The sequence below is a fragment of the Cajanus cajan genome, chromosome 5, assembly GCF_000230855.2.
Source record: "Cajanus cajan strain Asha chromosome 5, NIPB_CcT2T_4, whole genome shotgun sequence".
In the NCBI taxonomy this organism is placed as follows: domain Eukaryota; kingdom Viridiplantae; phylum Streptophyta; class Magnoliopsida; order Fabales; family Fabaceae; genus Cajanus; species Cajanus cajan.
This window is the reverse complement of record NC_138521.1, coordinates 61,550,438-61,622,526: the sequence shown is the minus strand read 5'-3', so window position 1 is coordinate 61,622,526 and position 72,089 is coordinate 61,550,438. Positions and strand designations below refer to the sequence as shown.

The following is a 72,089-nucleotide window of genomic DNA, read 5'->3' as shown; positions in this document are numbered from 1 at the left end:
TCATGGTTCAAAATATGCATTGATAATGTAGTAAACCAAATAAGCAAGTAAAGAGACGAAGAAAGAAAGCTTTGAACACAAGATTTATTTTAGTTCACCCCAACTAAGTTACATTTAGTCCCTACACTTTTTGATTTTTTCATTAAAAACTAGAGTCAACTATTGCATAGATTCAACCACTTGTTGACACAAACTACTACCTTCACTTGTTGTTAGTAGCAACACTTAGTCACCTATTGAGAAACTTGTCAACCACTTATTGAAAAGGACAACCTAACAACTGCTTATTATGAGACTACAAACATCTGTTTTGATTTTTTCTTCATCTTATAACATTGTACTCTCAATTTTGGTAGAAAATGTTTACAAGACAAGTTCTTGTGTTCTTATAAAGTGCAAATATCACAAGCCAATCTCCTATAATGGAGCTTCCACTTGAATAACAAATATGAGGTGGATTTATTTGAAAGATCAAAGAATGAAACAACAAAGAGTATATCTTGTTGAGCTTGAGTGATTTCTCGTTTTCTCTGTAATTACTTACTTCAAAATGAAATCGTTGTCTTCCTTTTATAGGCACTCAACTCATAGATTTATTGAAGCTTGCTTTGTTTTTTATGTTTGATGCTGACATCATTGTAATTTCTTATATATGTCAATCTTTACAAATAAGGTGTCATTTGAACAAGTCTTTACTTTAAGTCTTTTGAATGAGGTCTTCAAGAAAAGTCTTTTGAGAAAAAAAAAATTAGTTAAAGTTTTCTATTTAGCAACTTGAGATAATCATTTAGTTTCTCAGCATAAACATTGTTATTGAAGTTACTCATCATTTTTTGACATATTATTAATTTTCCTCAAAAGATGTCATGAAATTGATCTTGTAAATATTTTCTTATTCAAAAAATATATCATCATTTAGGACTTTATGATGAGTCTTATCAACTTTTGTTGAAAACACTTAAATAAAACTATTAGCACATTTTTAAATTTGAGATGAAGAATGTCATTATTAAAATCAATATTAATTCATGATTCAATAATATTAAATCATTCCTCACAAAAAAAAAATATTAAACCATAATATATTATTATTTTTTTAAAATAAGAATAAATACATGTATTAGTACTGTGAATATTCAAATCATAAAAACCACATCAATTATAAAGTCTCTAATTATTATAATAAGTATTAGAATATATGTTAGTATTACTAAATATTTTGAATCAAACTTTGTACTTGTATTATTTGTATTATTCCTTAAATAATAAAAATTATATTAGCACCATTCTTTAAAAAAATCATATTTACACAATTGCCATAATTATTATATATAATTATTTTTTCATATAATTATATATAAAATTATTTATTTAAATACCATAAAAGGCAAGCATCTGTTTTTGGATAGTCTATCTGAAGAATGACGAACCAAACAACAGCTTTCGTAGCATGGGCACTCTTGCGTACTGAACAAGAATGTGCTGCTAAGAACCGTGAAACAACTTATAAAATCAAAAAATAACTTTTTAAGGTTCATGTTTAAAAAGATGAGAAACGAATATTATATTAAGAAAATCACACATTTAAACTAAACTTGACTTTGAAAATGTTTCAAAAAAATATCGTGTTACCAAAAACTTGATTTTGAAATACTGATAAACAACTTAATTTTGAAATACCAATAAAAAAATAACTCAACTTTAAAATAAATAACAATAAACAAAGATATATTTATAAAATTTAAGAAATTAATATTAATATTATAATACTCTCTCATATAAATCAATTACTATATATTAAACACAAATAATTATTCTGCAAGATCATTTTTAGATGTTTTTCTTCAATAATAAATTTTTTAGGAATTCTTTTAATTTCATATTCAATTTCATTTTTATTTATCATACTTGTTTATGAATTAAATTTTAACTAGTATTTTAGCTTGTCCAAGTACATCCATTTTTATTATATACAATTAAAATTTATAATAAATTATATGTTTAAATAAATATAATATTTGAATATATAAATTATATTTAAAATTAATATACATAATATTTTAAAATATACAAATTATATTTTATCTTTATGATAAATAATTTATATTGTAACAAAAACTTATTTTATTTAAAATATTAATATTATTAAATCTTATATATTAAACACGAATTTCTAATATCTTGAGAAAATTTGTAAGAATTTTTTTTAACTTATTATCTAATTTGATTTTTATTTATCATGATCATTTATTAATTAAATATTAGTATTTAAAATAAATTATTAATAAATAACATAATCTTTTATAATATAAATTATTTATCATAAATTTAAAATATAATTTATACATTTGTAAAATATTTATATATATTAATTTTAAATAGTATTTATATATATATATATATATATATATAACTTATTATAAATTTTAATCATACATAATAAACACATATGTGCATATATAAATTATATTTAAAATTAATATACATAAATATTTTAAAATATATAAATAATATTTTAGATTTATAATAAATAATTTATATTATAATAAAAAATTATTTTTATTTATTAATAATTTATTTTAAATATTAATATTTAATTTATAAATAATTATAATAAATAAAAATCAAATTAAATAAAAAATTAAAAAAAAACCTACAAACCTTCTCATTAAAAAAATTATCCCTAAAAATACTAGATAAATCCTCGTGTTTAATGTATAGATATATATAAATATAATAAACATTTATCTTATGATATATATATTAAAATACTAGTTAAATTTATTTTATAAATAAAAAATATGATAAAAATGATATTAAATAGAAAATTAAAAAATTTCAAAAAATCATTTCAAAAAATCTAAAAAATACTCCCATAAAAGATAACTGTTCATATTTAAAATATAAAAATAAATATAAATTAAATTTTATATTTATCTTATATAATTTATCTTTATATAATTTATCTTGTGACAATTTTTTAATTGTTAATTATATTTTTAAAATTTTAAAAAATTAGAAGTTGGAAAAATCTTTCTATATAATAAATATCATTTTATATACATATATTTTTCTTTTAAATATTATAAGTGTCATATTATATATATATATAATATTATCAAAATCATTAAAAACACATTGTATTTAATATATAAATGTTTATTTATTTTAAATTATTAAAATTTAATTTATAAATAAAATATAATAAATAAAATTTAAAATAAATATAGATTAAAAAGAATCTTAAAATAGATAATAATTTTTTTAAATTACTCGCATTAATATATAAGATTTTTTTTTCTAACAAAACGTATTTTATATTTTTAATAAACAGTTTTGAAAATTTTAAAATAATGGTTATGGTTATTACTTATTTTAACATTGTTTGGTTCTGAAAAATCTAAGCATTTTTTGTCTCTCTCTCACTGTGTAGCGGGAAACATATTTACTGACGCAGTCACCATAGCCATACACTGACATAGCTCCTACGAGGGGACATCCCCAAGATCAGATTTTTCCACGCTTCAGATTTCAAACCATGACTCCCCCAACCTGGGAAGCTGATAAAATGTATTGAAACCTTTTATGCTTGGAATTTGCCACCTTTTCTATTTTCTTTTGACCCGTTTTCTTATTCCTCTTCTTCATACTTGATTTCTGTCTTTTGTTTTTTGTTCAGTTTCTCGTGATGGTGGTTTCTGTGTCCCCTTCCTTTTTCATGTTTTTGTTTTAGGGTTTAGGTTTTCATGTGATCACGTTGGTGTCGAGTTCTTGGGTTTTCTTGCACCCCTTCTGTTACCTGTTCATGGCTTCTTGTATTGCAAGGTTTTTGCATTATCTTTGTTTTATTGTTTTTTTGCATCTCTTATTGGATTTGTTTCTGCATCTCACTCCAAGCTTTGGTTTTTCTTCTGGTTGTTTTCAGTTTGGAGTAGTTCATATGTAAATTTATGCACCCTTTTGCTTGGTCTTTAGCTTTTTTTTTTAGTTTTAAATATTGAATATTTATGACACTTTATCCTGTAGTTATCAACTGTTCTATGCATGATATATTATACCTTTATGTTCTACCAGCAATCACAGAATTTGGTTGTTGTGTTTGTCTCTGTCATGTTACTTTAGGTGAATATTATGTGGAATGGATGTATTGTTTTGTTAGTCTAGAGATTGTTTAGCTTGGATTTGTATATGCACCATCCCCAGTCAATCTTGATAGTTGCTAGTTGCTATCACTTTGATTATTTTGTTATAATTTTTATTATTTTTTTAATTAACCGTGTTTGTCATTTTTTTGGGTTGGGGAACAGGTTAGATGTGTATATTTATGATTATCTTGTGAAGAGACAATTACATGCTTCTGCTAGAATATTTCAAGCTGAAGGAAATGTTTCAACGGATCCTGTTGGTAAGATAATAATATTAGCATTCTTAAGGGGAAAAATGGTATATGCAAATACAAATGCCCTTCTAATTTATTGAATTTGACCTTTATTTTTGGTCACATGCTCTAGTTATAGACGCACCAGGTGGTTTTCTCTTTGAGTGGTGGTCTGTCTTCTGGGACATGTATATTGCCAGGGTAACCCAGAAGCACTCAGAAGCAACAGCATCTCTCATCAAGGTGTGTTATTAATATAGATTAATTTATAATTATCTTTTCCTCTTTTCTGCTATTAATTCCTTGCCATCCTTCTTAGTATATGTTCACTTTTATCTTCCAGCTTCTAGTATTGGAAAATGGAAACTAAGATAACGTACATGTTCCTCATTGATGCTCTTTTTATTTTTATTTTTATTTTTATTTTTTTACATATGCTTATATGTTTTTTTTTGAAAATCTGATCAAACATGTGTATGTGTGTGTATTAGTGTAACATTCCATGATTTGATATTCATTATTTATTAGCCATTATTTTCATTGCAATATGCTACTATTATTTTATGTGGTTTTAAGATGATTAAGATTGTAAACATTGACATCTGTTATTTTAAGTTACTGAGTCACTGTCAAATTCAGAACTAGATGTTTGTTTCAATTTCTAAGGTTTGCCTTTGTTTCTGTGTTTAATAAACATATAGATGACAAATCATAAATATTAGCTTAGTTAAATTTGAAACTGACAGAATCAGCAAATTAAGGCTCGAGCAATTCAGAGGCAACAAGAGCAAGAGCTTCAGAATGCAAGCCAGAATCAACATATGCAAATGCAACTCTTATTTCAAAGACATGCTCAGCAGCAGCAACATCGTCTGGGTGGACCTATTAGCAATGATCCTTTGATGAGGCAGGATCGGGGTAATTCTAATGCTGTGGCAACAAAAACATATGAGGACAGGTTGAAGCTCCCACTTCAGAGAGACACTTTAGATGATGCAAGCATTAAGGTATCTAGTCTTTCTGTGATTATAACAAGTTCCTGCTATTTTTATATGATTTGAATTACATTGTTTCTATTGTTTATTATGCAGCAAAAAGCAGCTGATGATGTTGGTCAGCTTTTAAATCCGAACCATGCCTTATTGTTTAAAGCAGCAGGAACAACTGGTGAACAGGCTACAGGGTACTTACCAATTGTTTGTCTTTGATGAGAACATTTATTATTCATGTTGTCTTATTCCTGACTGCTTATTTCATTTTGGGCTGAATTTGCTAGTTGTCAAATTTCTGTTTGCAGACAGACATCACTCAGTGCACCAATCATTGTACCGGGAAATATTCAACATGTTCAAAATCTAAACCAGAAACATCCAGGGTCTACACAAGTAAATATGCACATCGTTATTATCTTGATTTTTGTATGACTCCATTTCAAATTTATAATGTTTTGTATTTACTGGTCTTGGGCCCTGAAACAGGACATAAAGAGTGATATGATCAATGCAATGATGAGGTCTCAAGCTGTTGATTCAGAAGGATCCTTTATGGGTTGTCATGGTACTGGTTTTGTTGTTTCAAATTAAACTAATTGTTTTTAAAATTACTTTAACTTGTTAGTGTTTCAAAATACAGACTTGGCAACAATGGCAAGTTCAAAAGAAATCTTAAAAGATACTCAGCATTTGTTAATTTTTGGCCAGTTCTCACTCCCTTTTTTAGGAAGTGCAATTTATTTGATTTATTCCTGTTGACTTTAAATCACTGTACATAATATCTATGCTCATGAAGAGTTACATGGAACTGTTCTTTCATGCGGATATAAATTTTGTGTTTGGACACTCAAGACCTGCAAAATATTTGAATCTTGTTGGGTATGGATACAACACTTTTGTAGAATAAAAAAAAATTATTTGACTTTGAATAGTGTAATTTGTTTCTGGAGTTTGTTTAAAAACATTTGTCATTGGTCATGGATTCAAGCTTTTGAATGGCAAAGGCAATTGAATCATTAGCTTAGGTGTCTCCAGATCTGTTATTTACTTCAACTGTCTCCAGTTTTCTTTTCCTTTCTTTTATCAATCAACATTGTTCGCAAATGCTCCTCCTTGTTATCGCTTGTGTAATTCGATTTATAGTTGATTCCTCCCTCCCAAAAACATCAGTTCACTTTACGTTATTAAAATATAGTTTAGGGTCTTCTCTTGCCGATTGTTGCATTGTTAAAAAAAAAAAACATATAATTCATTTCTAAAATCTAAAAATCTGTTACATCATGCCAGAGATAAGAAATCATTCATTGGTAGACCTTCCCCTGACATCCTAAGCTTGTGGATGATATGGTTTTGCAAACATTCAAAGCCATGCAACATGCAAAATAAAAGTGGTAGATGTCCAAAGTCTAAATTCAATTTTTCTCCCATGTTATTTTTGTACCTTAAAAATTGTACTTGTAACAGTAAATGGACTTTAAGAAACATTACTTATCCAATGACATGCTATTGTTTTTTAAGTTAAAGACATTATAAACATAAATATGTATCAAGATTTAAGAATGTGATGCACAAGTTTTATACTCATTACTATGAACATGCCTTTTCTTTTAAGGAACACCCAAATCAACACAATATTTTCCACAAGGTTTTCTGTGCTTTTTAAGTGATTGGAGTGAATATCTCAACACAAATATGTCAGCTTTGATATCTTGAAATATTTAACATTTCCTGCTATGGTTCATTGTTATTTTATATGCCACCTGAATAATGATAGATCTTGGATCTGCATTATATTGTAATGGTTTGATTTTACAATTTGCATTTGATTTTTGGCTGACAATATTCTCATTTTAGGTTCAAATCAAGGTGGTAGCAATTTGACTTTGAAAGGATGGCCCCTAGCAGTAAGAATCACTTTGATCTAATTTTCCCTAACAAAATTGTAATGCTGTTTATATGCTGGTTTCCTGAGTCTTTCTTTCTTGGATCATTGATTTGTCAAATTCGAATTTCAAACTATAAATCTGAATATGTTAGGGAATAGCATATGGTGCAGATGTGCTGTGTTGTAAAGTTTATTGGATTATATAATTGATGTTGCATGCTTAATAAATATATCACATTATCTTTTTCAGCATAAGAATCATTATTAACTTTCTCCATGCATGCATTTTAAGGTTGAAGATTGGACACTTAACTTAAAAAATAGTTTTGTGATACTGAAGCAAACTCTCTTATAAAACCTAATAATTAAGGGGCATCACCTGTCTGATAGAGCATCTGTCCAGTTCAATGTTAGAGAAAGCTACTCTACTTGGCTTGGACATAACTTTTACTGTTGGCCTCTGTTAAAGTTTTAACTTATATGAGATGCCATTGTAAAATTGAAATTGCCAAAATCCACTGTGAGATGGATATTTTAGTTTACTAAATTATTGTGCTTTAAATTTCATATCTGAGGAGATACAAAATAATAATATAAGGCTATCTTTCTCCCATATACGTAATTTAGGTATATTAATGTTATTTCTACTGTCATATCAATCCTATTTATGATTTGGTCTCAAATTATTTTAGGGAATGGATCAGCTTCGCTCAGGATTTCTCCAGCCAAATAGTTTGATTGAGTCTCCACAATCTTTCAATCAACTTTCTCTACGGCAGCAACTTATGCTTCAAGCACAACAAAATTTGATTTCTCCTTCTGTCAATGATTTTGAGAGCAGAAGACTCAGGATGCTTTTTAATAATCAAAACATGGGTATTGGGAAAGATGGCCAATCAAATTCTTTAGGTGATTTAATGCCAAATGATGGATCATCTGCACAAGTTTATTCCTCAGTGTTGCCCCATCAAGACTCGGATATGCTCCTTAAGGTATCACATAGACACCTACACCTGTGCCTGATTTGGATTAACTTTTCCACCATTTTGAATGTATTCCATCAGAAGTTGTTGCCTGAGCTTCCCCAAAGTATTCATTGTATATTTAATTGTCTTTTACAGCAACAAATTCAAAAGAGTAGCCAGCAGCTTCAACAATATTCACAGCACCCTCTTTCAGGCCAGCAGTCTGAGAGTCTCCTGCAAGAAAAAATTGGTCATGGAAGCATGACAATAGAGGGCAATGTGTCCAATACCTTACAAGGAAACGATCAGGTTTTCATCTGCTGCCTTTCAACAGTATTTACTGGCTGCAATGCGTAGCTAGGCCTTTTAATCAGTTTTTTTTTTCTTTTTTTTTTTTTTTGTGTGTTAACTTTAAGGCTTCCAAAAGTAAAACAGTGCGAAAGCGAAAATCAGCATCATCTTCAGGTCCTGCCAATAGCTCTGGAACTGCAAACACAACAGGACCACCTGCCAGCTCACCTTCTACACCATCTACACAAACACCTGGGGAAATGATGACAGTGTCAACTCTGCAAAATAATGTTCCTTCCTCTAAGTCATCATTTATGTTTGGCACTGATAGTTTGGGCACACAGAATCAATTGGTCAGAGACTCCTTCATAAATATTTTCTTAGGATTTTTACTTGTATTCATTGCCTGATTTGAGATAAACTGATACGTGGTGGTGTAGAAGTGTGAGGAAAAAGGGTTATGGTAGAAAAAAATTATAGGGTAACAATCTAAATTTCAAAGGGAATAATATATTTCATAATTACATCCAAATAACAAGAATTCTTAAATAGACAGAAACCTAAATAGGCATGACAATCTAACCCGTCCCCGTGGGTACCCGCCCGACCCCGCCCCGATTTGGACGGGGAAAACCCATGCTTATCAGGTTCGGATTTTCCCCGATTGATAAAATCGGGAGCGGGGACGGGGATGTTAATACCCGTCCTGCTTAATAATATAATTAAAAAATTATTTATATATATATAAACCAAAATTAAAAATATTTATATGTAAAAATTTATATTATTTTACTTTTCTTTTATTTATTTTTTTTAAATTTGTTCATATTTATTTTAAAAAAAGAAAAAAAAAGAAAAAAAAATAGGAGCGGGGGCGGGGGTGGGGGTGGGGCGGGGAAACCTGAATCCCACCGGGGGCAGGGATGGGTACCCAGATTTTACCTCTAGCGGGTATTAGGGGTGGGGGCGGTTTAAATTTGCGTTACCCGCCCCCGCCCCCGCCCCGCCCCGTTGCCATGCCTAAACCTAATGCACCGTAAATCTGGTTCAACCACTTGGCTACATGCCTACATCAGACAATTTAGGAAAGGGAAATAAATGATTATAACATCTAAATGAAGTCCTGTACCCATGCAGACCTGTTGGTCCTTGTGGGTTTTGTAGTGGTTGCTGTTGCCTGTTGGAGGCCCTCTAACATAAACATCTTCTAAAAAGTAAAAACATGTTTGTGGTATCCTAATATTGCACCATGTTATGTTGAGAACTTCTGTTTCTCTGTCTGTAAATATTTTATTTGTAAATGCTTGCATCTTCATGTGTCATGGCTCCCCAAATAAAAGAACAAAGTTAAGAGTAAATGAATCAGTACTATTGGGTACTGCTCATCTTTGCGATTGAATTTCCTTTACTATAATGGATATGTAAGGTTTCTAAGCATGGAAATATCTAGGTATTCTAAAAAAACTACATTACAGCAAGGCAATTGAATTATTATTTTGCAGGCTGATATGGATCACCTTGTGGGTGATGGATGTTTGGGTGACAGTGTTGATTCATTCTTATCTGCTGATGATACAGGTGTTGGCAAAGGTATGATAAATATAATATATGAATTATCTGCCTTTCCTTTCCCCCTTCAAAAAATATTCCAATTCAATAAGCACTTTCTGGTTTGGATTTTTTATACGACTACATGGAAAAGCCTAAGATTTCAAAATTCAATTGGTTTACTGTACATTAGAATTCTCATTCAAGGAAATCAAGCATATAATGGCAAGTTCACACAAAGTTGAGTGTTGTCACTTCTCATCGGATGGAAAACTTCTTGCTACCGGTGGCCATGATAAAAAGGTAAGTGCTAGATTGACCCAACTTTAACTATGAACTGATCTCCATTTCAGTAGAAATGTTGCATTTAGTAGTTATTGGAATAAGCTTTTGTTTATAGATTTTTGGATTTGTTAAACTTTGAAACCTGCTGTTATAAAACTTGGACTGAATTGGTTGGTTTGTTGAGTGAACCGGCTAGGTAATAAAATCAAAGAAATCATTTTTTTTGTGCTTTGTATGGTGCAGGCTTCTTTGTGGTGCACAGAACAGTTTAACCTGAAATCTACACTTGAAGAGCACAGTGAATGCATAACTGATGTTCGATTTTGTCCAAGCATGTTGCGTGTTGCTACATCCTCAGCAGATAAAACTGTTAGGGTTTGGGATGTTGAAAATGTAAGTCAAGATTTTATTGGTCAAATTCAATTCAATTTTTTCAAAGTAAAGTTCAATTAATTTGGTTTGGTAAAGAAGTTTAGAATTTTTTTTATCATGTAAATTTATGCAGTGAATTAACTAAATCCTTTACCCTATGATTGAATGGAGAGAAAATGAGGGAAGATAGAGATTTTTTTTAATATTTTATTCCAGAGGTCAATTTTTCTTTCCTTTTTCTCTTCAACCAAATTAAAGAAAATATGCTGTTTTTTCATTTTTTTTCTTCTTTTTTTCCGTATCCTCTCATTTTCCATAACATAACATAATGTTAAGTTATGACACATGTCTAATGTCACATCTTACATGTCTTAATATATTATTAATCACATTTGTTTTACACCCTATTTTTCATTAGCCTTCTATTTCTTTTATCATTCCCTCTTTCCTTGGCCATTAAAATTTCAGCAACGTTATGGATTACTTTAGCCTATAATTATTAATGAATTTGATATGAAAATCTGGTTGGATCAGTCTGAGAACTAGAGTATGGTCATGAATGATTGAAATTAGAGGAAATAGATAGGTCAAAGAAAGAGGGGACAGGGTGTGCCTATATGTGTATGAGAACTTAAAAGGTTATTAATTCTTGATCTAATGATCTTAGTTAGCAATAATTATGCAACTATGTGGTGAAAGTTGACTAGCTTCAAACATGTAATTCTAATCAATTATAATTTCTTTAGTTTATGGGGTGCATCAGAGTTTTTTCTTATCAGTTTAGGTGCTATTTAATTAGGTGATCTTATTTTTCTCATATAATTGATGGAATTTTGATTATTATTTGCAGCCTAGTTTTTCTCTTCGAACATTCACAGGTCATGCAACAACTGTGATGTCACTAGATTTTCATCCAAGCAAAGAGGACCTTATTTGCTCTTGTGACAATAGTGAGATAAGATACTGGAGTATTAATAATGGTAGTTGTACTGGGGTTTTCAAGGTGTGAAATCTCAAACATTAACTGTGAAGCACATCCCAATTCCCAATGTATTGTTATAATTTGATTGCAAATAACTTAATTTTCCAATATTTTATCAGGGTGGTGCAACTCAGACGAGATTTCAACCTTCTTTGGGAAGGCTTCTTGCAGCTGCAGCAGATAATCTCGTTTCCATTTTTGATGTTGAAACCCTGGGTTGCAGGCTTAAGTTACAGGTCAGCTGTGAGTTTTCTGTTTATAATACCCTTATTCACTTGTATTTTTAACATTACATTTTAATTTCTAGTCTACTGCTAAAATTTCAATTAACCATCAACAATGCTAGAACGTTCTTGAATTGATAACCTATTCTTTATTCACATATACATTTTCTCGAGTATTAGATTATTTTGCTATTTACCTCAAAAGATAGCCAGATCAATAGTTGATTTTTTTTTTTTTTACTTTGATTTAATGTGGCTAAACAGTAAATACACCTCCATCATCAAAGTTATCGGTAATTTTGGGGTAACGTACATGTGATATTATGAATGAGGTAAGATAGCAGGTGTTTAGAGCTGGGAGAGACCGAGATAGCAAACCATTGAAAGGGTGGAGAGGCTGTTTCTGTGAAGAATCAGTAATTCTCAAGTAATATGGAAGAAATAACATATAGTGTAGTAATAAAGTTCACTCGAATTATTAGATGGTTAACAATTTTGATAAGTCAAAATTGATAGCTGCACAGAGTAGAATTTTTAAAATCATTCCTAGTAGCCTTTTACCTTTGGCTTTTAACCACCAAGGAAGACTCCAAATGAGGTGAAACCGTTAAAAAGGCTTGTAAATTAAATGCTCTTGCTTTGCTGAAGAATTGATTCGACAAAACATAATAGCATCATTTAATTTATATAGCCAACCCCACCTAGTAGGAAAATGACTTAGGTTGTTATTGTTGTATGAATATTGGAGGGAATTCAATACGCCAGTTGTTGCTTAAATAGAATTTTGCCTCTTGTAGTACATTGATATGGTCAATAATTGGAATTTTTATGTAATGTACATAGCGGTTGGTAGGTGTTTTTTGAATGAAACGTAACTTAACATGCATTCTATTCTCTGTTTGGTATATTTTATGAATAAAACAGAACTTTAAAAAGAATGGTACAACTTGGTTCCAATAAAAAAGGTGGAAGCAAATGAAATAGAACAAAATCACTATTAAGTATTATTTAATTTATTGACAAGATACCATTTACTTATTTCTTTCCTACCTTTTTGCCTTTTTTTGTGATTGCTACTGCAAGTTTCCACACTCTTATCAATTTTGTGCATTGCGTTTAATATCAAGGCATGTGATCTATTAGATTATTGATATTGTGATTAATGGATAAAAGCAGGTTAATCTTTTCATTGAATTCTTTTTCTTTCACCACATTTGCCATGACTATTTGATCATTCATTCATATATATATATATATAATTTTAAAATTATTTAGTGATCCAAGATGTCACAAAAAGATATATACTATTCAATTATGTTTCTGAATATCTAACTAAATTTAATTAGGATAGGGATGTGTAACTGAAAACAATGTTATTTATGCTTAGCGAGCACCAAATGCAAAACAGGATTCTAGGTTCGGTTTTGTTTCAATTACCAAATACAGTACAAAGCAATAATGTCTCATTCTATTCTGCTTCATTGTTTTGTTCGTGTGTCAAACATTACTGTATTTATTTTTCTCAAAATGAGCTAGAATTTATCCATTCCATTGATGCCACCTTTCTGTGGCTGTTTTTTAATGACTATTTTATATTAATCAATCTTGGTCTGATGCTTCATTTTAGGGCCATAATAATGTTATCCGTTCTATGTGCTGGGATTTGTCGGGCAAACATTTGGCTTCTCTTAGTGATGATCTGGTTAGAGTATGGAACGTTGGATCTGGAGGCAAAGGAGAATGCATGCACGAGTTGAATGCATCAGGGAACAAATTCAGCACCTGTGTTTTCCATCCCTTCTATCCTTTGCTGGTCATTGGCTGCAATGAGGTAAGATATCTCTTATCGTTTAGTTATTATTTTAAAGAATAAAACATGTTATTTTGTCTTTGCACCAATAAACACTGTCTTCCTTTTCTTCATTGACTTGGAAGTTTTGTTTTTGATGTTGAATGATGGGGTTTTCAGACTCTTGAGCTGTGGGACTTCGGTGAGAACAAAACATTGACTCTACATGCACACGACAAGGTTGTATCTTCCTTGGCAGTATCAAATGTTACTGGATTTCTGGCTTCAACTAGTCATGACAAGTATTTCAAGATCTGGAAGTGACTAGCATTTTGCCCCATGGTGTTGACAGTGTAAATAGATATCGGGTTTCACCAAACATACTAGGTTTTCTTTTGTCCCTTTTGTTCTTTCTTCGTTATATAGATCCCTCCAACAGTGAAAGGGATGTTTTGGATTTTAGTCTGGTCCCTGATTGCTAATACAAGTCATACGAGCCCTGTGAAAATTTTCCCTACACTTGGTTTAGACATAGAAAAGGGTATACGATGAAAGTGTTACCTCAAGTACGCTTAGTGATACATGTTTTGAATTTTTACTTGGGAAATATCATTGCTATTTAGTAAATTTATACCAAGTTGTTTATAGGATGAAATAATGCATGTATATTGAGTAACATGTTGCTTAGATTATTTTTTATACGGTTCTAGACGAACTCAAAATGCGTTTCAGGACGCATACGTGCTTATAAACGTGTTAGGAATCTTCTCTCTAAAAAATTAAAAAAAAAAAAAAGGTGTCAGGAAGCCCATCTTACACTCGTGAGTCGTGTCTGTGTAAAACCCCCATATAATAGCAAAATAAACGAAAAAGCTACACATCGGATTGAAATTGACGTGCCGACAATGCGACAAGAAAAGGTTTACCAAACACCATTTGGAAAATAAGCGTTGTTGCTCATTGTTTTCTAATTGGATGCCAAATTTGCCTTTAATGGTGTTTAAAGAAAAAATTAAGTTGAGCAATCACAGGCTTCATCATCAAGGGGCAAAGTGCTTAGACCGGAAAAAAACTTGGGATGATTGAAACAAACTCGATGAGCATGATTTATTGATTAATACTTCTCCGATGAAGATTCACGAGGAGTAAGAGTTAGCTATCACTATATATCAATACTCAAGTCAGCATGATAGTTTCATTGTTTTTCTCTTTACGTAGATTTTATCTACACAGAAAATAGTATTAATTGGATACAAGTTTAGAAATATTTTTGAAATTTTTTCAATAAAGAAATTCTTAGAAACACTTTTAGGTTAAATTCACATAAAATGTATAAAGATGACGGCTGAGGAGATCAATCTTGGCTTTATGAATTACTCAACATAGAAGTAAGGCAACAAAAGGAAGATATATTTATCTTTTAAAAGAAATGTATTGAAACTCTGTTAAAGAAGGTTAAGATGTACAAAGGCAAGTTTGTCACTACTCCACTTGTGACAAATGAAAAGCTACAAAACAATGACAGAGGATCAAATGCAATTCTTTTATCAAGATTTATGTAAAGGCTATATAGAAATAGTTTGATCGAGAATCTACTATATCCGCATGGACAAAGATCATGTAGGCTACAATTCTTTTATCAAATTTACTATGGAGAAGCCACTATAATTATGAGATATTTTCATGATACAAAGGACACTAATGTGGTAGAGATATTCCATGTAGGATGTTGACCTTGAACAGACATATATTTCAATGACACAATTTTATGATAAGTTAATATGTGATATAAAAATTTTACTTTTTATGTTGAGTGGTTATTGTCCATAGTATGGATATTAAATGTGATGTTTTAATCACATTGTCACCACATTGTATGTTGCATGAGATCATACCCACCATAAATTTTTTTTTTAAAGATTTTGTTTGTTTCTAAAATTTTTCCAAATCGGTATAGAAAAAATACATCTCAGACAATTCAATAAAGCACATGACTATCTAGTTCAATACATACTTATATAATATATAATATATCTCATTTAAATATAAATAATGTACAAAGTAAATTAGCTAACAATTAAAGAGAGTTAATAATAAAATTGAAATGAACAAATACTATTATTAATTATTAACAATGGACAATTATTGTAAGAATGTATCAATATTATCTAATAACAATGAAATTAAAGTAAATTAGCCATTAAAGTTAAATATGAATATCATGTACACAAATAAAACTAAACTAATTTAAAAAAAAACGTCATCCTCAAATTGACTCGGTCAATGTTTATCTTTTGCGAATATCCTCAAATTCTTTATCAACAAATGAAGTTAAATTTTTGAATATCTACAATTAATTCAACGTAAAATTAATTTAAACACTATTCAATCATTAAACAATTATTTAATATTAAAAGTAATTAAATTAATTTAAAAGTATATTACTCCCTTTTTCGAGTCTTTAATATTGATGATAATAATAATGAATGTATATTTTATCATTCATATTTATGATTACTCAATTAATGTGAATACTACAATTTAATGAATATAAAATATAAATAAATTAAATACAATCAAAATATATTTTAATTCAATTATAATTATTATCAGATTCACAATTCACTTACTTTTAAGACTATATTGAAGCTTCATTTATTCAACTGTAATTCATATATACCCTTTTACAGTCCCTCTCACTGCAATCCAACAAAACAAAACAACTAAAAAATATACATGTAGAAGAGTTTACTAGCATCTTAATTATTAAAGAAAATTCTCAATTGAGTACGCAATTTACGATGAATGTCATACTTCCACGGTGACTTTAAACAACCAATAAATAAATAATCACCCATATAATTGTTTTTCAAAAGATAAATATAATAAAATAAGGAATTGGGTGACCTAACCTTGTCTGCCACTAGTAAGCTTAAATTGAACGCCTTTGTCTACAAACTTTGCAAGGTCCAAAATCGTTTCTTTTCTGTCCGACTGATAAATTTTTAAAGGGAGAAAAAATAGAGATGAAATAGATTTGAAATTGAAGATGTGATTGGGGTTTGCTGAAGCACCACCTAAAACCATTAAAGTCATTAAAAAAAAAACCCATTAGGTATTTCATTTAACATCTAGGAGACACCACTAAAATCATCAAATGTGTCCATCAATACTCCATTCCTTCATCCCCAAAATTTCAAACAACACGATACAATCATGTAGTTGCAGCCATAAAACAAACAGATAAGAAAACAAACATACCAAACAAACATAATTTATTTCATATCCTATTAATTTATATTAAATACAAAATAAATAATATAATAATATTATCTAATTTATTATCATAATATATACCAAATATTGAGTAAAATTAAAACTTCTTATTTTTATTCCCCCATACTCTCATATTATATCTTCTCTACCAAACTGCCCTCAAGGTTTGCATATGCATATCTCTAAACACATGTATTTTAAAGACGTCTATACTTTAGAGTATTACATCACTTTTCAGAATGTAGATATTTTGTGGAGAACCTTATTTTTATTATTAGAAAACATTACAACGACAAACATGGAAACTAAATTGTCATGCATCTACCCACCGAGAATGGAACTAATGGTAGGTTTTACTGAGTCTTGAAGAGTTTTAAAGGGGTCCCCGAAAATGCTGCAATAATGTGACTGAACTAATAGTGTGTGGGCCTAGGCCCATAGCTCTGTCTGGTTCAGGACACACCGGGTATGAGTTCCGTGCAAAGAGAGGCTGGGCTTTGTTGCTTCTGATTATTTAATCTAATATTGACTTATATATTTAAGGAATGATTTTTAATGAAAATATCACTTATGTGTATAGAGAGTCTGGGCTTTGTCTAATATTATTTCGTCTTCTGGGGTTAACCCCAGTGATTCAAATATCAGATCCATCATCTTTTCAGTTGATTTCTTCATCTCTTTCTGACACTCCTCCATCACAGTACTGCATCAAAACACGCATGCATCACTCTCTCAAAGCCAATTCAATAATAAGGAAACATATTTTCGTTACTCTCAACAAATTCCAAAACTAATAATTAACTAGAAAACAAGGTCAAGTCGGGGGTAATGATAAATGCAATGCAGATTGTATGCTTTATATTTAATCACTAAGGCATGCTAAGGTACGTGAAAGTCAAATATGCATGCATATGGTGGTGCATGTTTTTAACACGAACACAATTATGCTCTTTATTTTCAGCGCTTCTAACTTATATCAACATATAAACCAGAAACTAGTCTGTTGGTCCGGTTGATGTGGCCAAAGTTGGATGGCATGCTCTGCCGGAGAGTCTATCATTGTGAAACCTTCAACCCGCGAGAACTTAGAGAAGTATCTTTGAATGCGAGGTTTCTGCTGAGCTGATAAGTTAAATAACCGAAGTGTTTCCTTCAAGAGGCTCATGGGGAGTGCCATGATTGATGACTTGGAACGCACTCCATTTCTGACATGCTTCTCCAATCAGCCATTGCCCATTTGGCATTTGGGTCAGAGAGGTCTATGAGGGGCATGGATTCGACTAATGTGTGTGGTTCCACCATCTCCCATTTGTGAGAATCGGGCACGTTAGGGCGCACTGCATGTTGAAGTCCAATGGAACTTTGTGGTTGAGGTGGTTGGGGTTGTTCTTGTACGAGTTTGAGAGTGAATCCATTCTTCAAAACCTAAATTAGACACACTTGCCACTAAACAGGACATGCTCTACTCTCTTGCGGTGTGTCTATATATATACAAGATGCTGGCTAGTTTACCATTACCAAGGTCCTAAGATAAGAGATTATTAAATAATTTAAAAGATTCATTTCTCAGTGAATTAACAATTGAAATTTTGATTCAATTGATTAAATTAATCAATTATTTAATTTAAAAATTAATTTTAAATTTTTTTTTTTATCTTTCTTTTCTATGTATTTTTTTTTATTAAACCAAACATTCTTATTTTTAATGTACTTTTCTCTTCTCTATTTTCATCTATTTCTATCAATCCTACCAAACATGTTCTATCTGACAGTATTCAAAATTTTAGTTTATAACCAAAAAATAACACAATTGTATGTGAGATTATATACTTAAACGCAACCATGCAATTCTGTACTTAAAAAAAGAGAAATTAATTATAAGCATTCTGACATGTGTTTGAGATGTAAAATTCTATGATAATTTCTATTTTCCAGAAAAAAGAAAATAATATATCCACAATTATCGGTCGAGATATAATCGGTTAAGAAAAAAAAGTCTGGTTCAACTGTGTCTCAGAGCTTCTCTTGGATCTTTTGTCGACCTCATTACATTAATTTTGTTTTTTTCTGATATATATGTCATGTAATTTATCTGTAGTGGTAATGCAGAATATAATAAACCTCCACATACTATATTCATGCAGCGAGCGCAATAGTATACAAACTAAAAATAGGACCGTGTCAGTCATTAACTCGATTAAAGACGATCAGATCTTACATATATAAGAGACAGGACGCAGTTAAAAAAAAGAAAAAGAAAAAAGAAGACAATATCAGATAAATCCTCGTACCTTGTCTGATATAATATAAAATATCTATATATGCGATAAAATTGTCTGTATTAGATGATTTACACAGAATATGCTAGTTAATAAATACCTGATGAGAAATAAAAAAAAGAGAGTATAATATAAGTGGTACTTAAATCTCTATGATATATTTTTTTTAAAGTTAATTATTAAATATTAAAAAATTATTATATATGTTGTGGAGATGAAGTCACTACAAAAATGTTTCAGATTAGAGTCGACAAAAACTGACTCTAAATAATAAAAATTGACATAATATTATTGGTTATTCGTCAATTTTTAATTGATGTTAAATAAGTTGACACAATTTTTTTATATCGGTTAAGTCATCGGTAACAAATTTATTTATTTTAATTTTTTATTATCGGTTAAGCCGACACTATGTTGAAACAAAATTTATTTTATTTTTTTCTTTATCTTCTTTTTCCAACTTATCATTTATTCATTCGTGTTTTTAATATTCTTGAGACTTGATCTTGGAACCTTGACGTCTTAAGTAAGCTTGATAACTAAGTGCACCATAACACATTATGCATATATAAGATTAAAAAAATTATCTTTATCTTTCTCAAAACACATATATGGTTAAAAAAGTCGATGTTATTTTAAGATATAACGTCGATTTAATTCGACATTAAATTTAAATTAAATTTTGTGTCGAAAAAGTCAACGATTATTTTCGGTAGCTATTTTAGTATTTTGTGATAGTGAGTTAACTTTTTCTCACTTTTCTCCCTAAGCACTAAGGTTATGTTTGAATTTTTTTTTTGGGCTTAAAAGTTATTTGAAAGTTTAAAATTAAAATAAGAGTTTTAAAAATAAAACAGAAATTGTTTGCCAACTTTTATTTTTATATTTTTAGTTTTAAAACTCTTTTTAAGATAAATTTATTTGGTAAAAAAATCAATATTATTTTATACTAATTAATTGCCTCACCTAATATAGAAGAATGTGTTGATAAACATATATTATGTAAAATTAATTTAATTAATATAAATTAGTTTTAATGATGAAAAATAGTAAGGTATTAAAATATATACATTTAAAATTTTAATTTAAAGTATCAAAAAATATTTTATTTAATAAAAGTTACTTTAAATATGATTTACAAATATCTTTTATATATAATATTAATTAAATAAATTTAAGAGTTAAATAACTCATGTATATAGGAGTGATTTGCTTTGCAAAGGAAAAAAATATGTGTAAATGTAGGCAATAAGATATATTTAGGGTGTAAAAAATATTTAATCTTTAAATATATTAGAGAAAAACATGGAACCTAATACCTCATCCATACTATTTAACTCTCACAGTTAAGCAGGCCTTAATAAATATTCCATTGTCAGAAAGATGATGACCGAGTAAAATAATAACACAAAAATTAAGGAATGTGCCTCTTAAATATATAATATTTGGTTCGGATAAATAAAGGAAATAAATTTATTTACTTGATTAAAAATTTAGAAAAAAAATGAAGAGGACAAAATTAAATTTTTCTCTTTTCTAATGAAAAAATTTAAAGCAGGCAAAATTGTTTATAATATTCTTGACTTTAATATTTAAATTGCCATGAGATTACTTTTAAATTCAAAAGTTTCCTAAAATCTTTTGAGACCATTGCACAAAGATCTGCGTCTCATAGTTTCTTCAATTTCACGTCTTAGCAGCCTCGCTTCTTTTTATGGCGATGATTCAGTCCAAGTGCAAGTTTGGCCATTTTTGTTAAATCATACTAAAGCTTTTAAGTATAATGACTACTTGTGCAATATTTAGAGTTGAATGTCACCTGCAATATATTTGAACCAGATTGATGAGATGCATTAATATTGACATTGAGTATATTTTAGTTTTCATAGAAGCTTTTTTTGTTTCGTGGTTATCCTCATCCATTCCATTGTGTGTTTTTTATTAAGGTCTATCTCCATTGTGAATTGAATCATTTGCCTTTGTGTCACGACTCACGAGTCTATTTAGGGGACATGCATTGGTGATCAGATTGATAGCCTACTGTGTCATGACTCTGGTCTTCAGAGTTGGTTGTGACCTCTTGTGGCCCATGGTTACATGCATTGGTTAAATTTGATGGCAAATTTTGTTGTTAATGTTATTCTATAGACCATATTGCTCGTTACTAAGTCAAGTCACAATTTAATGCATTGGAAGAAGAGGAAAGTTAAAAGAAAGCATTTTAATCTATTGGATCATGAACTGCATATACAGAAGCATGGTGAAACTGCGCCCAAGTCTGCAACAGCTTGCATATGTTGCACCTTATCATTTGTTTTCTTAGCTAGGCAACAAATTTAGGATTTTTGCGTAGCATTTAAGTTTTAGTATTTTATTACCAGTAGAATAAAGACAATATATCTGCAACTATACTTATCTGTACAAGATGGGGTCAATTTATCCTTAATGCAAGATCAACTTCTATTACTCTAAGAATTATTAAGATAATATCATTTTAGAATTTAAAATTTGAGCCATTTAATACACGAATAAATTTGACATTAGCCGTAATATTTGAGAATAACATATAAAATGTACACATATAATTCTCAAAAATATAATAATTAAAAATTAAATTTAAATATATTCAAGATATCGATAATATATTAATATTTTATCTTTAGAAAATTTTTTAATTATTCAATGATACCTTATTAATACGGTAATAAAACTAAAAATAAAAACATGTCAAATAATTAACCTAGACTAATTTAATACTCACACAAAACTGAATAATTACTATGCATTTATATCATCACAAGTGTACATGCAATTATGTAAAATACCATCATTCCTTAGGATTAACTAGTACACACATAAGTTACAAGGTCAAAATTTTTTATATTTTAAAATAAACTAATTTTCACAAGAAAAATCACTTTGGTTATATTATTTCAATTAATTAATCTTAAAAATTTATAAACCTTTTTTAGTATTTGAATTAAAAATTTAAAAACCGAATACAAATTATCATATAAAATAATTACAAATATTATAAAACTAAAAGAAAAAATACTTCAGCTATTCCTTTTCATTTACTTACGTACAAGAATCAACAATTTTCATTGCTAAACAAGTAATGAATACGATACATTAATTCCAACTTTCCTTTAATTATATCTACAAATATTACCGTGTGTTTATATATAATATTAAATTGATTATAAAATCAATTATTATTGCAATAATGCAAATATATCAAACCAAATGGCTTTTTAATTTAATATGCAATTAATATATCATTTTAAAACCAAATGAATTTTCAATTTAAAATCAAATGAATTCTCAATTTAAACACAATATAACAAATTGAAACCAACAAATAATAATAATAGTAATAATAATTAATAATTTAACAAAAAAGAATCCAAAAGAATAATATAATCAATAGCGAATCAATGCATTCATAGTATTCATTAGTTGCGAATCAAATATATTGTAGAAATAAGTCTTATTCCACTAATAAAATAAATAGGATTTCAATATTGTTACAAGTGAATAGAATACTGAAATAGTCATATATATACATGAATTTTCTTTTAACCGAAAACACATCATAAATATATATAATACTATTATGAAGAAGCATGTCTAAAAAGTTCCTAATGATCAAACATGATAAAACTCTGATACTAGTTATTGAAACCAAACTTAAGCCTTTGATAAAGACTATCATTTGTATAAAACACATAATTTATCATGTTAATCACTAGAAATAACACTACAAGAAATGTTACATATAGTGACATATAAAAAGTGTCACTATAGGTACAATATATGTATGTATATGTCTATTTGACATATAGTTACATACAATTTTAGTGTTAATTTTGAATGAGATTTAACAACATGTTTTGTGTGTCACTATAGTCTATACCCACACTTTTTAATAATCTACCAACATATATTGTAGTTATTGTGTAGGTAAAAGTAATTTTTAGTGACATGTATAGTGTCACTATATGGTGTGTGTCACTATATGACAATTTTATTGTAGTGTAATAAGTAAAAACATATTTGAACTCATGATAATAAGAGAGCGATGTAATTTGGTCTTTCAAATCAATATGTACTCTCTTGAGAAAACCTTTTAGTTATCCTTATGTCTCTCTCTCTCTAATAACGGGATGCTAGAAAAGAAAAGAACATTGTGTGATCTAAAAACCCAACCTATTTACACTACAAGAAAAATGACTTATGCCTACACACAAAAAATGTCACTAAAAATCTAAATTCTATAGGTAAAGGTATCATGGACTTTGACCTATAAACATTGAAGTTGTCAACTTTGAGGTGACATATAGCTACAACTAATAGCCTATCACTATAAGTTTTACCTACAAACATAATTTTACCTACAACTACATTTGATTGTCACTATAAGAGCTACCTACAATTTGCAATATGCGTGAGTAAAAATCATTGACTTATATTTACACTCCCTACTATAGGTAAATACCATTAAGTTGTACTTATATGTTATGAATGTAGGTAAAAGTCATTAACTTATTCTTACATGCTCTGACTATAGGTAAAAATATTTTTTATTTTATTTATTTATTATTATTATTGTACCTATATATATATATATATATATATATATATATATATATCTTATAGAGATCGAATATGTGTACTCTATATGAAGTGTAGTTCAAATTTTATTATTATCTTGTATACAAAAAATGACATTAAAGTATAAAAAAAAAGTCAAATTTCATTAACTGATATATTGATATATTTAATTTAATATTTTGTTCTTGCTAAATTTCATTAAATAATAAAAACTATATATACAAAACATAAAAAAAAGGAAAAGATAAGTAGATGACTTGACAAAAGTTGTTTTTTGATCTATATTAAAATAACATGAAAATTTTTACTTATTCACATACTAGTCTAATATGGAGATTCTATATCAGTGTCAACAACCAGTAATTGTTATCATGTTATTCTAAACATCATGTTTGTATTATATTTCAAGTATCATTGTTCATAGAGCTAGACATATAAGTATCCAAACTATGTTATAAAAATGACAAATTCATGATGTTAAAGTTGCTAATTAGAAATAAAAAAAGGAAAACATATTGCATTGATAAATAATTACAAGAATATATTGTTATTCTAACTAACATAGAAATATAATTATACCCTATTTATAATATTACTATAATTACATTATTTCAACAGGCATAATCATACAAAATAATTACCCGTATTAAAAAAGTAATCAATGATTACGTTACATTATATCCCAATACTTATATATATATATATATATATATATATATATATATATATATATATATATATATATATATATATATAAGCCTTCTATTCATCCAATCATTATAATAACAGAAAAGAAAAAAAAGATTGTTGTCAATATGAAGTATCAAAAATTTAATTATTTGAATTTCAATTAACTCACCTATATCAACTTTTCTCATTTGGGGTCTCTTGTAGTTTGATGATTTTCACTAATAGAATCATTTGAAACATTTGTAGGTACCTAAATGAGAAAAAAAGATTTTTTTAATTTATAAAAAGCTATATCATTTGAGTTATTAAATAAATTGCATTATAAAAATTCATACCTCTTCAGCTACAGCTTGTAAAACTTGATTAATCTGTGGATCATCTACAAACCGTGATTGAAGGACAACAACAAGATTTCCAAGCAAATTCTCTAATTTTTGAATTCTATTGTCTATGGTAGAGCTTTGGTATGAACTTCCATGTCGTGGAAGCTTTCCAAGACAACGCACTCGTCCTCTTTTTTCAGGTCCTTTAACTTTTGAGTATATATCATTTTTCCAATTGGTAGTATCTTGAGTGGTTTGTGAACTTTCTACCTCAATCATATGCTTCTTCAACTCATCCTACATAAGAAAACAATAAAAAAATTATAAAAATTTTTGTCCTAATTTATTGTACAACTCTTTTTGATGTTTTCACAACTTTTCCAAAATAATAGACTCTGGTATTTTATTGCTAAGAATTTTTGTATGTACTACTTTTATGCATACTCATGAGCCAAATCAAAGTAAACTTGAACCTGGAACAAAAAAGTATGTGTATTGGCTATGCTCCCAACCAAAAATGATATAGATGCTTTGATCCTATTTCCAAGAAAACCTGTGTGTCTATGGATGTTACTTTTTTTTAAAAAAGACTCCTTTTTCCAAAATCATCTTCACGGGAGAGAAAAAAGGAAGATGCTATCCAATATTTTTAAACCTCAGATTTTCCTATCTTACAAACTTTACAAAATTCAGATTCATTAACTTTTGATTCCATACAAAATTCAGATTCAGATACTCAAGACTGCCATGAATCTAATGAATCATCCTATCTCAAATTTTGTCCAACCTGTTCAAACTATAGTTGACTCTGTCCATGATGATTTTGACCTTCCTATTGCTATTAGAAAGGGTATTAGATCATGTACAAAACATCCAATATCAAATTTTGTCTCTTATGAAAAGTTATCCCCCTCATTTCAGGTTTTACTTCACAACTGACGAAAACAGAAATTCTGAAAGATATGCAGGCTGCTCTGAGGGTTTCTAAATGGAACATACAATATTTGTGAAATAGTCAACTCATCCAATATTTGAAATTTGATACAACCAATTTTCATATTTTATAGTACTTGCCAAAATTTATATAATTCAAGTACAAGAATTTTAGACAAAACTAGTGATCAACTATAATAAATTGTCATGAAAATGGTGGTCAAATAAACATGTCACTGAACTAAAAACAATAGTTTCGATATTAAACACAAAAGCAATATACCAAATAAAATTCTTACAATTACAGTAACAACTTTTTCTATAACAATGCTTCCATTTTGTCGGGTTCGAGTGTTTATATAAATTTGTGCTCGAGCAGGTTGCACTCCTTTAGCCTTTATTGTCTAACATTAGTCACAAAAATATCAACCATTATATTTCCAATTACTAATTTTTAAAAGATGAAAAGAAATATTATCAAAAGAGACAAACCATCTCATGAACTAGTCTCAAAAGACTCTTAGTTCCCATGCAGTGTAAGTCTTCATACTTGCTACCTAGAGTTAGTTAAAAACTATCATATATAAAAGTTGAAAACACAAGATATGACATCACTAATAGTTCAGCAACTTAATCAACTTTTTGTATTGCAAACTTAACTTTTTTACTTGGCCATCTTATAAATGACTTCGTTATTTCGTTCAGTTTTAAGGAAGGCCAACACTTACACGTTCTATTTATTCTTAAGTACATTTTTGCTTCAAAAGGTTAAATTCCATTTTCAATAATATCAAATTCATAATTTTAGTTTTCGGATGTTTCCACAATAATATCCTATATAGAAACATGTTGTGCATCACAAATGCTCATGCTCATGTGCTTACTCAAGTAGAAATTAACCTTCCCTTATATATGATTATATAATTAATTGCAAATAAGCTAGAACATGATCATTTTTGGCTAATTTCCTAACTAGTATATATGTGCATGCAGGGTGGTGATTCAAATATTGTAAGAGCAGCAAAAGAAGGGGCAGTGAAAGCAAGAGAGGTGGTGGAGAATGTGGGAGAGAAGGCTAAGGAAAAAGTAGAGACAACTTTGAATGCAGCAAAGAATAGTGAAGAATTGGTGAGAGATTCTTCAACAACCATAATGGCTGAGGCTGATACCAATGTTCATCTATATATCCGATGGTTTTTCCTCTTTTTGTCACTTTAATCTGTTATGGGTCATAGAAGATTGAACAAAATTAAGTTAGCTAATGTTATATATGCTTCATTTTGTTATTGGTTGTATAATAATTTATAAATTTTGCTCACTTTGTTTGGAGATACATAGGAATCCATATTATATAATGTCATTTGAATCCAAAAAATAATAGCTTCTGGTGCCATGTCAAAATGGACCAAAACTTGTTCACCTGTTTATTATAAGTGAAAAGTACTGAAAAATCTGATGTTTTACGGTTTTGGATTACATTTTAAGTCTACATTTTGAAAACAGCCAGGGCCACCCAAACATGGACTCAACTACCATACTCCTACAATATCCACTAGGAACAAATAAAATATCTCAAATCTTCTAAATTTTATATTACTTCATTACATACTTGGAAAAGGCCTAGGAGATTGGAATTGCATACCAATCTTTCAACAAATGATAGGTGTTCAAAATATATATTTCATTCTGGAAACTACAACTGATTAATGGTGATAATTACTTGTGTAAAAAAAGTCTCCGTGGTACTTAGGACAAATTCTGTAGATTGACTGTGAGTATTTCTGCTCGTAACTATATTTTATGTTTCCTATACAAACTATATGCTGAGATTACTTAAATTCGTACAATTTTTTCGTGATTGCAGGCAGCTTCCCTATACTCAAAAGTATCCAGTGAACCCATAGGAACAATATTTAATAGTCTGAAAATGGAATCAAGGCTTTCCTCAGCCAGCTGTTTAAAATAAAGGGAGTTTCTTTTTCATGTTAAACAAATAAAAAAATTACCTTACATCAACTAGGAATTTCTGCATGAAGAATAAAGACTTCAGGGCTTAATGTTAAAAAGCTGAAGAAAATTGTATATAGCAAAATTTTCATCAATGGGAAAGCTAAAATAATGACATGGAAGCATATAGCAAAATTGTATATTCCATCAAAGTTTTCTTTAAAATTGTAGTCATTTAGTATTTTTATAATCACTATTATTATCAACAGATCAATCTGCTGAGTGGGAGATTCACTCCAGCATATTTAAAAAATGAAATCTTAGTTTTACTTTTTTGTATTTTACCTATAAATAAATTCGACGTTATCTTGACTTGCATTTATGATGAGTGTTAATGTGCTATGCAAATAAGATGAGTGTTAACTAATTTTGCTTGAATTTATGATGGTAGAGGAATTCAACTGTGAGGTTGGCACTGATGGTAAAGTTACATGACGATCGACATTCCAATTATAATCTACAGAGGAAGAATCCAAGAGTGAGAAGATATAAAATACCTATTGATAAACTGATGAACGTTCGAATACGAGATTTGTGAGTGCTTCTTCGACATCTGTTAGCAAACTCAGTACCAATAAACAAATCCTACATTAGACTCAAGAAGAAAAAGAGTATGAGATAAAATTTGAAAGTAAAGCGCAATGAAGTAGAGGACTTGGGATTATATGAACCAAAAACCTAGATTAGAAGAAACAAATAAGCTGTAGGAGATATGCAAATTCACGATGAAGAAACCTATGAATAAACAATATTGAAGAAGCATTTGAAGGTTGTCGAGACTTAGAACGGAGACATGATTCGAGACTTAGAACGGAGACATGATTTGAGACTCAGAACAGACACGAGCGAGGAATGGGTGCGGAGGAATGGGTGCGTTTTGGGCTCACTGCCGTATATATAAACTTTTCAATGAAATTATTTATTTTGGGTGCGGAGGAATGATTTGATACATTTTTATTTAATTTATTAATTATTTATTTTTTAAAGATTGGTTATTTAATTCTAATTTTTAATTATATATTTTGTATTGATATTGATTTTCTATGAAATTAATTAGTCTTATATATAATTATTTATTTGTTTTACATGGATTTTTATTTATATTAAATAACTGTAGGTATAAATTTTGTAAATTTTTTACCTACCTAAAATAGTAGTAGGCATAAGTCTTTGAAGGCTTTTACCTACATTGACAATTTGTTGGTAGAAGAACTTTAAGTTGTATTGAGTTTTGCCTACACCAAACAAAAGTGAGTATAGATTTTTGAGTTATATCTACATTAAACATTTGTAGGTAATTTTTTTTTTAGTTTTACCTACACTAATTCAGGTCTATAGGTAAAAGTGTTTGTAGGAATAGGTTTTTTTTTTTTTTTTTTTGTAATGTTATAGACAGTCATAAGGTTGTCTTTTAGTATTTTTATTTTTATCTATCACAAAATAAAATTACTCTTTAGTTACCACACATTAAAGGTTTTATATCTTTTCACATACATAATTGTCCAAATAATTTATATGTTATTAGATCACTTTAATTTAACATAACTTTATGTATTCTTAATATATAATTATTCACATATAAGACTTATGTTGAATTAGGGATCCAACAAGTTCCTCTTGATTTCTTTAAGGAGGCGTTTATTTTGAGACATAATATTGTATTCTTGAGAATTTTATCTCATGAATGTTATTTTGGTAAACGTATTTAGTTACGATTGTTAATTTTAGAAAAAAAATTTATTTAATTAAAAATAAAAAATATGAAATAATGTGGAATAATAAATTGAAAGCTTTAGTTATTGAAAAAAGTAATTTCCATTCCAGTGCGAATATAAGATATCATCCTTCACAATAAGAATGAAAAACATGTAATGTGAAAGTTTTTTATTCCCAAGAATAAAATATACTTGAAAACATCTTTTTATAACCTTCTAACAAACATGAGAATAGATATTCTCACCTCCACATTCTTGAGAATAGAAAAATACTAGTTGATACAACGCATCCTAAGTATCAATTGATTATATATAACACAAAAATATTTTTAAAATAATTAAAACAACATGTATATGTTAATTTTTAACTAAATAAAAAATAATAATATATAAATTAATTAATTTAGTTCGATTGTTTTATATTTTAAATATGTAAATTCGATATTCGAATCGATGAACATCAAATTTAATTAACTTATTTTAGGCTGGACCTGAAAAAAAACTAAATGAAAATTAAATTAATACAGTTAAAATCATATGATTAATCCGATTCAAAGAACACTATAACATGAGGTATGTCGTAAAATAATTATGTTTGGTTGTTTTCAAAATTACACCGAGTTACTCTTAAAAGTAAATTTAAGTAAACGGGGAAATACATGTAACAGATTGGAATGAGAACTTTAAATTTAAATTTACTTGAATTAAAACCATATTTAATGTAAAATCCAAGTAATGGAAGCTTAAGTTTGCAAATCCATATTTAATTAAACACGTATCCAAAGACAAAAGTATTTTGCGAACAACGGCGTCAATTTTCTCGATAAACTTATGGCGAGAATGTACATCGATTTTATTGAGAGGCACAAAGGGTTTTGAAAGGGGTACTGAATAATGTGAATGACAAAAAGATATCATTGAGTTTGAAAGAGCTCACTCAGCTGTAACCTTAATAAACTCAAGTGCTTTGTCGTAATGAACTGATTTGGCATAAATGTATTCCTTCCAAGTGACCGGGGAAAAGAGTGGAGGATCATGATCATCATCATCATCACCGGCCACCTTCATCAACGGTGATATCTTCACATCGGCCGGTGGGCCATACACGTGCGCAACGGAGATTCGGTGTTGTTCATTGTTCACCACCGCTCGATGCAGCACGTTTTTGAATCGACCGTTGGAGAGTACGTGCAGCAAGTCACCGGCATTGACCACAAGTGCACCGGGAACAGGCTGCACCGGAATCCACCCAATTCCGTCTCTAAAGACTTGTAAACCAGTGCAGCCGCTTTGATAAAGAACCGTTAGAAGCGATGTGTCAGTGTGTGGGCCCAGGCCCATCGCCTTCTCCGGCTCCGGACACACCGGGTACGAGTTCAATGAAAGGACAGACTGGGCTTCCTTGCACCCATCTTTGGGCTTTACCCATGTAAGCTCTTCTGGGTTTAATCCCAGTGACTCAAGAATCAGCTCCATCACCCTCCCCGATGATCTCTTCATCTCTTTCTGGCACTCCTCCATTACAGCACTACATCAAAATATGTATCACACTCTCGAAAGCAAAACAATTCAATAATCAATATTAATATATAAGATGAATTGTAGATATACCAGAAAGTAGTTTGCTGGTCCGTTTGATGAGGCCAAAGTTGGGTGGCGTGCTCCATCGGAGATCCTATCATGAAGAAAGATTCAGCCCACAACAACTTTGAACCGTAAGTTGTAGTGCGAGGCATCCCATAGCCGGTGACGCCATCGGGTAGCCGGAGAGCACCAAGTTTCTGATCAGTGGGTAAGTTAAATAATCGAAATGCTTCTTGTTCAACTTTCTTAAAGAGGTTCGTAGGAACGCCGTGATTAGTGACATAGAACACACCCCATTTCTCACATGCTTCTCCTATCAGCGATTTCGCATTTGGATCACAGAGGTCTATCGAGGGCACGGATCCGGATGTGTGTGGTTCCACGTTCTCCCATTTGTGGGAATCGGGTACGGTGTGCACATTCTTGAAGTCCAACGGAACTATGTGGTGGTGGCTGGGTTTATTCTTATACGAGTCTGAGATTGAATTCATTCTTACAAACTTGAATACCACTCGCAACTTTAAACAATACTGCACTCTCTCTTGCACTTCTCTCTATCTTCATTTATAGAACATGCTATTGCTAGGGTTTGTCAAGGTTGCAAGAGAGAGACACACACTTGTGTTGTCTTTTCTTTGCTGGCGGCTACGGATGTAAAAAAATCTGTACCCACGTGTGTATCATAACAGATGTTTTTTTCAGAGGCGTGTGTAGTGTACCATAACATTTCTAATAAGTAAAAAATAATATTGTAAATATATATATTTTGATATATTGATTTTATTGTGTTGAAGTCATTAATATTTTAATTTTTAAGATTGTGTTAAATGTGATTTTGTTGACTTTTCTTATTTTATATAAATTTGTATGAATTTGATTTTATTTAAATTTTATTTAGACTTATAATAGTTAAATATTCTATTTTATTATCTTTTTATTTTGATTTATGTGTAATTGAAATAGTTTATTTTTAACAATTATTATTTGAACTTTAAACTTACATCATTAAATGTTTAAAATTCACTTTTTAAATTCACTTATTGTTGAATTTTAATTTTATAATCTTCAAATTTTTCTTATGCAAATTTGATTTAAATTTTAGTTATAATCTTCAAACTTTTTTTTATGCAGATTTTATTTTACAAATTTTTATTTTTTAAAAGAAAAAATCTTACAAATAACTAAAATGTATGATTAAAATATTTTTAAAATATAATTTTTTAGTAAATATCTGCAAGTACCTACGAATATTCATGAATATTGAAAAAATATGTAAGTATTCACTTAATGCATATTTCCACGAATATAAAGATAGACATGAGGCAAACATTTATTCAACGGAGGGTAGTAGGGAGCTACTACTCATATCCGTTTTGTCCCATTGCCATTCTTACTAGTGTTTGTTGGATAATGTTTACGTATTATCTATATCTATATCTTTTTTTTCAAGTTTAGTTGAGTTAGATTAAGAGGTTCACCAAGGTGGATTCCAAGGTTCTATGAACACTTATAAAGATACTCATGAATTACCCACTAACAAGGTTTTCAGATCGACATAAATCAAATTTACGTCCTATGAGTTTGTTCCTTACTAATTTTGTTGGATATATCTATATCTATATTTATATATCCATAACTAAATATTATTATTAAAGGAAAAATAATATGCTAAAAAAAATTTCCACTCAAATTAATCTACATAATCCGAGCTCACTTTTTTTTTTCTTTTATAACTTTTCAACCTTTTAAAATTCAAGTATTTTTTATTAATTGTAAAACAAATTTACAATTAATTATTTTTTTTACATAACCAAATAGAGACTGTTTTAGTACCTAAAATTCAATATTAATAATTATAACCTTAATATTAAATACAAATATTAATATTTAATAATATTCAACAATAATGAATAACATTAATAAATATATTATTAATAATGGAAATTAATAAATGCACGAAAATAATCTTAAAATTAATATTAATGAATTATTATTCTTGAATACAAAATTTAAATATTAAATTATTAATATATAATACTAATATTTAATATTAATGAATAGTTTATAAATATATAATATTAATATTAACTAATAATAATACGAATTAATAAATATATCCTTATATAGTTAAAAATAGTGTCAATGAATTAATATTAATAAACAGAAATTATTAAATATAAATAAGTATATGTTTATTAGTTATTAATAACTGATATGTTTACGCATGCGATGCACGAGTATTTAATTTAAAATATATTTTGTATAGTAAAAAATACATTAAAAATAAATTATTTTTATTAGTTTAGGGTTTAGATATTTAAAATAATTTTTTTATATTTTAAAATTATTGTTATTTTTATTTATAGGAATAAAAAAAAGTTAATTATATAACATTTATAAATTAATGTATACTATAATAAGTTTAATATATTTTGTGGTCCTATTATAATCAAAATATATATAATAATATTATCATATTCTACACCAAACCTTTGATAAGAAATATTATATTATGAGATCACACAAAATTAATTCATATACATATTTTTATCAAAATGCATTAATTTTTATGCACAACAACACGTAATATATCAACTTTATGTTTTATTCTTCAACACCTCATCTGTAATAATGAAAATATCACTATGATGTCTAAGAGAAAAAGATGAATATATTAATAATAACCTCAAAAAGAATAACTACATTATAAAAAAAAAGTAAAAATATTTAATTAAATGGGAGGTTGCATGCATTTAGCGTAGCATTTGCGACGATAATGTTATTATTTCATTTTAGTAAAATTTAATATATTTAAATGAGTTAATCACCTATACACTACCAGTATAAAGTTTTTTACATTGACAACCAATCAGATCTGTGAATAGTGTCTTTTTTATTTTAATTTATTTAAATGAGCAAATGATATGACACTATTAACAGATCTGATTGGTTGTTAGTGTAAAAAAACTTTACACTAACATTGTATAAGTGATTAACTCTATTTAAATTTATTAAATAGTTTTAGCTATGAAAGGTTTAAATTTATACATTATTAAATATAGAATAGTTTGTTGAAAGAATTTTTCACTCAAAATTACATAGTTCAAACCCACTTTTCTAAAGAAATTTTTAACTTTTAAAAAACCAAATATTTCCCATTAGTTGTAACAATTTTTTTTACAATTAATTACTTTTTGACATTACCAAATAATTATTTTTTTATTAGTTAAAATCCAATATTAATAAATATATCATTAATATTAAATGCTAATACTAATAATTAATAATATTCAATAATAATGAATAAAATTAATAAATATAATATTAATATTAAATATTAATAACGACAATTAATAAATACATGAAAATAATGTTAAAATTAATATTAATGAATTACTATTATTATTATTATTGAATACAAAATTTACATATTAAATTATGAATATACAGTACTAATATTTAATATTAATGAATAAAATTTCATAGGCATATAATACTAGTACTAAATAATAATAGTAATTATTATTATTAAATATATCCGAATACTATTAAAAGTAGTGTCAATGAATTAATATTATAAATTATTAAATATAAATAAGTATATATTTATTAGTTATTAATAACTAACATGTTTATCCATGCGATGAATGAGTATTTGGTTTAAAATATATTTTGTACAATAAAAAATATATTAAATATAAATTATTTTTAATAAATTAGGATTTAGATATTTTAAAGTATGTTTTTTATATTTTAAAATTATTTTTATCTTTATTTATAGAAATTAAAAAAGTTGATTATATAACATTTATAAATTAATATATACTATAATCACTAGTACAAAAATGACTTTTAAAATCGGGGTTTTAAAATTGGTAATAAGGTAGTTGATTTTAAAAGTGACACGGTAGCAATTTTGTAAATAATGGCATTACTTTTAAAATCGGCTACATTATGACCGATTTTAAAAGTCTCTGACGCTACTTTTAAAATCGGCTCTTGAACAGCCGATTTTAAAAGTCTACTTTTAAAATTGGTTATTGTACAACCGATTTTAAAAGTAGCATCAGAGACTTAATCTATGCTATCTCTGCTCCCATTCTCCCCCTAACTCCATTCTCTACTCTTTGGCTTCAATAGTTCATATATTCTTCTCTTTACTCTCTCGGGCTCTCATCTGAAGTGTACAGCTTCTCATTTTCTCGGAAGAATACAACATCAAGGTAACATTCTCGTCTCATGTCTCTTATTTCGTTGTTGCTAGGCGAATTTTGAGTCTGGAATGGCCCCAGAACGGCTCGTTCTACAAGCAGAACGGCCTGTACTATTGGTTTTTATATTCTTTTTGTAGTCTCATAAGCAAAAAGGAAACTATGAGTGCGGATACTATGTAATGAAGACAATGCATACTATTGTTGATTCACAAATAGTATCTGGGTGGACTGAAGTACGTTTTAGAATTTTAAATTTTTTTATTTTAAGTTTGCATTTTATCATGTTTTAAGAGTTATTTCTAATTGTTCTAATTTTTCTTAACAGATATTTATATATCGATCACCATTGTCGCTAGAAGATATAAACACCATTAGGGAGCAATGGGCTACATTTTTCATTGAAACATTGGCTAGCTACGAGATATGTTTATAGTTTTATTCATTTTGTAGTTTAGGATGCATCATAATTTATAAGTTACTTTGATTACATATATGGTTGACATTTACCAACTCTTGTCATTTGTATGTAATTTGGTATATTAAAAACATATGAATTGTCTGATATTTTATTAATTTGCAGGTTTTGTTCAAGGATCCTCCTAAAATAAGTCAAATATTTAAAAAAAAGTTACCCATTTTCATCGGTCATGCCATGACTAATGTTAAAAGTTAGACTTTTAAAATCGGTCATGCCATGATTGATTTTAAAAGTCTCACTTTTAACATCGGTCACTGTTGACCGATTTTAAAAGTGAGACTTTTAACATCGGTCACTGTCGACCGATTTTAAAAGTGGGACTTTTAAAATCGGTCAGCGATCGATGTTAAAAGTCTCACTTTTTAAAATCGGCTCTTTTAAAATCGGTCAGAGAACCGATTTTAAAAGTAAAAAATGACCGATTTTAAAAGTTTTTTTTTCACTAGTGAATAAGTTTAATATATTTTGTTTCCCTATTGTAATTAATATATGTATTAATAATGTTATTATCTTTTACATTAAATATTTGATAAAAAAAATTGTATTATAAGAGCACACAATATTGGTTCATATACATATTCTATCAAAATGCATTAATTTCTATACAACAATATGTAATATCATATTTATGCTTTTTATAATGAAAATATTATTTTGATGTCTAACTTCATAAACTTGTTGAAAAAGATGAACAATAATAATAATCTAAAGAAGAAAAACTATATGAAAAAAGTAAAAAATATTCAATTAAATGGAAAATTGCATGCATTTAGTGTAACATTTGTAATGAATGTCTTATCATTTTGTTTTACTAAAATTTAATATATCTAAACTTATTAAATAATTTCAGATATAAAATGCTTAAATTTACATATTATTAAAAATAGAATAGTTTGTTAAACAAATTTTCCACTCAAAATTACATAGTTTGAATTTACTTTTTTCTAAAGCTTGTTAAGCTTTAAAAATTCAAATATTTTCTATTAATCCTAAAACAAATTTAGAATTAAATACTTTTTGACATAACCAAATAAAGATTGTTTTAGTACCTAAAATCCAATATTAATAAATATAACATTAATATTAAATACTAATATTAATAATTAATGATATTCAATAATAATGAATGAAATTAATAAATATAATATTAATATTAAATATTAATAAACTAATAAATACATGAAAATATTGTTAAACTTAATATTAATGAATTGTTATAATTTAATACAAAATTTAAATATTAAACTATTAATATATAGTACTAATATGTAATATTAATGAATAAAAATTTATAAATATATAATACTAATATTAAATAATAATAATTCAAATTAATAAATATATCCTAATACTATTAAAAGTAGTGTTAATCAAGTAACATTAATAAACACAAATCATTATATATAAATACGTATATATTTATTAGTTATCAATAACTAGTATGTTTACAATTAAATTTTATATTAGGATTGTGATTAATAATTAATATAATATATTTATTATTATTTTAAATATAATTATCATGTTGAATATTTATAAAATTTATTTTTAAAAATATATGCTTCATTTGTTTTTATATTTAATATGTAATATAAATAAAATAAATACAATTATTTTCATGATTGAAATATGTCCTTCTTATATTGCATTGACTACTAAATTTATAATTTAACGTTTAGAACTATATATATATATATATATATATATATATATATATATATATATATATTCAAATGTATGCATATTAATTAAATATTCTTAAGCAATTAAATCTTTCATATTCATCATAGCTTTATTTATTCAAATACATTAAATTTCAAGAAAATGAAATGATAAAGCTTTCACTGGTGTAAAAAACAAAGACTTTTATAGTAAATGCTACACACTTCATGTATATAACCTTCCATTTAATTAATTTTTTTTTTACTTTTTCATGTAATTATTTCTTTTAAGATTATTGTTAGTGTTAATATTTTTTAACAAGTTATGAGTTGATTAGATATCCAAATGAGATTTTCATTATTACATAATAGATGTCGAATGAAACATAAAATTTTATATTTCAACTTACAGTGTAAAAATTAACTCATATTGAGAATATATGTGTGTGAACTAATTTTCTGTGTTTTTATAATAGAAACTTCATTATCGAAAATTTAGTATTAAAAAATAATATTATTAACAATATACATTAGTTATAAAAGGATAAAAATATATATTAAACTAATGGTTATATTCATTAATTTATAAATGTTTTATAATCGACTTTTTATTCTATTATTATAAAATAAATATAAAACAATAGTTTTAGAATATAAATAAAATATATTTTATGACATGAAATTAATAAAAAAGTAATTCATTTTTTAACATATTTATTATTTTATTAAATATATGTTAAATCAAATACAGTACACATACTAGTGTAAGTTACTAGGGCAATTATTGTCATATTTTAAATTAATTTTAACTATATTTTAAATTATATTTTGAATTATGGGAACATTTATAATTATAAACATGTATTATTATTATCAAAATAAATTAAAAATCTTGTGGCACACCTGTTAACGTGAATCCGTCCGTGTTGTAACGCAAATGCAGAATAAATCATCCACGTACGCTATAATCATGAATGCAGCATACATACAAGATCACCATTTACTTTATTTTAATTTTCATAAAAGCTTTCTTAATTTCTTTCGTGGATTTTCCATTGGCATTTCTGGTTTTTGGTATCTCCATCGTGAATTGAATCATTTGCCTTTGTGTAAAGATTCACGAGTGCATTTAGGTATACATGCAATGATCCGATTGATAGTCTATTGAGGGTTGGTTGTGACCTCTTGTGGTCCATGCATGGATACATGCATTGGTTAGATTTGATGGCAAATTTTGTTGTGAATGTAATTCTATGGTTATCGTGGTTATCAAATCAAAGCACAAGTACAACTGGAAATTTTCACACAACGAAAGTATTTTCATTGGACCATAAACTGCAAATAGCATAACAGCCTGTAAGTATGTCTGCATCTTCTGAACACAGCTTGCATGTTGCACCTTAATTCTATCCCATTTTGGCTTGGTGCTGTTTGTTCATACAACTCATTCGATCCCTTCTGAAATGCTTCCTACACTTTGGTTTAGAGATAGAAAAGGGTATCCAATGAAAGTGATAAACCTCAAATACATATATACTGAATTACTGATACATGTTTTGATATTTTACTTAGGAAATATCCTGCTTATCTTGCTCTCGTTCCCCTAATCCTATTTATATCTTCCTCATACTATTTTTTTTTCTTCGTTCGAACTTAGTGTGATCGAAAGGATAGTAGATATTTAGTAAAAAAATAAAATAAAATAATGTTTAGATATTTTTTTTTGTGAGATAAATTTAATTCTTATTTCCTAAATTTAAAATTAATTTTTAATCTTTGTAATTTAAAAAATATTATTTCAATCTTTCTATGTTTAAGTTTTAATTGATTTTTTTTAATTATTTCTGAATTTGCATAATCACTTATTTTATAAATAATATAATAAAATGTTTAATTTGAAAATTATTAAGGTCAAAACATTTTAAAATGTATCTAAGTTCTCACAATCTCAGCAACAAAATAACATTCGTATATACTTTATAAATATATATATATATATATATATATATCATTTTTATCTTTACATATCACACATTAAATATTATGTCGTTTAAGTAGTAATAAATTATTGAATAATATCAAAATTTAACGATTAATGGACATCAAATTAATGATGAGACTAGAATTTTTATATTTTTAAAAATAAGATAATTAAATATTTTTATTTTAAAATAAAAGGACCAAAATTATATATCGATAAAAATAGAGAAATCAAAAGTATAATTTTAAAATAAATACATTTTTTTAAAAAAATAAAAAAATGAATTATTATTATTTTAAAAAAGATTTTATTTTTTTACATACATTTTTTATTTAGTCGTTAAAATATGTATTAGTGAAAAAAACATATCATACGACATAAAAAGGTATATATAATTGCCTTTCAAAAGTGAATATCATATTTGATATCCTTTTATTTATTGTTATATAAAAACAGATTCACTTACTATAACTATTGAATTATTTCAAAATCTAGACATATTTAATTTAATTTTAGATTAAATTTTAACAATTCAACCATTAAATTAAAACTTTTTAATACATAGATCATGTTTGCCAATTTTTAAAAAATTAAAAAACTATTTGATATATTTTGTTATATAAATTCAAATCAACATATAAAATATTTTTATGATTATCCGTCAATTTAAATTAATGAAATGAGATATCAAATAGTTTCTGAATTTTTTTAAAAATTTGTAGACTTAATCCATGCATTAAGAACTTTTAATTTAATAATTAAATTGTTAGTATTTGATATAGAACATGAGTACTAAGTAAAATAAGTTTAAGTAGACTTACTCTTAGAGTAAATAGATCCCTCCCATTCACTTATTCTAAAAATAAGTCTACCTAAACTTACTTTATTCAATAACCAATGTTCTACATCCTAACAATTCAACTATTAAATTAAAATTTCGTAATACATAGATCAAATTTATAAGTTTTAAAAAAAATTAAAAATTATTTGATATTTCATTATATAAATTCAAATTAACATATAAAGGAGGGATTTATTTATTCCAAGAGTAAGTCTACTTAAATTTAGTCTATTCAACAACCTAAGTTCTACTTCAATTTTAACAATCCAACCATTAAATTAAATATTTTTAATGCATAAATCAAGTCTAAATTTTTTTAAAATTTTTGAAAATTATTCGATATTTCTTTATATAAATTCGAATCAACATATAAAATATTTTTATGATTATCCGTCAATTTGAATTAATGAAACTATATCAAATAGTTTTTAAATTTTTTACAAGTTTGAAGACTTGATTTATGTATTAAGAATTTTTAATTTAATAATTAGATTGTTAAAATTTCATATAGAATATGAGTTATTAAGTGGAGTAAGTCTACCTATACTTACTTCACTCAATAACTCATATTTTACATTAAATATTAATGATCAAATTGTTAAATTAAAAGTTCTTAATACATAGATCAAGTTTATAAATTTTTTAAAAATTTAAAAATTATTTAACATTTCGTTATAAAAAAATTCAAATAAATGTATAAAATACTTTTATGATTATTCGTCAATTCGAATTAATGAAATGGAATATTAAATAGTTTTCAAATTATTTTAAAAATTTACAGACTTAATTTATGTATTAAGAACTTTTAATATAACGATTAAATCGTTAGTAATTGATATAAAACATGAATTATTGAGTTAAGTAAGTTTAAGTAAATTTACTTTTGGAGTAGGTGACCACGATCCTCCAATACTGAGTTAAAGACCAAATATTTGATTTTGTACTTTACTCAGTTAGTCGTTCAACTAGGATATGGTTCAACTACCTTCATATCAATCCACATAGACCCTAGAGAGAAAACTAACTTTAAAACAATATAATTCACCTCTAACACTTATATATCTTAATTAAGACATGTATCTTAGCCACATGTCCATAACTTCACAATTTAACAACTTATACAATATACAAGTTACGTCTTAACATGCATCATCGATTCATCTATCAACTTACAATATAGGTATTCATCACTACATATCATGATACATACATCATGGTCATCAATATTCACCAATATTTCATCATAAATTAGCAAGCATATAACATTTAGGTTGCACGCGACACTACTCAAATAGCGTTTGGTGCCATCGAGATAGAAAACTCCTTGTCTTGTCCTTGTCTGGCATCGCACCATCACTTGCATCCAATGTGATTGAGGCAAAGAGTGCCTCGTTTTCTCGTGTCTGGCGTGACGAAACCCAAGTTTGACCACAATCAAGCAGAGAGTCTCTACCTCACGATGCCACACCTTTTAGCCTGGCATGAACCTATAGATATAAACGAGTCTCTCTTCTCATGTCTGATACCTTTTGGATCACGCCTAATGCTAGTCAAACCCAAGGCTATTCCTTCTTCTCAAGCTCAACATCACCAATCTTGCGATCGACGTATGTGAAAAAAGAAAAACCCTCTGGTTGGACTACGCCTGGGGCGATGAAGGCACACCTAACTCAACATGAGTTTCACACTTATGTAGGATTGATTTCTTTGCATGATACACTTGAAAATCAAAAGATCACCAACATACAACCAACAAGGTATAACATATAGGCATCAAAAACAACTTAGAGGCAGCTTAAAACATCACATGCAACCATAGATTTTCAAAATTCCTCATAATCCCCTCATGGGTAACTTCAAAAACAAAAGCAAACCTTTAACTCGGCCACCAAGGAAATCAACAGTACAATGTAGAATTAATGATTTCCAGACGCAACTATCAACATACATCTCATACAAAACCAATACAAATTTTCCTTACCTCTTGTAAAATCAAAATCAGCAAGAGAATGAGGAAGGGAAAGACGCTCCATAGCTTTGTATGATTCCAAATTCAACTAGTAACTCAACTACTCTGGTTAGCTACAAAAGGAAATTAAAAGGAGAAAATTTCTATCAAGGAAGATAAAAAGGAGAAAATGAGAAAAGCACTCTTACATCAGTCCTTCCTCTTTCTAAGAATAGGTTTATGAGATCCTACTAAATTTGAGTATTACAATTCTTAGGATTAATAATTAACATTGTCAAAACCATGTATTTTATAACAAATATTGATAAACTAAATAAAAATTTATAATTTTGTAGTAAAAGCTTGACATATTAAAAGGCATTACAATAAGACATTGACATTTTAATAACATTAACACCCCCAACACCTACTAATTATTTAAAACAAGATTTCTCAAAAATAAGAACAAAGAAACAAAAGGTATTTGGGGGACTATACCAATGAAAATCAACGAAACCTATAAAAAGATTGAGAAAAAGGAAGTAACCCACAATAATACATCCTAATAAACAAAGGTGAATCCCACACCAAACAAAATCTTCCCTGTAGAAAACTAAGAGAGACGAGTAATACTAGTATTGGGTGAACGTAGCAACTCATTGTATTTTTTATTGAATAAGAGATGGCCTTTAAATAGTCATTGTACAACGTACCAAATTAACAAGAAGATAACAAAATATCTTATCAAAACAAATCTTATCAAAAAACTATCTTATCTAAACTGAAACAAATAAAACAGATAAACTAACTCGGATGTCTCTTGAAGTAGGTGTCTATTCTCTCATTCCATGCTCGAGGAGCTTGCTTCAAACCATACAAAGCCTTTTTGAGCTTCAGCACCTTCTTCTCTTCACCTCTCCTCATGTACCCTAGAGGTTGCTCCAAGTAGACTTCTTCCTCCAACATCCCATTCAAGAATGCTGACTTCACGTCCATTTGTTGTCTCTTCCATCCATGCTGAGCTGCTAAGGACAGTAATAATCGTATCGTTTCCATCCTTGTCAGGGTGCAAAGACTTCATCATAATCAATGCCTTTCTGCTATTTATAACCCCTCTGCATTTGTCTTCCTTTTGTATACCCACTTCAAACCAATTGGCCGAGCTCCTGTGGGTAAATTTGTCAGCTTCCACGTCTCACTCTTCTCAATTGATTCGATCTCCTCATCCATTGCTTTCTTCCATCTTTCATCAAGTACCGCCTCTTCAAACTTTATATCTTCTGTTCCTGTCAATAGACATACTACATGTAACTCGTCAGTGAAGTTATAGATGTCTTGCTCTTTTGCTTTGTATTCGGACGAGCTCGAAAAACTTGTTCTTGAATGCTTTCCGAGTACACACGCTTCACAAAACTTCTTGTCAAACTCAACACCACGCAGTCCGTGCACCAACTCCTTCCTTGATAGCTCGGCCAAACCTCCAAAGTTTAAATGCCCAAAACGAGAATGCCTCATCATTGCTTCATCCTTCACGTCCAGCTTTAAGCACTTATTTTGAATGATGTTCAGCTCCAGTTTATACATCCGATTCTTTTTCATCTCCACTCGGGCTATTAAACGAGCATGCTTGTCCTTCAAATAAAGCACTCGATCCTTCATCAGAACCGAGTTTCCTTTCTCCATCATCTGCCCCATGCTTAAGATGTTGCTTTTAAGTTCGGGAACGTAGTAGACATTCCTTATTTTTCCAACTCGTCCATCCTTCTGCATAAACTTGATGGTTCCACGCCCTTTTACCGCCACCTTGGAATCATCCCCAAATGACACGAATCCAACCTTCACCTTGATGAGTTCGTTGAAGAAACTCTCTTCTCCACACATATGATTACTCGCTCCAGTGTCCAAATACCAGACCGAGTTGTTTAAGCAACTCGAATCAAGCTCGGCTTCTGACTTCTCATCTGAGCTTGGAAGCTCAACTACTGATCTCTCCACGCAACTCAAGTTTAGCTGAACCTCGGAGGCACAACTCGGACGTAGCTTGGTCTCCGAGCTCTGCGTCATCATCAAAATTTCTACTTCCTCGTCCTCTTCTTCTGTGAGAAGATTCTTCTCTTTCTCTTCACTTCGGCTTTTAGCTCGGCGATACTTTGCTATGTGACCGTATTTGCCACAGTTGTAGCAATTTGTCGATCTGCATTCCTTTGCGTAGTGGCCGAGTTTGCCACACTTATAACATTCCACCTCCGACCTTGGCTGACTTCCTTGGCTACAATCACCTCGTCCTTATCCACCTCCATGATCACCTCGTCCTCTACCTCGTCCTTGATCTCCTCGTTCTTTGCCTCGTCCTTGATCACCTCGTCCTTGTCCACTTGATCTTCGGCCCTGGGTGTTCCGAGTTTCATTCAAATCAAGTTGTGTCTGTAATGCTTGATCAAGAGTACCCTTCATCTTCCTCCTCCTTTGTTCGTGGGCTTCGAGTGACCCAGTGAGCTCTTCCACTGAGAGAACTGACAAGTCCTTTGACTCCTTAATTACGCATGCAATACTCTCAAAATCATCTATTAATGATCTCAAGATTTTCTCCACAATTCTACTTGCTGGCATTGACTCCCCATTCCTTCCGAGTTGGTTAGCCAACTTCTCCACCCGAGTTATGTACTCGGATACTTGTTCCTTATCCTCCATCTTCAAACACTCAAACTCTCCTCGGAGAGTTTGAAGTCGGATCTGTCTGACACGGTGGTTACCTCTGTGTGCAACCTCCAAGATCTTCCATGCTTCCTTTGAAGATGCGGCGTTTGCAATCTTCTCGAAACCTGACTCATCCATGGCATTGTACAAAAAATACAAAGCCGATTTGTCCTTCACTCGTGTCTTTTCCAATGCGGCAATCTGAGCCACAGATTGGTCTTCGTCCTCCTCGGGTTCTTGGAACCCCTTCTCCACTATGTCCCATAGACTTTGGGAACCCAACAGGGTCTTCATTTGTAAACACCAATTATCATAATTGATTTTCTTTGACAGTTGTGGTACGGTCATTCCATTAACAACCTTCGCCATTACTCTCTCTTTCTTCTTTCTTCCCCTTCACAGGCGCACACTGTTTTCCTCTCACACTCGGCACTCAGAGCATAAAGCTCTGATACCAATTTGTAGAAAACTAAGAGAGACAAGTAATACTAGTATTGGGTGAACGTAGCAACTCACTGTATTTTTTATTGAATAAGAGATGGCCTTTAAATAGCCATTGTACAACGTACCAAATTAACAAGAAGATAACAAAATATCTTATCAAAACAAATCTTATCAAAAAACTATCTTATCTAAACTGAAACAAATAAAACAGATAAACTAACTCGGATATCTCTAAAATTTAAGATTATCCAACATTCCCTACTCTAAATTCCATAATCAGCTAACTATATGCACGCTAATTATCTTCCCTATAGTATGAGAAGACATAAATTACATCTGTGAATAAAAAGAGACAATTTTTCCAACGACAACGTATATCTCAAGGAACAAAGGATGAATCTAATTTTAATGCAGCAAGCACCAAACTAGACTCACATTCTAACAAAAAACAATGTCATTCCACTTGAAAAGCATGCTCAATAGCCACCACGACCGCCAAAACTTCTGCGGGGCAGTTTTAACACCAATATATGTTGTAAAGCAACCCATAAGTGCTCCTGAACTGTCATAAAAAATGCTCCCGCTATCAACATGACCAGGAGAACCTCTAGTCACTCCATCCGTGTTACACTTTGTAAAACCACTGGGAGGATGATGCCAATCCACTCACTTTGCGATATGAGGGCCTTAGGAAGATGTGGAGGAGCCAAGAACAAATTAAGCATATCCTTCATAGAACTAACCACGAACCCTTTTGATAAAGACCTCGAGAAGGACGCTACAAAACAAACAAGGTTGATTACACTATGCATAGAGGAGCTTCCAAAATTAAAACGGATATTGTTTCTAAAAAAATCAAATGACCTAAAAAATGTGCACAATAGTAGAAGAAATAACATCCTTAATTTGAGGGCTCCATCTGCGTTCCAAAAAAGAAGATAACACTAATATTTTAGATACATCCAATTGGCACTATAGCAAAGACTGAAGTCATTCCCAAAGAGACCTAGCAAAGCTACACATTGGAAAAAAAAGATGGTCTGATGTCTCTTATGATGCCCCACAAAAATTGCAAACAGAGGCTAATTAAAGAGCAGCCTCACATCATTAGATTATTATCTCTAATCATTTTAGCATGAATAAGTTTCCAAGAAATAAAGCTCTAGCAGGAGGAATAGTACCTTTTGGCACACTGGATTAAAATGCAGGGAGGCAGCCTTCATTGATAACACTCCATTAGTGCTAGGTCCACTTAGAAAACAGCTTGCAATTGCGGGAAACGATTTGACAAGTAAGATAGAATCCGCCAGGCATTCCCAGAAGGGAAATTGATTACCTTAGCTTGAAGAACTTGTTGGTACTTATTGGGAATTCCAATAGCATCAACAATAGAAGTCTCTAATTACCATTAGCGATGAAAAATTATAATTTAATTCAATAAGATAAAATTAAAAGAATAATTTAAGTTAATGTAGAATCAGCTTTATTCATACATTGTGATATATTTATTTATAAATCACATTTGAAGTAATTTTAGTATCTTAATCTTCATTATTTTTAACTAACATATTGAAACCTTACCTTTGTGTAATTCTTGATGTAGCTACATACAATTGATTATGTGTGTGATAATTTTCAAATATTTGTATATTTCCATGTAATTTTAGACAATTGTTGAGCATATTTTATACTTTTGAATCTTGTTTATGATTAAAATAAGATTATGTCTTTTACACACGTATTCTTAATTTATTAGATATTTATGATGTTTTAAATGTTGTTAGACACGTAAATAACATGAGAAGAGAAAAGGTACTCAAAGAGTTAAGAATTGAAGATATTGAAGAAACTTTGCATAGGAACCTTACTCATAGCTAGCTATTCTAATCATTTGAACAAGACAAAGTCGCAAGTTAAAAATGCAAGATGAAATCTAGTTGGTTATGTAAAGCCATTTACTTGCTTAAGTGGGCCAAAGCCAAGAGCATTTGAAGGTTAGTGATGATGTTTATTTACTAATTATGACAATTATAAACTTATTAAAAGTCTAGCAATGTGAGAAAACTTATCATGATAGAAATACTCTAACATATTTTAAAGGTTGATCACTTTGAATTTCATTAATAGTGATTATAAAAGAAATAGTAATATATATATTAATGATACTATTAGAATTGAAGATCTGCATTAGAATGATACTTTTAGTGGTAATGCTATATACTAATGATGCTATTTTAGTCCATTGAATCCATATAGTGGTAATTCTAGAGACTAATGATACATTTTTAAGCCATTCTGATATTATTAAAAATTAAACATATAAGATTAAATTAACATTTTTTTAATAGATAAAATAAATAAACCTTATTAGATTTTGAAGAAAAAAAATATACAAATTTAAATCTTATATAAATACTACTATGATTTGATCGATGATTTCGTCTACTTTAATATTGAGACTTATCTATTTATATACATACTGCCTTTGTAATAAAAACCTTTACCATTTCATTTTACTAAAACAGGTGCATCTAATTTTGTTTTCTTAGATATTAATGTTTTAAAAATTTATTAAATTGTGTTATGGTGAATATTAAAAATTAAATTATTTACGAAAAATTAATTTAATGTAATAGATACTAAATTCAAAAATATTTATTCTAGTGATTTTAATATAATAAATTAAAAAATTATCACTATAGTTATGCTTTACTATTATTATCATATAATATAATTTTCGTTTTTAATTTGTTTTTCAATTCAATCAATTATTCACTAATAATTTAGTCAATTACCTTTTAATCAAAAAAGAATTTCTTATTTGTATCCCAAAAAATTCAACAAACCTACCATTTGATGAAGAAAAAAAGTCTATTTAACGTCAATCTATTGATCAATTTATTTAGGATGGAGTTATATTTATTTGATACATTGTTGTCAAATATTATAGTAATGAAAAAAGAATCCAATAGAGGAAACAAACGAATAAATTAAATAAATAACAAAATATGTGAAAGTAGGAGAATAAAATAACTGCAAGAGAATACTCAATATCCCATATGATATTATTGATTGCAAAACGCTGCATATATACAAGAAGGGAGAGAGGAAAAATAACAGAAAGATACGCATGTAACAGAAAAGAAAAACAGAAAGATACGTGGCCCAAAATAGATGATGAGCAGCCCATAAAAGCCCACAAAATAGAAAGGGAAAAAGAGAGCTAAGAGCCTCCCTCAAGCTGGGAATGTATGTTAAGCATGCCCAGCTTGGAACAGTGACTGTGAAACACAAAAGGTGAAAGAGGCTTTGTAAGGATGTCAGCGAGTTGCAGAGAAGAAGACACTGGAAGAAGCTTAAGCAGACCAGTAGAAACTTTGTCACGCACAATATGACAGTCAATCTCAATGTGCTTCGTTCGTTCGTGGAAAATCGGATTAGAAGCAATTTGTAAGGCAAATTGATTATCACAATACAAGATACTTGGGCTAATAAGATCAATATGAAAATCCTTCAAAAGATAGGATAGCCATTGAAGTTCACAAGTGGTCGTGGCCAAGGCACGATACTCAGCCTCAGAAGAGCTACGAGAGACAGTGATTTGTTTCTTCGATTTCCAAGAAATGAGAGAATCTCCAAGGTAGACAGCAAAACCAGTTATGGAACGACGAGTATCGGGGCAACCAGCCCAATCATAATCACTAAAAGCTCTCAACTGAACCGAGCTGTTGACAGAAAGAAAAATCCCAGAGCCAGGAGTGCCTTTCAGGTAGCAGAGAATACGAAATAGAGCTTGGCGATGAGCTGTGGTTGGATTGGAAACAAACTGACTGAGTTGCTGGACAGCATATGTGATGTCGGGTCTAGTGTTGGTGAGATATATTAAGCGGCCCACAAGACGACGATAAGCAGCGGTATCAGTGAAGGGAGTGCCAGATGATGCAGAGAGATGCGTGGAGTAATCCATCGGTGTTGAAACAGGCTTTGAAGCAAGCATACCAGTATCTGAAAGAAGATCAAGGGTGTACTTTCTCTGACATAGATGAATCCCTGTGTGATTACGAGCTACCTCCAAACCAAGAAAATACTTTAAATTACCAAGGTCCTTGATTTGAAAAGTATTATGAAGAAGAGAAGTAAGATGATGAATTTCAGTTAAGTCATTGCCAGCGAGAACTATATCATCAACATAAATTAGAATAGCAGTAGTAATGGCAGGAGAACACTTAAGAAACAGTGAGTGATCAGAAGGGGATGGAACATATCCATGTTGAATGAGAAATGACGAGAGACGAGCATACCATTGTCGGCTGGCTTGTTTAAGACCATAAAGAGAGCGCTGAAGACGACAGACCTGACCAGGAAAAGAGGGTGTAATCCCCGGAGGTAATTGCATGTAAACTTCCTCATTTAGATCACCATGTAAAAAAGAATTGTTAACATCAAGCTGCTTCAAGTGACAATTATGAATAGCTGCCAAAGAAATGAGAAGTCGAACAGTGGTTAATTTAGCAACAGGGGAAAAAGTGTCGAAAAAATCGAGACCTTCCATTTGGGTATACCCCTTTGCAACAAGGCGGGCCTTGTATCGATCTATGGAACCATCAGCCTTGTGTTTAACTTTATAGACCCAACGACATCCAATTGCTGTCTTGTGAGGAGGCAAAGTAGTAAGAACCCAAGTATTATTCGCTTCTAATGCAGAAATCTCCTCATGCATTGCTTTAAGCCAAGAATCACTTTTGGAAGCTTCAACAAAATTCTTTGGTTTGGTAACAGAGGAAATGGAGAAAACATAGTGATGAAAAGAAGGAGAAAGACGATCATAAGAAATAAAAGAGTGAAGAGGATGACGAATACCTGTAGAAGAATGAGGACCAGTTGATGTAAATGCACCATGAAAATCCTGAAGATATGTAGGCGGTCGACGTGGACGAGTAGAACGTCGAAGAGGTGGAGGAGAAGAATGTTGGTCAGGAGGGGGTGGTTCAGAGGACTCAACAATTGAGGAAGAAGGGAAGGAGGGATAATCAGCATAATTGTAAGGAATGGGTACAGGAGAAGAAAAAGAAGGAGAATTGGGCTTAGTGAAAGAAGGAAAATGATCTTCATGAAAAATAACATTCTGTGAGACTAAAAGACCATGAGTGTGAAGGTTGACAAGGAGATAACCCTTAGTGTGGGGTTTAAAACCAAGAAAAATGCAGGGATGAGCACGGGGATCGAGTTTGGTTCTATGAGAGGTAATTATACTGCTGTAGCATAAACATCCAAACACACGGAGTATGGAAATATCGCATGGGTGCCCATAAAGTTTTTCAAAAGGGGATATATTATGCAAAAAAGGGGTAGGAATGCAGTTTATAAGAAACGCAGCATGCTTAAGAGCAAAACACCAAAAAATAGAAGGTAAATTGGCTTGAAAAAGAAGAGATCGAGTCACGTTTAAAAGATGTTGGTGTTTTCTCTCAACGATGCCATTTTGTTGAGGGGTTTCAACACAAGTTGTTTGATGAATGATTCCTTTAGATGAAAAATATTGGGTCATAGAGAACTCTAAACCATTATCAGTGCGTATCACTTTAACATTCTTATCAAATTGTGTTTCAACTTGATTAATGAAATTTATGATGTGTTGTCGAGTTTCTGATTTATTTTGCATAAGAAACAGCCAAGTAAAACGAGTGTGATCGTCGACAATGGTTAAGAAATATTTATGTCCATGCATAGAAGTAACAGAACAAGGCCCCCATATATCCATGTGTAAGAGATCAAAAGGTTGCAATGCATATGAATGACTCAAAGGAAATGAGAGTTTCTTTTGTTTATCATGATGACAAGTGTTACATGAAAAGGACTTATCAACAGACAAAAAAGGGAAAGATTGTTTCATTAATTGTAAACGTTCTTGGGATAAATGGCCCATGCGAAAATGCCATAAGTCAATGGGTTGGATGCTACACTTGGGGTGAACAATAATGGAATTGGTGGAGGGATTATGAATGTTGTTGGCAGTGAAACTGTAGAGTCCTCCATTTACATCAACTGTACCAATCTTCTTCATGGTATTCGTTTCCTGGATGATGCAAGAATGGCGATCAAAAATGAATTGACAAGATAGAGAGGAAACTAATTTAGAGATAGAAATCAGGTTATAAGTAAAATCTGGAATATATAAAACATCAACAAGATAGAAAGAGTTGGTAAACTTAACAATACCGGAATGAGTGGCAGACACATGTTGCCCAGTAGGAAGCTTAACATCAATAGGGTTAATTGGTGAAAAAGAAGAAAAATGTGAAAGAGTAGAAGAAACATGGTCTGTAGCACCAGAATCCAAAATCCAAGAGGAAGGTGTAGAGATGGCAGAACAAACAATAGGAAAAGAAGTACCTGAGGAAGAGGAAGGTTTTGTGAAAGAAGAAGAGATAGACCCGATTTGGTTGACACAAGGAGAAACAGGATGCTGAAGTTCCAGTAGTGGATTGTTGAATTAAAGCAAGCAGAGCCTGATACTGCTGAGGGGTGAAACGAACATCTTGAGATTCAAGGGATTGAGTACTCTCAGTGACTTTGCAATCACCAGTCACTGTGTGATTGACACTTGCAGTTTTATCTGATAAAGGTTTAGATCCAGGAGGGAAACCATGCTTCTGATAACAAACTTCAATGGTATGACCAGTTTTTCCACAATGAGTGCAAATACGTCGGGGTCGATTAGAGGAGCCTCTATTGCTTCGATTAATGGTAGAGGGAAAACCATGTTTACGGAAACACACAGCATATCAGTGTGTCCGGTTTAGTTGCAATGAGTGCAGATGGGTGAGGCAACAACATTAACTGAGGAAGTTCGATCAAGATGAACATTAGCAATGAAATTCTGACCTAGAAGTTGGCGTTCCTGCTGAACCACATAAGAAAATATCTTAGAGATGGGTGGTAGAGGTTCCATGAGAAGAACATGGGATTTCACATTATTATATTGATCATTCAATCCGTGAAGAAATTGCATAGCTTGATCTTCGAGTTTGCGTTGAGCAATAATAGTGAGAACAGAACAGACACATTTGATAGTGCAGGTACAAGTAGGATCAGGTCTGAAATTTTCTAATTCATTCCATATGATTCGAAGCTTTGTGAAATATTCCGTCACGGACAAATCACCCTGTTTGAGAGAAGAAGCTTCAAGTTGCAAATCAGAGACGCGCAGAAGATCACCTTGCGAATAACGTGTTTTGAGATCTTTCCAAATGTCATCAGCTTGATCCATCCAGAGAATGCTTTGACGAATTGAAGGAGAAACCGAATGCACCAGCCACGACACAACCATGTTGTTGCATCGACGCCACGCCGAATAAAGGGGATCTGTCTTGAGAGGAGGTCAAGCACCACCATCAATGAACTCTACTTTATTCTTCGCACTAAGCGCTGTAATGAATGATCTACTCCATGAATGATAGTTTGTTAAATCGAGAACAGGGGATACAAGAGATGTAGCTGGGTTTTCACTAGGATGTAGGTAAAGATAGCTATGCACACCAGGTATTTGTTCAGATTCCATGGTGATCCGAGAAGAAAAACAAGATCAGAGGGCGCAACAGAGCTCTTCAATGGAAGAGCTCTGATACCATAACAAAATATGTGAAAGAAGGAGAATAAAATAACTGCAAGAGAATACTCAATATCCCATATGATATTATTGATTGCAAAACGCTGCATATATACAAGAAGGGAGAGAGGAAAAATAACAGAAAGATATGCATGTAACAAAAAAGAAAAACAGAAAGATACGTGGCCCAAAATAGATGATGAGCAGCCCATAAAAGCCCACAAAATAGAAAGGAAAAAAGGGAGCTAAGAATAAAAATGATAAAATAGAATATTACTGAAAAATTAATATGAACTACTGAAATATTAAGAGTACTTATTCATTTTATTATAAGTATGATTTTATTAAAAGAAACGTATTTTCAATAACTGCATCCCTTTTGCTAGTTTCAAATACTTTAAAATTGATGTAATTTAAGTGAAAACAAATTTGAAAAAAAAATATTATTGCATAAAAAATGAGAATATAAGTTATTTTGAAGAAAAAAAGCTCAAACGTTAAAACTACAATCATCCTGAAAAAAAGAGTATCAAAATTGTATAATTATGATATAATGTAAAATCTAATTCGCGCAATCGGAAATTTCGAACATAAAGAACCATTTGCAGAATTTTCGATTTTTTTTATAAAAAAAAAAAAAAAAAAAAAAAAAAAAAAAAAAAAGATGAAGAAAAAAGTAGAGAAGTGTGATTTCTAAGATAGGTAACCAGATACAGAAAATTAAATAAAAAATTATTATATAGTATCCACTATCACCAAAATCTGTCATTAAACAAACGACTATAATCTGACTTATATCTAACAGAAACCCTATAAACCAATAATACGTTACTTTACAACAAATTTGTCCTTGAATTATCTAAGACAAAAATACTTTGGATATTGTATTCTTATTATTTTACAACCCCTAAGCACACTAGTGCTATGCTATAATCATATCGCTATACATATGTCACCCTTATTTTTACGTGGTATTGAAAAACTAAAATGCAATTGTTACAATATCTGTAATGGCTCGCAAGTGTATCCCATCATCTCCTTTGGAAATTGAAGGATTTAATTGCAAAGGCAAATATAACTGCAAAAAATATGCAGAAGCCAGCCACCATAGTAGCAGTGACGCTCAAGAAATCATGCCTGTACCCGAATACGAGTTTGAGTACCTCTCTTATAGTCATCAAGTTTCCATTAGAGAGCTTCACCAAATGAGTATCACCACCGTACTGTGAAGTCAGGAGACCATACAGACTCCAGGCCACAGGGTTTGCCCAGTAATACCATCTCCACCAGACAGGGATTCTCTGAGAAATTAAGAAGCAGAAAAAGTATTAGATGACAGATTTTAGTACACAACGTTGATGTATTTCTCACTCCACATATAACATACCAATCAAAGTGTGTTAAGAGAATATATCAAATAAACAGTTGTCCAGGATGCAATGGATCTGCCTAAAAGTTGCATCTCTTAAGTTTCGCAAGTATAATACAGTAATAAAAATGCAAAAAGCACTACATGTTTTCCAGTGGAACTATTTGATAGATTTGAACAAAACACTGTAATTGTTTCGCTAATTAACTGGTTAAAAACTCCTGACTAATTAAATGAAACTCAACGAATCAGAGTACATCAAGATATTAGTTACTTTTATGAGTAAAGTCCTTAATTATCCTTAAACTTTATTAAATGCTAACAAAAAATTATTTAACACACTACTATTAATTGAAATTTATTAAAAATCACAAAATTTTGTAACTTTCACTCCTTATTTATTGAACCTCACTTTGTAACTTTTAATAAAATTTAACTATTAATATAGTATGTTAGAGATTAAGTTACTGGTAATCTTTTAAGTATATCAGTTTAGTTCAAAGATTTTACACCATTAAAACACCCAATGATAAAATCTTATCTTCAAAATAGTCCAGAAGTTACTGTTTATAACACAGATGAATGAAATCGATGCAGCATTTAAGTACCAATTTGATATCATTAATCTTTATTTCGAAAATTAAATTTGGGGATTTCAGAATTTTTCAAAGACAAAACGGGATATTTTTTTCATTACTAAAATGGGTCTACTTTAAGTCTTTAATAAAAATTCTCTTTAGTGCATTTCATGCTCCAGCATTTTTTGTGGCATTGATTCTTGAGGACGACCTAAATAAACCAACACTCCAGAAAGAAGCAATAAGTATCAGTTTCCATACCTTGTGAGGAATCATAAAACCACTGAAAAGGTTCCACAACATATAAAATGGAGCAGCAATGATCGCAGCGACATTGTGATTTGGTGTGACAGCCGTTGTCATCATTCCATAGAAGGTAAAATATAGCATCGTGAAATACATGAAGAATAAGTACCAAATGAACCTATCAACAGTCCAGACGAAGGAAGCCATGGAATAGAATATTGTAGAGTATATCATAGCCTGTGCGAACACATAAGGGAACTCAATCACAACCTGCACATTGTAGGATAGCGAGTGAGTCAACTTATGGAAACTTGCTGTTTCCATGCACTAGTTCAAAATGAATGTTATATCTAACAAAATACCTGAGCAAATGCAAATGATAAAGCCGAATACATCCCTGCAGCTCTTTCTCTATAAGAAACAAATCTTTCCACGGAAACAACAGGCTGAACAGCTGTGCCATTTGTTATACCAATGAAGAGGATTGCCGAATACATGGATCCCATGGCATTGAATAGATCTTGCTGCGTCTCCCTGCAAAAATACTAACATGGTTGGTACATAAAGCCTGATTGTTAGAAAACATAAAATACGTCAGATTCAGTGACAGTGTAAATAAACTAAAATTAGCATACCGTTGCCGGACTAGAGTCTAACGGCAATTGATTATCAACTATATTTGATATATCAACCTGTAATAGAACCTCCAGACCAAAACAATGTAAACTAATCTACACGGCGTACTAACTAAAAGTAATTCAACAAGATGATAGACGACTCTGACAATTGCTCATGTCTAGCAGGGCTTTCTCAATACGTGTTTACACATGTAAGGGGACATCATAGGTCCTTAGTCCTTACTTCTAGTAGGAAGACATTGCAGAGATGTTCCAAATAATAAGAAAAAAAATGGAAAGTGTATGGCTTCCCAAATTTGGAACAAAATGTTACTTGAAATAGAAGATCCATAGAAGAAAAGAAAAATGAAGAGAATAACACCTTTTAGCACCAAATCTCCAGCATATGGTCCCAAGCATCAATGAGATGATTACAGTGTAAAAAAAGCGAACAGCAGTGTACTGAGGATTACGCCAGTAACAAAGATTTTGCTTCCACAGACAAGTTAGGAACTGCTCAAAAGATGACCGACAATACTTGGTAGGAAAATGCAATTCTTTTGAATTACTAATTGGCTTGCTCAACCTTTCAACCAACTCTTGGTTATATCTGAAGAAAAACATCGTATGTTCATATATACCAAATAAATCGAGTACAAAATTTACCACCAAAAAATATACATACTGATATAAACTTGATTTTCGGTAGATTTCAGCGAAGTCCACTCCCAGTCGGCTTTCTTCAGCTGAAGAAGTAACCTCCAGCATCCACGTAGCAGGGTTATATCCAGATCTGATCTTTTGAACTCCTTCGATTGCCTACAGAGATATAGATATTATGAATAACATTCAACCATACCACATGATCAGTGAGAGCTAAGAGTGCATCAGCTGACCTCAAAATAACTGATTAGTTCACTAGATTTAGGACCAAGTGGACCAGCATAAATGAGCTCTCCTCCCCTTTTCATAAACAGAAGCTGTAAAAGAAGTTGGGATTTCGTCAGACTTGCAAAGAGAAAGCAAGTGTTAAAAGAGAAATTCAAATAGAGAGATAATATATATATATATATATATATATTTGATGCTCTCTTTTAGAAACCACCGATCATTTCGAATTATAGACAGGATTAGGAAAGCTGAAATATACAAATAAAACAGCTAGGGCCATATATTACACGTACAAAAACAAAATAGAAAGGAAATACGGTATAGCAACTATATAGTGCATGCTTGGATGCCTAATAGGATAGCTCAAAAGTACTTTTAAACCTAAAACAACAAATTCTTCTTAATTTTACGCTTTGAACTTAAAAAATGTGTATTGGAATTCCAAAAGCCCTTTCTTTTTATCGAAAGATAGGCATATTAATATAATAATGTCAACTAAAAAGTAAAAATTTGGTTGCTCCATCAGGTAGGATATGTTGCCCATTGATAAGTGCAACTTCAAATACCTATGCTTATATGGAATGCTGGAAAAGTTCTCTCGTAAAGAGAATACCTCATCAAAGGATTCAAAAATGTCTATGCTAGGCTGATGGATCGTGCACACAATTGTCCGCCCAGTATTTACTATATTCCTCACAGTTCTCATCACAATAGCTGCGGCCCGGGCATCCAATCCAGAAGTGGGCTCATCCATGAAGACTATAGAAGGGTTGGCAACCAGTTCCACTGCTATAGTCAACCTTTTTCGTTGTTCAGTTGACAGACCATCAATTCCAGGTAGACCTACTAGTGCTCCACTTAACGGAGTGAGCTCCACAAGCTCCATTATCTCCTCAACAAAGGCCTAGCAATCAAAAGTGTGAAGTTATACATTTAATATTTTACTAAAAGAATACCAGAAGGTGTCGATCTTTATAATGTGCAAAATGCCCATACTATATCTCACACCTTTTGTGTCTCGAAGTCAACATCTGAAGACAATCGAAGCCAAGCAGAGAACAGTAAGGATTCCCAAACAGTCAAACAAGGGGAATGAACATCAGTCTGCTCACAGTAACCAGAAATTCTTGCAAAAGTGTCCTGTCTTTTGGGATAACCAGATATATAAACACTCCCTTCTATGACTCCACCAGTTTTTCTTCCAGCTAACACATCCATCAGCGTCGTTTTTCCAGCACCACTTACTCCAACCAATGCTGTCAGCACACCAGGCTTAAAGGCTCCGGTAACATTAACAAGCAGCCGTAACCTGTCCTCTAATATCCCTTGTTGTTTCAATTCCTGAAGCAAAAAATGAATAAAATAGCGTTTAATGAACCATAAATTAAATTTTAAAAAATAAAAAATGATTTTTTTACATACCAAAGGGACATCCACGTAGTAATTGATATTGCTGAAAGCCATGGAAAGTGGTTGAAAAGGGAGAACCATTCCTCTTTGCTTAAAATGCTTTCCTGGGAAGATATGACAATTGGATAAAACGTCACGTCCCAGCAATTTAGTAACGGTCAAGTACCACACACACACACAATTCATAATTTACAAACCACTTGATGCCGAACGCTGCAAATACTCTCTCAACTCAATAATAACACTTTCGCCTTTTCTTCTCTTTTCTCTTTCTTGCAGCTCATCCTTTGAAACTACAGCTTGTTGTCTTCCCAAGGCTGAAGTAAATGTTAGGAATAAGATATTATTAAAACACTAATTTAATTTTTGGTCTACGAAGCACGAGAAAGCACCGCAACATTAGACAGAGGGCTTATACACTATACTATACTACACAGAATAACGTGTCTTACGATTAAGGTAAGCCAAGAAGATTGTAAATAGAATGTTGAACAAAATTGTGTATCCAACCATTGCCCCAAGACCAATCCAATACCAATAGCTTTCTGCATACAAACTCCGCTCTTTTAATACTGCCAAACCCAATGAATGCGTCGTCTGGTTTCCAGCTTTCTGAAAATAGATTAAATAGTGAGTACATTTTCAATGAAGTAAGGAAATTAACATTGTCAACTGCGTTTCTCAACTAGCAAAATAGTCACAATGGTTCTAAAAGAAGCACGTGATTTTAATCACAAGAAGGGTTATGCCTTATTCCAAGAATGTCCCAGGAACTCGTTCACAGAAGCTGAATTTTGTGCATACATCAAAGGAGAAATCCAAAAACCCCATATCCACCAAACAGGTATACGATCTGCTCAAAAATGAGATACATAAAGTCAGAAAATTACTTTACCAAACCAAATTTAGAAACATGAAAATATTACAATTCCTGTTCGACCTCTTGAAATTATATATCCGCCAAGAGCCATTACAACCAACATGGCAAAGGATCCGAAGGTATTGGCTACAATCATATTCCGGCCCAAGGATCCTATCAAACGAAACAGACCTATAGACATCTGGTGCAGAAAGAAAAAAAGCAAGAACTGCCGAAAAAATCTGCAGATCCAGTAGTGCACAAAATAGTCACTGAATAGAAACTCTAAGAATAAATGGAATTTGAAATGACCAAGTGAACATGTGAGTTACCTAGAAATTGCAGGATCATATCCACTTGCATAGTATGAAACCGCCACCCAGCATCCAGCCTCTATCAGGGAAGTTGGGATACTAAGGAACCAGGAAGGGAGTGTATATGCCCAGCTAGGATAGAAGTGCAAATCTCTGTGCTTGTAAAGAACTGGAAGCTTTGCAACTAACATTGACACCTCGGTAAAACCATTGAAAAGAATAATAACCATAGAAAAGTACAGTGCTCCAAGATATAAGCCTCCATCGTCAATTGAATTACGGTGCATCGTTGTTCGGAAGAAAACACTCATTGTAATTAAGGCAACTATAAACAGCTGAAAATAGTAAAGAAGGGTCAAGATCAGCTACATGAACCTTACATAGTTACATCCATCTCAGAACCAAGAAGTCAAACATTATAACTGTCACAAAAGATTATGAGATGACTAAAACAATTTTCACAATAAATTAAAGAAATTATCTAGTATAAGAGAACAAGAATTATTGCTTTTTCTTGAGGTGATTTTTATAACGAGAATTACTTTAGAACATCTATAAATCATTAACTCTTTTATGCTTTAACCCTTGATTTATACGAGCAGGATTACCTGAACAAATTTAAAAACATAAATAAATGAATTCCGTTTCATAAGAAGCTTCTGCCACTGGAAATTAGTCTTGAGAAGTTCGAGCCTTTTCGCGCCATAGCAAAGAGTTGCCAATGCCGCCGGATGGTTATAACGTCTATCGAAAGGTGTATTTAGTTCATCTGACAAAATCCTTCCCTCACGATACAAGGAAAATGCTTCGGCAAACTTCCCAACAGGTACGTATCTGTAAGGGCGACCGACAACGGACCAGTACTGCTCTTGGTCCTTCTTAGACGTAACCTATTCACAATAATTTGAAGTCTACAGTGAACCGTCACTAAAATCAAATATAGAAGCATAAATTCCAATATAGCTACTACTCACTTCTTGCAAGAAATCTGCTACATTTTTTCGCTCAGGACAACTGAATCCCAGTTGTTTGAAAAAATCAACAGCAGCTTCACGAGGCCCCTGATATACAATCTGACCCTCGCACAAAAGAATAACATCATCAAACAATTCATAGGTCTCTGGAGCTGGCTGAAGAAGAGAAACAATTGTAGTCCCATCAAGTTCACGGGTTGAATGCTTAAGATGTCTGATAATTTGATAAGTAGTTGAACTATCAAGACCAGTTGATATCTCATCCATGAACAACACTCTTGCTGGACCAATTAATAATTCACCTGTAAATGCACGTAAACTGATTAGCATATAACAAACGCATCTAACTGGCTAGTACACAAGACAAAGTAATGCTGTCAATAACCTGTTGTAAGCCGCTTCTTTTGCCCCCCCGAGATGCCTTTGAGCATTTCATCTCCCACCAGTGTGTCACTACATATGTCCAAACCTAATATCTTTGTGACAAATATTTTAGTACTTCGGAGTTCGGAAGATCCAAAAAGAACTAAAAATATGAAATAACAAAATAATTCAGACATAAGACACATAGATAGTTGTAGGCTTGTAGCTTATGAATCTTCATTGAGATCACTTGCTGAAAAAGTTAAACATGTTTAGCATTTGGTCGTAGTAGAATCTTTTCTTTCTTTTATTTGTGTGATATGACTTGTTTGTCTAAAAATGTCACAAACACGGGACTCGTCCAGTTGTCTGGCACTCTCCTTAAGTCCAACTTGCTTAGACCAATTATAACTTGCCTTAATCTTCAATCTCTGCACAACTTGTGCTTCTACTTCAAATTTAGATTATAGAAATCTCACATCTTTGCTTTCATTTATTTCTTCAATTTGTGCTCCTTTTCTTTAATTTTAGAGGTTTTACATATTTTTTATTAATTCATTGAGCCCTTTTCTTAGCCTTTAGTCTTTTTTGGTCAGGTCTTTTAAATTTTTTGATTAGTCTCCTTTATGGGGTCTTCAAGTTTTCCTATAAACTTTGATATTATATTAGAATTTGTGTGCAGATTCTTATTTAAAAGTGTAAGATAGTGAATTAGTGGGCTTTTGATTTGAGTAGTCTGATTGTCCAAAATATACTTGGCATTTTGGATTGATAACTCGCTTTATCACATATCCTTTAACTTGTTCCATATACCCGACTTTATAGAATTCTTTATAGGATCCTTATTTAAAAGTGTAAGATAGTGAATAGTAGGCTTTTGGTTTGAGTAGTCTGTTTGTCCAAAAAATACTTATAGCATTTTGATTCATAACTCGCTTTCTCATATATCCTTTTACTTATTCCATATGTCCGACTTAATAGGATTCTCTGTATGTCATTAGTTATTCAAAGAGGATTCCCTATATGTCATTAGTTAATTGATGTGGTATGTTTATTTCTTGTATGGGGTTTAGCAGCATTCCTTTAAAACTGATTGGAACCAAGGTTGTCAAACTAAAGATTCTACGTAAAAAAGCTTATGCATACTCGACTCGTAGGCTCAACTCGTAAATTTGTAAGAGCTTACTTATTATAAAAATAACATTAAGAAAATATTGATGACATATATGCATAACATAATACACTTAATACAACAATAACTCAACATTTCAATTCCATAAAAAGGAAAAGGTACTAAACTACAATAATAAAGTGTTACGGTACATTAATACTAAATGATTGTAATACGTAAATGATCAAATTATATATAATTTCATATAAACATAGTTCCTAAAGAGATATCATTTCAAAAATGAGTTGATTTGTTCAAATCATTTGAGTCGTAGTAAATACTAACACTATGAAGTCTATGAGAGCAAAAATTACATTTGATTTCAATTCGTTAACTCGCTTCTTGACTTGAAAATTTATAAGAGTTTATATGAGTTTAAAGAATTTACTTAAAAAAACTATAGGGTTAATTCGTTTTTACTACTTAGGATCGTAAACTCGAAATAGTTTACTAGTCAACTCGACAGTTTGACAATCTTGATAGAACTAACAGAAACCCACCTTTAGAAAAAGGGGACAATTTTGTAATTGTACAAAACAAAATGCAACCCACTTTTCCAAGATTTATTATTTAAACTCTTCATAGTATACTTACAACTCAAAAATTCAAAGAATGACTATTTTTAGCATATATTGGCTTTAGGTAAAAATATGTCGGAGATTTTGTAGCACTTAAATCTTTCATGTCTTGAAAATATTTGTTAAAACTCAGATATGTCGACTTTACATCGATGGCTTTATTCTCGGGATTGTTGGACAACAACTTAGATTATACTTCATACTACATCAATGCGTTTCAATATGACTTATTTATTTTATAATTATTGTTTAATTTATCTTAATATAACGTCCCGGGAGGAAAGATATATCTGTTAGATGGAAGTCAATTCCTAAACCTTCAATTCTAAACATATTTATTCTTTAGAATGAGTATTTTCGAAAATATATTTAAGATCTAGGTTACTAAAATACTTCATCTGAAATTTGATAATATGCACCCACTTATTTTTAAAATTAATATTTTAACAAGTTTTATCTTTGATTTTCTTAAAAGTTAAAATACAGTTAAGATATAACTTACTAAAATATCTAGTAAATAATAAGTAATTATGCAATAGCAAATTCCTTTTATTTTTACTTACTTAAATTATGAGGTATTATTAAAATGTTATTTCTTTATAAATAAGTAAATAGAGAAATTATTTGATTTATATGCTCATATTTTAATTTACTTTTAGAAACCACATGTATTTTTATGAGAAACATTTCAGATTGAAAGCCTTGAACCATATATGATAATTATACACAGCAAAAAAAAAAAAATATGAGTGTTTAGTACAATTGTATGTTCATGCCTCAAACTTGAGATTAAGTTTGAACAGTTTTGTGCACGAGTTGACCTACATGTCTAGTAGTTGTATTGGGGCTATTTGATTAAATTGTATTCAACTTTTTAGGTTGTTAGTTACTTGGTATAAAAAATATATAAAAGACAAAAAAAAAACTTGAGCATTAATTGTTGGGTTTCCCATTCTTTAGTTCATAGTGGTTGTCAAGCTCTCTAAGTGTGTGTCTCACCCTTTGTCTATTTTTCCTTTCCCATCTAGATTCTCAATTAGCATTGTAGCAAGCTGCTAGAAAATTCAGATCATCTCATCAGTATTACTTATTTAGTAGACCTTCCTGGTTTTGAACCTTTGGTATTATTTTTTGTCCTTTAACATTTTACAACGGAGAGTCTTGAGTATATTTTAAGTTGAACTAAATATATTCATATAGTGAAGAACTATTATATCCTGCGAATATTACCATAGATTTAATATGAGTATTTTAATTAACTTGTCATGACTCAGTTCATGAGTCGTGAGAGTAACATGATCCAAATGCTAGCTTAAAAATTTTGGCCTAATCCAAGCCTATTAATCCACCATTCAATTTTGGCGCATAACCTAAGCTTAACATCCACCATTCTTTCCCTAATTCTTCTGGTGGGCTCTCTCACTTCATACACACACACACACACTCAATTATTGTATCCAACAGAAAATAATTATTTTTCACAACGAATTCCATGAATAAAGAGAATATTTCAAAAAAGATCCCAAGCCAAAAATATTTCAGGACCTAAGGTCATAACCAGAAGAAAATTCGTTGTGCATTCAATAACAGTACTTAGAGAATACCTTCATGATGTACTCCACCACAAGATTTGTTTCCTGTCCCCCGAGAGCTAATGACTACAAAAGAAACTAGAGTAGATTAATTTGTATCCATGAATGAAGTTTATTAATTTTAGAAGAAAAATGAACGAGAAATGTTTTCCCTTAAAGGGAAGCAAAAAAAAAATGAAAAGGCACCTTCATGAATAGATCAAGGTCTTCATCAGGTTTTATTCCGGCATTTTTTTCTCTTCTGGCCAGTTCCAGCAACATATCTGGTAAGAGTCCAAATTTAGTACTTAGCATATAAAACCGCAAATTGAATGTTTGTTAACAGGATCACATAAAAGCATACCAAATTTAAATCCAACGCCTTGACAGCGACCAGCAAACTGTAGTGTTTCCCTCACGGTCATCTCGGCCACATGCCAATCTTGTTGGCTGACATAAGCAGCAGTTCTCTGAGGAACAAACTCTTTCAGAGTATGTCCATTGTATGTAATGTTCCCTGACATCTTCGAAACGCATAAATACATGTATGAGATGAGAGAAAGAAACCAAAAGGTTTAAATCCAAAATGGAGCATAGAAAGTATTGGCCATTAGATAAATTATGCTATTTATATATTATCAAGTATGAATAAAAATAGAGACGGCATTTACAGGCGCTTTATTATCCAATAGAGTATAATGAAAATAAAATAAGTCGACAAGATAAAACAACTTCAATAAAAAGATAAAATATAATGGTCAACCATAACATTGTCCACTTTATCTTCGAAATCGATTATTACGATATCAACTTACATCATACAAACAAATATTTTTACAGTTACAGTATTAATGTATTTTATTTTCATTATGATATCCTAACTGGGTAAACAAGCATGCCAGCTCCCATCTGGACCAATGCGATTTACTAAAGCCTGCTATTATGTGAACGCAAACACAATTAGAGATAGATAACAACAAACAGAATGCAGAAAAGCCTCCAGACTATCTCATACAATTTATTTATAGTACAATAGCAACCATGAAAATTGAAACTAATTTCTTATGAATCTATTCTAATTCGCCACTAGGCGGATGATAGTAGGACAGATTCTTTAAGTATCAAGACTTTGGAACGTTGTTCTCATTAACTCCAAGCATCCTATTAATTCATTCTTATTGTGGGTAATCGGCATTTAGCCTGAACAACAAGTCTGGCAAGAATTTCCATTTCTATTGGCATAGCAGTTGGGCGTCCAGACATAAAGACGCCCCATTTTAATTTGCTAATGTAATTGAAAACTATACTACCTTCAACCCGGGTCCTAGCCTACCAGCAAGAGCTAATAGTAGTGTTGTTTTCCCAGAGCTTGGCGGACCCAGTAGCAACGTTAGCCTGTAAGAATAACAAGACCACAATCCGTCAATTATATGCAAAAAGGATTGTCTAACTTATTACTCTAAAATGAGGTTAAACAACCTCATAAAGTTGTGTACTGTGAGTATAGTTTAACATCCCCATAAAATAGGTGACGGGGATTTTTCAAGTCTTATTTCGGAGCGATAGTTCCTTTTCTAAAAAGAATGACTAAGATATATGTTTCTGTGTAGCACCATGCATGTAACGAATGCAATTTTTAGGAAAATAAAATTGAAAAATATTCATCATATTTTAATAAAATATAAGTATTAAAAGAATGTATTTTGGAATAAAATCATTCGTTGTACCAAAAAAAAGAGAGCAGTAGTTGAATGAAAACAATCACCCTTTTTTCCTTTTTGATAACCTTTTTGGTATGTCAAAGTGCAGTTAAAGCTAAGTTGAACTTATCCATCATCGGTCAACAGAAAAAGAAAAAGGCTACTTTGAACCTACCTATTGCGACTTAAACCCTGTATTTACCTACTTAGCAGTAATATACGAGTTAAACTACACTTTTACCCCGAATTTAATTCTCAGTTTTTATTTTATAATTTTAATTTATTAATTTTATACAATAGTCTCTAATTAATTAATATATATCGGTTAAACAATAAAATTATAATTTTAGTTATGACCATATATTAAATAAATAAAATGATAATTAATATTATATTATATTACAGTTTTTTTTTTAATCTTATTTCATTATTTTTATAAGATAAAAATGAGAATTAAAATTATAATTACTATTTTATTATTGTCATATTATCAATTTAATATTAGGTCAACAATATTTATTTTAGATAATTAATTTTTGTCAAAAGAATGTCACCTGTCACTTTTAGTAAGATTGTTCCTCCTAACTTTATTTTTTTTTCATATAAAAACTTGAATTAAAAATTTTATTTAAAAAGATAGAGTTTAATTTCACTCGTAATATTTAATAATAAAATTAAAATTATATATTTTATAAAATTAAGATGATTCAAACTAAAAAATTATAGGAGACTTAAAAATGTAATTTAGTTTAATTATAAACAATTAATTTACACTGTAATAGTATAATAATGCAGTGTGTTAAGAAAAATTACTAGCATAAGAGTGTTTATAAATCATTTTTGTTTACTACAATTAAATACTGACCTTGAAGGTCTAATAATCCCACCGATGTCTGATAGAATCGTCAATTTGCTTCTCTTCCTTCTTAATATCCGCAACTGTCTTAAAAGAGCCTAATCACAGAGCATATGATATTAGAACAAGAAAACAAGCCTACACAATCCAGATCAAAGAAGGAAAAAGAAAGCTCCGTACCTCAGTCATATTGCAAATGAAATTGGGAATGGTAGGCAGAGCTCTGCTACCAACATGCACATAGGTCTCAACGGTCAAGTTCTGAAATCGAACTTCAATCTTCGGAAACTCCAAACCTACTCTGCGGAGACCACATCCAGTAACACACGTTCAATAAAATCAGCTACCTACATTATCTCTCTGACATGAAAAATACTTTAAAAGTGAAAAGTCCAGACGAAGCAGCAATTTATGAGTAATAATAAGCGCCTAGGAACTGTTTCTAACAGAGGAAAAGCGTATTTTACGCAATTGCTAATGAATCACAAGTCCTGTTACTGAGTCACTCTACATTTTGCGAAGAAGAGAGAAAGATTACGCGTCAAATCGGCTTCTCATGCGACTGAAGAAGCTCTCAGGATCGTTGTCAGCGCAGTCAATGAGCCTCTCAAGAAGAAGGCGCTGCTCCTGCGCCTGGAGGTCTCTGACGTCGATCTCCTTCATGTCGCCAATGAGGTTCTTGAAGATTCCCCGGCGCGCTCGTTTGTACGTCGGGAGCCTCTCCAGCGCCGCCCAGCGCAGCGCCTCCTCGTCTTCCCCTTCCTCCCTGAAGGACTCCGATCTGGCGAACGCGTTCTCGGCGGAGTTCCACATTGCGTCCGATGGACACCGCCACTGAAAAATTGGAACAGAAAGAGTATATGAGTGTGAAAGTGGAAATGTGGTGAGACAAGTTGGATAGATGAAGGTGCTGCACCGCTTGTATTCCAGTTGTTTTTTAGCGTTGGTTAGGTAGTTGAGACTTGAGAGTCTGCATTAATGGCCGCACCTTCTCTTTCTTCCTTCTCCACAGACTGAGTTGGTGCATTCGTTAAAGTGCGGCATAGTGTCTGCGTGCTGTTTGAGGACCCTCATTTAATAGCCGCGGGAAAGACAAGCGCGAGTGCCATGTACAGTTTCCGCACGCGCTCCACTTAATCTCTTTACCTGCTCGACACATGTCACATTTTCTTTCTCTATGCACTTTTTTATAAATATAAATTAACTAGTTACTGTTAATAATAATTATTCATTTATTTACTCTTTTTTTTACATTTTATAATTCATTTTAATTTCGTTTTCTATTTATTTTATTACATCATTTTTTTTTCACGTCTCTTATCCTTCTACTCAAAATGGAGTAGAAGTTCAACGTTTTCTACAACGTGTTAAGAAGTTAGTGCTGTGTGGAAATTGCTGACCTGCTCCGTTTACTTTTCCGGAAACGGTTAGTGTCGATTTACTATCGTATCCTTGTGTGACGCAGATGGAACGATGGATGTGGATCCAAATTCAGATTTGCTAATCTCGTATTGAGAAAATAATAGAAATTGAATGACATGGGGATAGCCTTCTTTTATTTTATTTTTTTGGTAAGGTGGTTAGCCTTCTAAGTTCTAACATAGCTTCGTTTTTATTGAGCCTTTATTATATAATTTATATCATCCAAATTTTATATTATCAATTTTTTTAAAAATTTATGTTTTATTACTCGCTCGTCTCCTATATATGTAAAAGTATAAAAAAAAAAACAAAATTACTATCACACTAATTAAAGAAAATAATTAAATATATTTAATTTTTATAAATTTATATAAAAATATATATACATTTACTAAAATATTTTTAATTACGTTTAATATAGATAGTGTTTTTATTTATTATCTTACAGATATTTATTAGATTAAGAGTATTGAATAAAATTAATTTAATTAAAAAAATTATAATTAATTTTAAAAATTTTAATATTTTTTTGTTAAAGAGTATTATCATTTTAGTTGATCAGTTATAATTAATTAACTATTAATGTAATAATATATTAATCGGTAACATAATATATTATTTATTTATATAAATTGATGATATGACATAATACAATATGTCATATCAACTATTATCAATAATTAATATGTTATATTATGAATTGATATATTGTATTAAATGATTAATTAATATAATTATAAAATACATAAATTTTTTTAACTGAATAATAAAATATATAAATTTAAAGTTTGGATAGTTAAATTATTATATTTAAATTATAAAATTTTGATTTAATGATTATACATGGTAAAAAATTTACACTATCAGTTAATAAAGAATTATTGTTGATATGATTCAAAAGTAATTATTATAAAAACTAAAGTATTTTAGGTGTTTTTTTTTTTAATAAAATTACCGAATCAGTTGAATAAAGCTTTACGTTAAAATCAAAACCCAATGGATTAATAAAATGAAATTTCAATTTTAGTTGTATAAGAAATACACAAACAAAATAAATCTAAATTTTCTTCAAAAATTTACTTTTTAAATCACTTAAAGAGATATAAATATTGGTATCTTTAACTTTTTTTACACAAATTGATTGACATCTACCTAGCTACCTAATATTATTTATTATTGTATAAACAATATTTTGTGACTTATATTATGCAACGGTGCTAAATTTAATTGTTCTTCCCACCTAAATTATTTTTTTAGTTTTTAATTTACATTAATTAAGTGTTCTAATTAATCAATATGTCATATTAAATATTAAACATATAACTCAAAGTCAATACTACAACGATATGTCTCTTTATGATTAATTTAAATTTGAATTTATTAATTCAATGTATGTGCAATCAATGTTGGTTGTTCACAAATTCAGTCTTGCACTAAATCAATGATGTAAATTCAAAATTCATTTGTTACTGGAAAATTCAGACCATGACTTAGGTCACATGCATGTAATCAATGTTTGCAATTTTATTTTTGTCGTATTAATGTGATTAACAAGTATAAAACTTGATATAATAAAAATACGACAAATTATAGCAAAAACTACATTCTTAATCTATAAATTTAAAGATGATGTAATAAAAAAATTATAATATCAAGTTTTCTCTATGTTTATAGGTAAATTAATCAATATATTATGAAAAAAAAATATTTATATTTTAATTGTTTAATTTAGTCGTGATTTTAATTTCTTTTATTCATTGAAACTATTATGATAATATCGATATTCGAATTTAAAATCTTGTAAGTCTTTTATTATTAGATAGATCTTAATGGTTTGATCATGATTCAAAATTTGAAGCTATTAATTAAAATTATCTATGATGGTTGATAAATAAAATAGTAATTATTGTAACGGATAAATGTACTAATAGAAATAATTAACTACAATACTTAATGAAAATAAACGTTACTATGTGAGTGTGTAAAAGAGAAAATTGTTTGATCATACAATTATTTGAACAAAGTTGCATATGAAAGAGACGTAGATATTTTCTATTTCATTTTATAATTACTTTTTTATTAAATAACCAAAAATACATCTCCCTAGATAATTCTGTACAATTTCATGCATAAAATATTCAAAATATATATATATATATATATATATATATATATATATTCAAACTTTTATATTGTATTGCTAATTAATAACTTTTTATAGAATAGGAAATTAATATCCAACTGTTAAATAAGAAGGTTTTTGATAAAATAGATTGTGTTTATAAATTTTTTTGCAAATAAGAAAAAATTGACACTACATTGTACTATCTTATTTATTTAAAATATAAGTAAATATTTATTATATATAACACATATTAAGTTCAATTATGTAAAATTTAATTATATATATATAATCAAATGAGAACTTTTATTATTTTAGTAAATGAGAATTTTAAATTTGAATTTATTTATTTACATATTGGGAGAGAGATTTACTTATTTCAAGAATAAATATAAACAAGTCACTACACGTACTATTGCATAACGGAAGAATAACCAACAACAACCAAAACTATTCACATTCAACGTGACTATCCTCCAATTGGGCAAACCATCATGTTAATCATGTTGTATTCTCATATCAAGTATGATTATCATAATTCCAATCACAAGAAAAACATAAGGTAAACTTGTGAAAAGAATTCAAAATATATAACAACTTATAAATAACATTGTCATAGCAAAATATTTCAACTTAAAATATAAAAAAAAATTCATCATCATAACAACGTAACATATCGTAGCATGTTCAACATATCAACATAAATATATGAATATCACATCTCATGCGTCATCATGCATATCAACTACGAAGATCCCCTACATCTTAGGGTGAGTAGCTTCAGTGGATTGACCTTACCGAATCACAATGGTTGGTATAATACCATAAATAACAACTGACATTAAGGCTAGAAATAATGACTAGCACAAGACTAGAAACAATGGCTAACATAAGCTAGATTGATTTCTCAAGTTTCACCACTTAAACAAGAAAGTATGATTCTATGTCAAGGTAGAATAGTTTGGGTATGAGTCTATCACGATATTAGTTTGCAACACTAAGTCTATGAAATTAGTCCACATTGACTACCCTCCAAATACCATAACCCTCTGATACTAAACTAAGTCTTCAACTCAATACTTTACTTGATTGGTCACTTTATACATGTGTGTCTCGACCTTGCCCACACACGGATACCACCTAGAACCTAGAGGAGACAATTGAAATATAATTTACCCATTCAGAAGTCAACTTACCGATTGAAGGGTTTCAACCTGGCTCTTGAAACACAACAATATATATCTACACAATGTGATATAAAGTTCGAAAAACATCTTTAAACTCTCCTCTAGTTTCTATTTATCGTAGCTAAGATATATATCTAACCCACATGTCTATAACTTATCAGCTTAACAACTTTAACAACGTACGACATATACAATGTTCAACTTTCAACTTTATCACACATTAGCTTAAAATAACACAAACATCATATATCTCTACAATGTAAGCAACTTGATAGAACAACAACATAAATCAATTTAAACAACATAAAATAGCTCACAACTCCACGTCCTGTTCCACTTACTACATATCAACTCATATATCATCCTACATCATCATTCATATGATTATGTCATCATAAATCAACAACTAAATATTTTAAGCAATCAACTTTACATCATACCACTCATTCAACATCAATCAACTATAAAGTAACATTGGGTGCCCAACGTCACTAAGGCAAGGACCTCCTTATCTCACCCTTGTCTAGCATCACACCATACAAACCTAGCGTAATTGAGACAAAGAGTGCCCCTCAGTCTTGCACTTGGTGTGGCAACATCCTCGCTTAGCCCCAATCAAGTAAAGAACTCTTTGTCTGACTCATGCCTAACACCAATCCACCAACGCCCAATGTGAACCTAGATGGAGACCAGCCTATCATTTCATGTTCGATGTCATTCATCCCACATTCGACGTAATTCTAACCTGAGACGAGTCTCTTTCCTTACACTCAAGGCCACCAATTTTGCGTTCAACGTGAGTGAGACAAAGATGTTTCTTTAAAACCATGTTCGACACCTTAAAGGCACACTCAAC

General features: G+C 30.2%; 4 protein-coding genes and 1 long non-coding RNA gene across 7 annotated transcripts; 1 reads left to right on the top strand and 4 right to left on the bottom strand.

Moving 5' to 3' along the window:
* The first annotated feature begins 3,394 nt into the window (after positions 1–3,394).
* Positions 3,395–14,342, top strand: LOC109809337 (transcriptional corepressor LEUNIG). Its single transcript, XM_020372612.3, has 18 exons — positions 3,395–3,570; positions 4,308–4,405; positions 4,512–4,621; positions 5,125–5,385; positions 5,470–5,561; positions 5,676–5,763; positions 5,857–5,935; positions 7,225–7,274; positions 7,948–8,247; positions 8,377–8,529; positions 8,637–8,864; positions 10,014–10,101; positions 10,253–10,362; positions 10,588–10,737; positions 11,567–11,719; positions 11,818–11,934; positions 13,550–13,753; positions 13,892–14,342. The coding sequence occupies exons 1-18, from the start codon at positions 3,539–3,541 to the stop codon at positions 14,033–14,035; spliced, it is 2,457 nt and encodes an 818-aa protein (XP_020228201.1). The 5' UTR covers positions 3,395–3,538; the 3' UTR covers positions 14,036–14,342.
* Positions 14,343–24,645: 10,303 nt separating this feature from the next.
* LOC109807598 (uncharacterized) lies at positions 24,646–29,039 on the bottom strand. Of its 2 annotated transcripts, XR_014433772.1 has the most exons (5): positions 28,569–29,039; positions 28,331–28,386; positions 26,126–26,230; positions 24,906–25,190; positions 24,646–24,820 (listed from the first exon to the last, which is right to left on the bottom strand). It is a non-coding gene; the product is annotated as an uncharacterized LOC109807598 (long non-coding RNA). The 2 variants fall into 2 exon arrangements; XR_002240478.3 differs by lacking the exon at positions 26,126–26,230 and having other exon boundaries at positions 28,569–29,035.
* A 1,121-nt stretch (positions 29,040–30,160) lies between these two features.
* Positions 30,161–31,823, bottom strand: LOC109809452 (gibberellin 3-beta-dioxygenase 3). Its single transcript, XM_020372776.3, has 2 exons — positions 31,160–31,823; positions 30,161–31,076 (listed from the first exon to the last, which is right to left on the bottom strand). The coding sequence occupies exons 1-2, from the start codon at positions 31,621–31,623 to the stop codon at positions 30,482–30,484; spliced, it is 1,059 nt and encodes a 352-aa protein (XP_020228365.1). The 5' UTR covers positions 31,624–31,823; the 3' UTR covers positions 30,161–30,481.
* An 11,536-nt stretch (positions 31,824–43,359) lies between these two features.
* LOC145958131 (uncharacterized) lies at positions 43,360–45,090 on the bottom strand. The gene is made up of 3 exons (XM_083074610.1): positions 44,774–45,090; positions 44,507–44,643; positions 43,360–44,408 (listed from the first exon to the last, which is right to left on the bottom strand). The coding sequence occupies exons 1-3, from the start codon at positions 45,088–45,090 to the stop codon at positions 43,360–43,362; spliced, it is 1,503 nt and encodes a 500-aa protein (XP_082930736.1).
* An 8,626-nt stretch (positions 45,091–53,716) lies between these two features.
* On the bottom strand, positions 53,717–67,558 carry ABCG32 (pleiotropic drug resistance 4). 2 transcript variants are annotated; one of them, XM_083075593.1, is made up of 25 exons: positions 67,419–67,558; positions 67,041–67,336; positions 66,683–66,803; positions 66,512–66,600; positions 65,257–65,341; positions 64,311–64,470; positions 64,154–64,230; positions 63,980–64,033; positions 60,649–60,739; positions 60,264–60,565; positions 59,898–60,179; positions 59,308–59,624; positions 59,057–59,217; positions 58,866–58,969; positions 58,569–58,728; positions 58,314–58,433; positions 58,129–58,220; positions 57,715–58,047; positions 57,320–57,610; positions 56,712–56,795; positions 56,501–56,634; positions 56,198–56,425; positions 55,561–55,732; positions 55,214–55,468; positions 53,717–54,306 (listed from the first exon to the last, which is right to left on the bottom strand). In XM_083075593.1, the coding sequence occupies exons 2-25, from the start codon at positions 67,313–67,315 to the stop codon at positions 54,037–54,039; spliced, it is 4,257 nt and encodes a 1,418-aa protein (XP_082931719.1). In that variant the 5' UTR covers positions 67,316–67,336; positions 67,419–67,558; the 3' UTR covers positions 53,717–54,036. The 2 variants fall into 2 exon arrangements, with proteins under 2 accessions (XP_082931719.1, XP_082931718.1); XM_083075592.1 differs by having other exon boundaries at positions 57,715–58,220.
* Between the last annotated feature and the right edge of the window lie 4,531 nt (positions 67,559–72,089).

What these genes read in the sequence shown, in the direction of transcription:
- ABCG32 (XM_083075592.1), bottom strand. Translation starts at nt 67,315, where the DNA reads ATGTGGAACTCCGCCGAGAACGCGTTCGCCAGATCGGAGTCCTTCAGG. An exon ending in GGGATTATTAGACCTTCAAG is followed by an intron (nt 65,342 to 66,511) that starts GTCAGTATTTAA and finishes TTATTCTTACAG; the next exon opens with GCTAACGTTGCTACTGGGTC. An exon ending in TGGGACATTCTTGGAATAAG is followed by an intron (nt 58,729 to 58,865) that starts GCATAACCCTTC and finishes ATCTATTTTCAG; the next exon opens with AAAGCTGGAAACCAGACGAC.
- LOC145958131 (XM_083074610.1), bottom strand. Translation starts at nt 45,090, where the DNA reads ATGGATGAGTCAGGTTTCGAGAAGATTGCAAACGCCGCATCTTCAAAG. An exon ending in ATTAAGGAGTCAAAGGACTT is followed by an intron (nt 44,644 to 44,773) that starts GTCAGTTCTCTC and finishes CGGAACACCCAG; the next exon opens with GGCCGAAGATCAAGTGGACA. An exon ending in AGCCAAGGAAGTCAGCCAAG is followed by an intron (nt 44,409 to 44,506) that starts GTCGGAGGTGGA and finishes ACGGTCACATAG; the next exon opens with CAAAGTATCGCCGAGCTAAA.
- LOC109809452 (XM_020372776.3), bottom strand. Translation starts at nt 31,623, where the DNA reads ATGAATTCAATCTCAGACTCGTATAAGAATAAACCCAGCCACCACCAC. An exon ending in GACCAGCAAACTACTTTCTG is followed by an intron (nt 31,077 to 31,159) that starts GTATATCTACAA and finishes ATTTTGATGTAG; the next exon opens with TGCTGTAATGGAGGAGTGCC.
- LOC109809337 (XM_020372612.3), top strand. Translation starts at nt 3,539, where the DNA reads ATGACTCCCCCAACCTGGGAAGCTGATAAAAT. An exon ending in ATCCTTTATGGGTTGTCATG is followed by an intron (nt 5,936 to 7,224) that starts GTACTGGTTTTG and finishes TTCTCATTTTAG; the next exon opens with GTTCAAATCAAGGTGGTAGC. An exon ending in GGGTTTGGGATGTTGAAAAT is followed by an intron (nt 10,738 to 11,566) that starts GTAAGTCAAGAT and finishes TATTATTTGCAG; the next exon opens with CCTAGTTTTTCTCTTCGAAC.